The sequence below is a fragment of the Boleophthalmus pectinirostris genome, unplaced genomic scaffold (assembly GCF_026225935.1).
Source record: "Boleophthalmus pectinirostris isolate CB_2022bp ecotype Guang Dong unplaced genomic scaffold, ASM2622593v1 HiC_scaffold_13, whole genome shotgun sequence".
NCBI classification, from domain to species: Eukaryota; Metazoa; Chordata; class Actinopteri; order Gobiiformes; family Gobiidae; genus Boleophthalmus; species Boleophthalmus pectinirostris.
The window spans coordinates 25,259,656-25,322,450 of NW_026571036.1; the positions used below are offsets into that span (position 1 = coordinate 25,259,656).

At 38.5% G+C, this 62,795-nt stretch overlaps 3 protein-coding genes and 1 long non-coding RNA gene across 5 annotated transcripts; 3 read left to right on the forward strand and 1 right to left on the reverse strand.

The window, feature by feature from the left end:
- Nucleotides 1–2,832: 2,832 nt before the first annotated feature.
- LOC129407678 (uncharacterized) lies at nt 2,833–4,801 on the forward strand. Its single transcript, XR_008631663.1, has 3 exons — nt 2,833–3,796; nt 4,460–4,642; nt 4,715–4,801. It is a non-coding gene; the product is annotated as an uncharacterized LOC129407678 (long non-coding RNA).
- Nucleotides 4,802–9,216: 4,415 nt separating this feature from the next.
- agbl5 (AGBL carboxypeptidase 5) lies at nt 9,217–28,445 on the forward strand. The gene is given in 18 exon segments (XM_055149648.1): nt 9,217–9,296; nt 10,780–11,068; nt 12,311–12,482; nt 13,428–13,594; nt 14,398–14,575; nt 15,397–15,479; nt 15,481–15,573; nt 17,021–17,546; nt 18,569–18,738; nt 19,500–19,635; nt 21,758–21,978; nt 23,143–23,339; nt 24,069–24,263; nt 26,326–26,444; nt 26,531–26,580; nt 26,667–26,824; nt 26,975–27,084; nt 27,161–28,445. Coding segments are annotated over 17 exon segments (2,868 nt in total). The 5' UTR covers nt 9,217–9,296; nt 10,780–10,853; the 3' UTR covers nt 27,239–28,445.
- Nucleotides 28,446–28,493: 48 nt separating this feature from the next.
- Nucleotides 28,494–31,207, reverse strand: ost4 (oligosaccharyltransferase complex subunit 4 (non-catalytic)). Its single transcript, XM_020939969.2, has 3 exons — nt 31,060–31,207; nt 29,113–29,246; nt 28,494–28,621 (listed from the first exon to the last, which is right to left on the reverse strand). Exon 2 carries the CDS (start codon nt 29,243–29,245, stop codon nt 29,132–29,134), a length of 114 nt encoding a protein of 37 aa, XP_020795628.1. The 5' UTR covers nt 29,246; nt 31,060–31,207; the 3' UTR covers nt 28,494–28,621; nt 29,113–29,131.
- A 1,909-nt stretch (nt 31,208–33,116) lies between these two features.
- selenoi (selenoprotein I) lies at nt 33,117–55,036 on the forward strand. Of its 2 annotated transcripts, none has more exons than XM_055149677.1 (10): nt 33,117–33,440; nt 41,616–41,684; nt 42,812–42,920; nt 45,121–45,195; nt 47,668–47,930; nt 48,298–48,406; nt 50,181–50,229; nt 50,299–50,479; nt 51,793–51,972; nt 53,016–53,081. In XM_055149677.1, the coding sequence occupies exons 1-10, from the start codon at nt 33,384–33,386 to the stop codon at nt 53,079–53,081; spliced, it is 1,158 nt and encodes a 385-aa protein (XP_055005652.1). In that variant the 5' UTR covers nt 33,117–33,383. The 2 variants fall into 2 exon arrangements, with proteins under 2 accessions (XP_055005652.1, XP_055005651.1); XM_055149676.1 differs by having other exon boundaries at nt 33,124–33,440; nt 53,016–55,036.
- The last annotated feature ends 7,759 nt before the right edge of the window (nt 55,037–62,795 follow it).

The window sequence follows — 62,795 nt, forward strand, 5'->3', positions numbered from 1 at the left end:
CTTTCTCTAGTTCAGAACCAAAGAACTTGTGCTTAGATCTGCATGAAACAAAAAAGTCATTCAGTTCAGAGAAAGACGGGTTTTCTTTGAGCACGATTACACTAGCGATACTCTGGCAAAGAGAAAAGCATATGCCCCCATCAGAAGAGAGCTAAAGGAAAAAAGTTTGTGTTTTCAGACGCTGCACCCGGCACGGCTCCGTGTTCACCTCCAAACCGGTCCAGTGGTCTACAACAGCGCGGGGGATGCTGCAGAAGACCTGAAGAAAAAAGGAATGATAGGAGACATCGCGATCCACGCGACAACGCCAAGGAGACCCACTGGCGCAAAGATGACCAAACCACCGTGGCAAAACGCTGGCGCATCGCGACGTCAACATGAGACGAGGATTAAAAGCATTCAGGAAAGGTTAAAAGAATTTCGACGAGACGGTGGCACTTCCTAAGAGCCTTTCTGCCATCTCCATAAGAATTTCATCACCATGCCGTTTACCTCAACTATAAAGGTAATATTTAATGACCCTCACGCTGGGAAGCGACTATTTGTTTTTCTCCGATGCGAGTTGCGCTGATAGAATTAGTCAGAATTCGCGGCCCGCACTGTGAGGGCCCCCCTTGTTTTTATGGGACTCCCCTCTCAACTCAGAAGTGCATATGGCACTTCACATGTGGAAGTCACTTTTGTTTGGGACTGTTTTCCCTGTTCTCACTGTTCTTCCAGACCGACATGTTCTTGTTTGTTTTCTTATTTCTTTTGGCCATCTCTGCTACTTTGATTGGCTTGATTTAAAAAGATAAATGAATAGGCAAAAATATAATTTCATAACGCTTAATGTGAATGGTTTACATAATCCCATAAAACGTAGAAAAATAATAAGTAAGATGAAACGTGAAAAGCAAGACATAATATTTTGGCAAGAAACTCATTTTCCCCATGTGGAGTATGAAAAGCTAAAAAGATGGTTCAAACATACATATTATTCTTCTTTTACAAAGGAAAATGCCAGAGGAGTAGCGATTCTTATTTCAGACAATGTAAACTTTCTTCCCAAACTACTGATATTGAAGGACGATTTGTATTAGTAAAAGGATTTATTGATCACAAAGAAGTTACTTTATTGAATGTTTATCAACCTCCAGGAAACGACAAACATTTTATTAAGAAAATCTTTGACTTAATCTGCACTGAAGTGTCTGGAGTACTTATATGTGGTGGAGATTGGAACACTCACTTACATCCATCTTTAGATTCCTCTACTTTTAAAAAGAGCAGCCCGTAGCATTACAAATCAACAAATTACTTAGAGAATTAGTTATGAAGGACGTATGGCGAGATTTACATCCAGGAACAAAAAGTTTTACCTTTTTTTCCCATTCCCACTCTATGTTATCTAGATTAGATAATTTTTTCATGCTTAACTCGGATAGACACAGGATTATTAATTGTGAGATAGGAGTCAGAGATGTTTCAGATCATGCTGGGGTTTACTTGACGCTACATTTGGACACTAAGCGAAAAGAAACACTTTGGAGACTTAATACCAGTCTCCTCAATGACGCTAACTTTAAAAAATATACAGAGGAGGAATTTACAGATTATATTTATCACAATGACAATGAAGATATTTCACCCAGTGTATTATGGGATGCGGCTAAAGCAGTTTTGTGAGATAAACTAACAATGTGGTCATCCATTAAAAAGAAAGAAAAAGAGAAACTAATTTCTGAAAACTACTATTATTATTATTACTATTCAATGTGTGTGTTTAGGAAAGTCTACACTCACTAATTTTAACGTATAAAACTTAGTGAGCGTAGACTTTCCTATAGCTTTGAATGACAACACACATTTTTCCTGTTGTTTGGGATTTTAATACAGGAATATATGACAAATATATTGGACAAAATGGTGAGTATTGATTCATTATTACGACATTACTTTACAGACAAATAATACTTACGGTATTTCTTTTTTTTTTGAGCTTCTAACACCAAGCAAATGTGATCCTGCAGAAATAGAGGAGGAGGAGAAACCAAAGACAACAAAGAATATACAATATTGGTAAGTTTCATATAAATTGACAGTATTGAATTGTTGAAGTACAGAACATTTATTTGTTTGTTTTTCTTACAGTGAGATGGAACTTTAAACTGGTGGCTGTGGAGAGGAAAAGTGGAGGACGATTTTTATATCCATGTTCTACAAAATACAGGTACATTGGAGACAATAATGAATTGCATTTGTCCCTCCTCCAAGCGTATTGTATATTTGTGTTTTTGTTTTTTGTTTTCCTAGACTTTGCCCGAAGTCCAGGCTGGGTCAGAAGGACTGCTGAGGTCTTGAAATGGGACTGTCATGTGTCCAACTGAAGAATCAAAGCACCATGGCCTGTGTGCTCCATATTCTCTTTGACGACCTGTGTACTGTCCACCAACCTGCAGGAAACACCTCTGATATCCCCTGTATCCCTGTATACTATTCAATGTGTGTGTTTAGGAAAGTCTACACTCACTAACTTTAACTTATTAAACTTAGTGAGCGTAGACTTTCCTATAGCTTTGAATGACAACACACATTTTTCCTGTTGTTTGGGATTTTAATACAGGAATATATGACAAATATATTGGACAAAATGGTGAGTATTGATTATTACGACATTACTTTACAGACAAATAATACTTACGGTATTTCTTTTTTTTTTTGAGGTTCTAACACCAAGCAAATGTGATCCTGCAGAAATAGAGGAGGAGGAGAAACCAAAGACAGCAAAGAATATACAATATTGGTAAGTTTCATTTAAATTGACAGTATTGAATTGTTGAAGTACTGTCGTGAACCCCCCCTCGGCCACAGGAGAGCTCACTTGGGTGGGGTAAAAAGATGAAGGTTTTGGCGTAAGCCCCACTAAAAGGGCTCCTGAATTCAGATGAAGATGTTCATGATGCTTTATTTTGATAATTGAATAACTGTTAGAGCATTAGAGATTAAGAGTGTTTGATTTAGATATTAGAAGTGCTTTTGTGACCCATATTACCATGAGTTACTTGTTTTGCTTTGATTTAATCTGATTTGTTTCCTTTATATTGATTTGCTTAATTCTTTCAATTTAATTTTTAAGTTTAGGTTATTTTGCAATAATTTCTGTAACCGTTATGTTTGTGTGCAGGAAAGATAAGGACCTTCTGTTCTTTTGACAGTTGACCTTTATTTGACATTGATGTACGAAACCTATATGTTATGCGGCGTGTGGGAGGCCTGTATGCAATGCGGATGCGAAGCTTCCTGCTCCTTCGACGAAGCGAGGTGGCCTTTACTTCACACCTGGCTGGGGCAGAGGCGTAGGGGGCTAGAATGGTGAAGATTGTGGTTTCTAAGAAAGTGTTGCCTGTACTTGAAAAAATGTGTGCTATCTGTGACGTACTGATCACTTTGCATGTACCTGGGTGGAGTTCTGTGACCCTAGATAAATATTGAAAATTCCGCATAATAATTCAGATCCTGATTTTTGGTTGGCATTGGCCCTCCGGCTGTAACTCGGCTAAGGAGGTCAGATCTCAAATTCGGACTAGGCTGTGCTTTATAGCTTTCCTGGTCACAGGGTAATTTCTCCAAAAGGGTACTTGCAAGGTGATTTGTCCTAATTATTTTTGTATGAGCTTTCTGGTAAAAATACAATAAAAAGCAGATAAAATAAGACAAAGACAAATCACTTGTTGGAATCTTTTGTTGAGTCTTTCCCTCAATTATTATATATATATATATATATATTTACTACGAGCAAGTCAAGTCATCCTAGGTGAGTTACTTACAAAAATGCAATGTTTTTGATGCAAAGCTAAATTTGGTTAAAGGTTTTGAGGCACTGCTAAGGATAAATTAATATTTGCAATGTTTTGGTATAAAACTAAATCTGGTTAAATTCTTTGAGGCACTGTCAAAAATGTGTTTTGGGCAAATGTTGTCAGATAGAGTGTAGAGCATTTCATAGAGTGGTTTCTAAAGCTAAGTGAAGTTGTAAGTGTTCCCCAGGTGATACTTTAAGAGTTGTTAAAGTTACCTGTATGGTGTTTCTTAAAGTTAAGTGATCTTTTTGAGTGTAGTCAAATATTTACCTTGTGTTATCGAAGTTAAACGATAATTTTTGAGTGTAGTAAGATATTTACCTTGTGTTATTGAAGAAATGATCTTTTTGAGTGTAGTAAGATATTTACCTTGTGTTATTGAAGAAATGATATTTTTGAGTGTAGTAAATGATATTTTTGAACATGCATTGTGGTTTTAAAGCTATGTGATCTTTTTGAGTGTAGTCAAACTTATTTGCATTGTGTCTTTAAAGCTGAGTGATTTTCTGAGGGTTAATACAGTGATTAGAAAAGGAGTAGTGAGATCCAGGTGGTGTAATTTAGCCACTGGGACTTTTAACAAGTACAGAACATTTATTTGTGTGTTTTTCTTACAGTGATATGGAACTTTAAACTGGGGGCTGTGGAGAGGCTGTCCATGTTATACTCTGATGTCCCCTGTATCTTCGTATACCATTCAATGTGTGTGGTTATACTTTTTTGCCATTTAATCAGTGTTGAATATCAGAAAGTCCATACTCTGAGCTTTGAATGACAACACACAAGAATTTACAATATTGGTAAGTTTTATATAAATTTACAGTGTTGAATTGTTGAAGTACAGAACATTTATTTGTTTGTTTTTCTTACAGTGAGATGAAAATTTAGACTGGGGTTGTAGAGAGGAGGAGTGGAGGAGGAGGCTTCAATCCTTGTTTGTCATACAAAATACAGGTACACTTAAGATTACTTGTATTTGTCCCTCCTCCAAGTGTACTCAATATTTGTGTTTTTTTGCACAAGGTCCAGGCTGGGACAGGAAGAAGACAGAGGTCCTGACATGGGACTGCTGTGTGACTAACTCACAACAGGTAAGTTTTTCATATTTTTTGTATAAAGTATTGAAGTAGAGTATATTTATTTGTGTGTTTTTCTTACACTGAGATAGAACTGTGGAGAGGAGGAGTGGAGGAGCCTTCTATCCATGTTATACAAAATACAGGTACATTGGAGACAACTATGAATTGCATTTGTCCCTCCTCCAAGCATATTTTATGTTTGTGATTTTTTAAAACATTTTTTCATTTTCCCAGAGTCCGCCTGAGGTCCAGGCTGGGTCAGGAGAGCTGCTGAGGTCCTGAAGTGGGACTGTTGTGTGTCCAGCCCAAGAGACAAAGCACCATGGCCTGTGTGCTCTATATTCTCCATGACGACCTGTGTACTGTCCACCAATCTGCAGGAAACACCTCTGATATCCCTTGTATCCCTGTATATTATTTGATGTGTGTGGTTATACTTAGATTTTGCCATTGAATCCTCATTGAATATAAGAAAGTCTGCTCCCTAATTTTAATGTATTAAACTTAGTGAGCATAGACTTTCCTATAGCTTTGAATGACAACACACATTTTTCCTGTTTGGGATTTAAACACAGGAATATATTACAAATATATTGGACAAAATGGTTAGTATTGATTCATTATTACCACATTACTTTCCAGACAAATCATACTTATTTATTTTCTTTTGGGCTTCCAACACCAGGCAGATATGATCCTGCCGAAAGAGAGGAGACGGGGAAAACAGAGAAACAAAGAACAAATAGTACAGGTAAGTTTTTATGTAAATTTACAATATTGTATTGTTGAAGTTATTGTAGGAGGAGCGGAGGATGAGGTTTAAGAATCAAAGCACCATGGCCTGTGTGATCCATATTAACCATGACGACCTGTGTGCTGTCCACCAACCTGCAGGAAACACCTTTGACTTCTCCTGTTTCTCTGAGCGATAGCCTGTGGAGCAACCCTGGCGCTGTAGCCGGATGGCTGTAAGCTCTGCAGACACTTTTTTCCTAATTAATCCTCATATTGCACAGGAAGCCACAAATCAGTGTTTGGTTAGTTTGTATGGGATTGCTTCTGTTTATTGAGAGACTAAAGACACTCGCAATACACAGATTGTGACCAACTACCAAAGGTCCATCTCCAAAGTATGACTAAACTAGTGATCAAACTGCTGTGCAGTACATGTTGGTTTTTAGGACAAGTGTATGGGAAAATGAAATGAAAAACTCTTAGCTCCTGGGCGCCTCCCGAGGGAGGTGTTCCAGGCATGTCCCTCCGGGAGGAGGCCCCGAGGAAGACCCAGGACACGCTGGAGGGACTATGTCTCTCGGCTGGCCTGGGAACGCCTTGGGGTCCCCCCGGAGGACCTGGAGGACGTGTCTGGGGTGAAGGAAGTCTGCTTAGGCTGCTGCCCCCGCGACCCGGCCCCGGATAAGCGGACGAAAATGGATGGATGGATGGAAAACTCTTAGCTGTCACATTCAGATTACTCAGCCATCTAAACATGGCTCACTGGTGCTCCAGAGGCTGTTGCTCGGGGATACAGGGGACATCAGAGGCCTTTGCTACAGGTTGGTGGACAGCACAGAGGTCATCATGGAGAAGTATGGAGCATACAGGCCATGGTTCATTGTCTCTTGAGTTGGACCTCGGGGTGGACTTTGGGAACTCAGTGGTGAACCTGATGTCAGCCTACATATTTCTGTTCTTAAAGCGCCCTGTGCAGCAATGTGCCAAAACCATGTGTGGTTTATTAATCAGTTAGGTCCATCAAAACAGGAAGTAAAACCCACAAAGCACACACATGCGCACAACCAATTTAAAAAATAAAAGCAAATAAAACGTGCAATAATTGTTCAAATAAAATCACTGCTGGTGCATTTTCACCTTGTTACATGTACTGCACAAAATGGTGAGTATTGACTCATTATTACCACATTACTTTGCAGATAAATGTAATACTTTTTCTTTTCTTTTCTTTTGAGCTTCCAGCACCAACCAGATGTGATCCTCCAGAAAGAGAGGAGGAGGGGAAAACATTGAAAGTAACAAAAGCAAAGAATATACAGTACAGGTAAGTTTTCTGTTCTATTGAATTATTGAAGTACTTGTCTTTTTTTCTTACAGTGAGATGAACTTTACAGTGGGTGCTCTGGAGAGGAGTGGAGGAGGAAGCTTACATCCATGTTGTCATACAAATACAGGTACACTTGAGATTATTTTGTATTTGTCCCTCCTCCAAGTGTATTGAATATTTGTGTTTTTTGCACAAGGTCCAGACTGGGTCAGGAGGGAGGCTGAGGTCCTGAGGTGGGACTGCTGTGTGACTAACTCACAACAGGTAAGTTTTTTATATATTTATTGTATAAAGTACTGAAGTATAGTACATTTATTTGTGTGTTTTTCTTCCAATGAGATAGAACTATGGAGAAGAGTGGAGGAGGAGGCTTATATCCATGTGTCTTATATCCAGCGACAGAAATGGAAGGCCGGTGGCCTTAGCCACTGCCAAACGAGTCAGTATCATTCTTGCTTTATTGGTGCGTCCGTCTTGTGTGCGATTCAGCACTGGTAAACTCAGAGTTTCAATCTCCTTCCCACACTTCTGCTGAGCAGCAGCTTTCACACAGGTTGTGCCCTGTCCGAACGGCACATGACATCCTTTACCAACACCGTATTGCCACACAACACAGTGAACCACAGGAAACCCAAACGTGAGTAATGCACTGTTCTACACACAACTAATTTTTAAGTGCATTCGTGGTGGAAAACAAAATTTAATTAAGTAGTTAATTTTCTTCTGTTCTCTCGTTTTCCAAAATTCAGGAGTAGGGCCACGCCTCAGCCTCCCCCTGCTCCTCTCCAGCGGACCACAGATGAGCTCAACCACACCTTCAGTTACCCAAGAGCCCTAATTTATCCAGGCCTATCCCGACAACACCGTCTGTCTCCACTCTCTCAACCCCTTCCCTCTCACTCTGTGTCTCTTGTTCATCCTTCAACCTGAAGATCTTAACGTCTACAAAGGAGGTTGTCCTGAATCATCTGGGCTGACCACCTGACACAGAGCCCCCATCCCAGCCATCACATCTATCCATTGTCAATAAATATCTTGATCATATTCCATTGTTGTGACGTGATCTTTGCTAGTTAAATATTACTGTGTGGCTGAAAATTAAAACTTTCTATCCGATAGTAAGACGTGTCAAGTACTGCAACCTAAACTTGACCTAAACAAGCATTAAGCAAGACATTAAGCAGCTAACAGCATAATCAGTGTTTACTTTTGTATGTTGTTTTTGAATAGCCCCTTATTCTAACTATTTAACTTGACTTTAATTATTCCAGTTCTATTTTTATTTTATTTATTTTTAAATTCGGGTCAAGATAATAAATGTATTTGCATACATGATCTAGTTTTGCATTTCTACCACCAGAGGCCACCAAAAGATATTCAAACTCTAATAAATGTGATAATTGCAAGATTCTTGTTATAAGCCCACTGGTCCTGAATGAGATTACAGAAGAAGGATATATTTAATGTCATACCACTGCATTTGAGTTAAAGATGGCCATCTCCATGGAAGCAAGCAGATGATGGACCCCACTCCAAAAAAGTTACACAGTGCACCTTTAATTTAGTTACCATGTCAAGCTTTATTAGCTAAATTATCAGTTGTCATCTATCCTAAATTGAGGCCTAAAATTGTATCCTACTGTAATGTAATATTTTGCATGTTTATTTTATTTATGCATTTATTTTTGTTCAAGTAAGCAATTTACCTTCTTTTACAATGGAAGTAGGAGTATTATCCATGTGGCATTAGTGCAATCATAACAGAAATAACAACACAAAAATGTACCCAAAAAGGCGTAAGAAGAAGTAAATGTATTTATTCCCACCCCCTCTTATAATTTAACATAATGAGCTTTCTTTTGCATTCTTCAGACATTTACATTAGACCATATAAACTATTTGAAGTGAGGACAAAGAGTCACTGTTACAACTTGGTAACATAACTATCATCATTTGCAATAATACAAAAGGATCTCAACAATGGTAAGAAAATTAAGGACACCAACAATGTGAAGTAATGGTAATTATAATGAATGAGACTGTTATTGGGCTAATAATCAGGGTATACATGATTTTGTAGGTATTATTTTGTTTTTGTATGTGTATGAATTTTGTATTTTGTATTTTATGCTGGATTATGCATTCATTAGAGTGTAATTCGTAAAAGCCCTCCTAAAACGTGCGTAGTGGACGTAACTCTGACCAGAACAATCCATTCTCGTTTTACAGGAGACAGACACTGAATGAACCGAGAGGAGAGACGCTCCGTGCACAGAAATATGGACCTCCTGCAGAAATAACAGCGTAAGAAACGTATGCATACTATTTCAATTCGCGGTTTTAGTCGTGAAATTGTTGCAAAATCACAAATGCTGTTTAAACATCGTAGGGGCGTTGGATTTGCGCGAGGTTTGTGGCGAAAAGATGAGTGCTAGCCTCGGAAGCTAAGGTAGCCTCTGTAGCTTAAAAAGGCACGGGCTAACGGCTGAAACGGAAACACCGCGGTACTATCTGGGTATTACAGTTTGATAATGGGTAAAAGAGACTTTATTTTAATAAATCGTTGCAGATATGATGTGTTTTTGGAGCAGGGCAGACATGGCTGTACGCCGATCAGCTGTTGTTGTTGTTGCCATGTTATACCACGCAGACCTTTGCCCTCGTACAGAGCCTAAAATCTGTGTAAAGCTAATAATGTTATAACAGCCTAATATTACCATTATCCACTAGCTAACTCTGATCAAACACAGAGTTAGTTCGCTAAACGTCTCAAAGTATACATCTTTCTTTTAATGTGTACCGTTTATGTATTCTGTTCAACTGCCACGGCATGGCGCTGTCATACACATACATTTACTGTAGTTTTTTTTTTTTTTTAGCTTTAAATGGATTTGATTCAGCATTGTTACAAATATACATATATCAGAGACTATTACTTTTTACTTAAAGGGCACATATGACGCTATTTTCTGATCTGTGTTCTATGTAGTTTCCTCATCACAAACAGACCTGGAGTTGTGTTTTGTTTCACTCACACGATTAACACACAAACCCTGCAGATTTAGACTGAGTTCTTCTCTCAGACTGAAAACACTCCACCTGTTCCAACTTGTGATGTCATGTGGTAATACAGGCAGTGCTCCATTGTGTTTTTAAACTCCATAGACCTTTATTAGAATTATTTGGGTAATTTCAGCCCTGGAATTTCTAATCTCTACTGAATTAAATTTAAAAGGTAGCTGTTATTTAATTAAAATAACCCTTCATGACATCACAAAGTGGAATTGAGCATTTTGAGCTATGGAGACTAATATAAAAAGATTACGTAAATGTGTATGAGATAAAACACAACTCAGTATGTCTATTTTTGAGGAGGTAACAGCATTCTAACACGGCTTAAAGGAACATATAACAGACTTTGACCATGCAAGAACATATTTATGCTGGAAAAAATGAGTAGTTTATGAACGGAGTGAAAAAATATTGATGAATTCAAATTTCAAACTAACCATAACCTCTGTAATGCGTCCAATAGAAATCACTCTTACTTTATGTATTATATATTATTATTCTGCATTCATGTATTTTATCATAGTTTATATTTGACTGTTATTCTATGTTGCACAATATCAAAGAAGCAAAGTTTGTGAATTGTGTTGACTGACAATCGAAAAAAAAACTTCTAATGTATTTAAAAGCACCTAGAGATTACAGACATTTATGCAAATACTGTAAATACAAAATAAATGGTGTTCTGTTAAGAAGTTTTATTAATATTTTTTCATCTTTTCCACAGTATTAGGATTCCCTGTAAGATCATCCTGTTCCACAAAGGATCTGCTGTAAAAAGACAGAAGAGTGGGCATTGCCATGGAGACTCGTTTTGGGAGTATCGTATTTAGTTCGAAGTTTGACTCGGGGAACCTAGGGCGTGTGGAGAAGGTGGACAAGAGCAGCCCCAGTCCCCCCTCAGACTCCTCGTCCAATGGGAGCGCAGTGTCAGGACCAAGCCCCGCCCCCGATTACGAGTTCAACGTGTGGACACAGCCAGACTGTGCCGGCACGGAGCACGAGAATGGAAACAGGTCAAGAAGCATTACAAGAAGTAATATGTGGTTAAAACAAGGAGCACTAAAGTTTTATCAGTTAATATTGTGGGACATAGAGCTCAGTTGTCCAGTACACTAGGGCTGGGCAGTATCTAAATTTTGATGGCGTTAATCCTTCTCAGGATTTTGCTGGGGTATACGTGTTACCAAAATGTTAAGCTACGAAGCCGCACCGCTGTACAGTCTATGCATATAACCTGCAGACATATAGTCACTGAAAGGTTTCACATGAACCATCTCTTTCTAATGTGATAGAAACACAGAACAGACTCTGTTGCAGAAAGAACACATATCAGCCCTTTATAGTTTATGCAAATGAGCCATGCGGTTTTAAGTTTAATTTCTGTAAAACGTAAACAAATGTACGCTTGATTCCAAAATGCTGCCAAATTGTAGAAGTACTAGTACTTTTTGTGATGTGACAACGGAATGAAACTAATACAATGTCATCTCCCCACGCAGTTAAAAGAAACATTATAGATGCTATTAGTTTTAAATTGTGATTAACATTAAATTGTTAATACAACCACACATTCATTTGTGCTGTGCTAACACATTTAGGTGTCAATGAATTATAATATTATATTAGGTCCTTATGCGCTGCAAATTTTTTAAATGATGGTAATGAAACTAATACTGTTGCTACTTTTTGATACTGCGGGATACTGTAATACCGTATTACTGCCCAAACCTATTGTACACTTCAAAACCAACCAAGGTTTCAGAAAGAAATTTCCCATAAATTTTTCCCATTGACTTTTCATAAAATATTCCCAGCTATGTGGTAAGTGATAATACCCCTGATGCAATTGTTTAGTCAAAAAACACTGAAAACACAAAATCAGAAATACAGTATAAATTAAATCATGGGTAGCTCAGGTGGCAGTGTTTGTCCACTGATCTGAAAGTTGGTGGTTCGAATCCCGCTCATTGGTTTAGTGGTTAGATGGTGCAATTCCAGCTCCCACAGATGAATACTGTTTTTCCCGTGGGCAAGAAATTTTGCCCCCAGTGTCTGTGTACATTGGTGTGTGAGCGTGTAAATTTTGTAAAACACTTAAACCTTAAAACCTTAAAAATACCCCTCCTATTACTATGCTATAATGATACCTATTATTATAACTGTTTCATTGCACATGCTTATATTGCACTGTAATAAACATAAAATCCAGGTTTTATCATCCCAATAATAAAACATCTCTCTCTTGTGTGTTTCAGGTCATGGTTTTATTTCAGTGTGCGTGGAGTATCATCTGGAAAGTTACTGAAGATCAATGTGATGAACATGAACAACCAGAGGAAGCTCTACAGTCAGGGCATGGCTCCGTTTGTACGCACTGTGCCTGGAAAGACGCGCTGGGAGAGGATACGAGACAGGCCCGCTACTGAGGTGTGGGTCTACTTTTAAATCTGTGCATAGGTTTTCATGTTATATTTAAATTATTACTTTCTTAATTATTACATATTGTGACTGTAGTAAATATTTCTCATAGATTTATTGTGTCAAATTTGAGTATGTAAAGATAAGTTGGGGGGAAAAAACAGTTGTGGTCCATGTTTACAGTATGGTTGCTTAGTAACAGGTATGAAATTACCTTTACTTAAGTCACCTCTGCTGCCAACCAGGAAATAAAATCACCAGTCGTCACCAACATGTATCAAAATGGGGAATGAATTTAAGCAAAATTTTAAAGCACCACTTTTATTTTAAATGTTGGGTTAGAGAAAATATAATTTATTTTACAATGTTTAATGGGCCTATATTGCACTATTTTCAGATCTATGTTGTAATGTTTTCTCATCAAAACATACCTGGAGTTTTCATTTTACACATGTCATGTCTAACACACAAACCCTTCATAGTTAGGCTCAGTTGTTCTCTCAAACTGAAAACACTGTTCCACCTTGTGATGTCATCTGGTAATACAGGAAGTGCTTCAGTGTGTTTTTAAACTCCACACAATTTCACTAGAATCATTTGGATAAGCCTTGGAATTGCTAATCTCTGCTGAACTGAATGTAAAGGCAAGCTGTTACCTTGAAAACTACCTCATCATGACATCACAAGGTGGAACACAGCATTTTGAGCTTTGGAGATGTAGGCAGACTTATAATAGGGTTACTCAAACTTGTGTGAATGAAACAAAACACAACTCCAGGTCTGTTTTTGAGGAGGTAGCAGCATTCTAACATGACTTAAAAGAGTCAGTTTAGTGTAAAATATTTGACCTTTCAGCAAAACTTTAAATAACCATTACCAATTACTTTGAAATTTCCACTCTAATCTGTCACTTTATTTACAATATTTAACTCTCTGGTTTGTCTTTTTTAACAGATTGTGGATAACCAGTTCATCCTCTCATTCACTCATCGGATATTAGAGGTGAAGGGAGCCACGACCTTCTTCTCTTTCTGTTATCCGTTCTCTTACTCTGAATGCCAGGACATGCTCCAGCAGCTTGACCACAGTTACCCCAACGCTGCTCAGCTCAGTCCAAGCAGGTACCGCTTCAGTATTCACACTTTTTTATATGGAAAGACACTCGCATAAAGTTCAAAGGGTCCTGGGAGAGTGGGAGGGATGAGATTGGGGATAATTGTTAGGGTACACGAGGAGCACTATTTTGGTTGAGCTCTCTTCAGGGGTGTTATATTTGTATTTGTCTGTTACGATCTACTATGTAATTGTTTTGTTGCTGCTGATTTTCTATTATCTTTTCTGTACTTATTTTTTGTCAAATGTATCCGCTCTCTCCCATGTAGAAAGAAAGGGAAAGAAAAAGACTTTGGTCCTAGTATGTAGGCCTGTCACTATAATTACTCTTCAGTCCTATGGCTAATTATTGCTTCATTCTGCTATGTATTTGTTGCAGCTATTTAAACTATACTGTCTATTTAAAATGTGTTTTATTGGAATTATATTACTTTAATGTAATTGTATCATTATATTTTGAGGTTAAAACATTTTATTTTTCCGTCCTTCTTAACAAAGGCTTCTCTATTTCTATTCTTAACTAATATTTGTAGCTTGGAAATTCTAAATTGGAAATTGGAAAGTCTCTTTTTTGTTATAATATCATAAAATAATTTGCATTCTGATCTGTTAAAATCAGTTATTCATTGAAAATATTATATGTCTGCTTCACTTTGCCTCCATTCCAGAATTCTATATAGAAGTCCATATAAGTGGGTTGCATAATTTACATCAATTTCACAAGTTGTTTGTTCACGGCATGGAAGCACTGTCGAGTTATAAAAGCATATACACCAGTTCTTCCTCTGACCTCTTGTGTTGTTGTGTGCAGTCCCCCAGGCAGTGTGTACTACCACCGTGAGCTGCTGTGCCACTCTCTGGACGGGCACAGAGTGGACCTGCTCACTGTGACAAACTGCACTGGGATGATGGATGAGAGAGAGCCACGCCTGCCCCATCTGTTCCCAGACACAAATACACCCAGAGCACACCGATTTGCAGGCAAAAAGGTACCTGCAGCCTACCTTATACTCTAAACTACATAAGGAGTATCTTTAAATATGTTTAAAGGTGCACTGTGTAACTTTTCTGGTAGAAAGTCACAGATATGTTATTGTTTTGTCTTGAATGTCCTGGTATGGGATTAAACATATCCGTCTTGTATTTTCTCAATAACTTTTTTTATTGACCTAAAACATGCATTCTGACTGTGAGTGGGCTCGCCTCTCCAAAGATCAGACATACTGTGGAACATTCTAGGCAATATCTCCATGGAGAGAAACTGGTGACAAAATCTCCACCAGAAAAGTGACCTTTGAAGGATCACTATGTGCATCAACGTTTCTGGTGGAAGGTTTAATATCTGCATTTTTAATGAAAAAGTTTAAAATATTAGTAAAGTAAAGAAAGTAAAGTAAATTTTATGGAACGTTTCAGGCAAAAGAAAATGGACTTGCATTCAGAACATTAGAATATTAAACTGAAGGATTAATACTAGTTTAGTTTTTTAACTTAATGAACTACAGATATTCAAACTGCCGTGAGCCTTGTCGTTTTGGTTTGTATTAACCCGCTCTACATGATCCTAGTGTTTTTGTTTCACTATTTTGCCTGTAAATCAATTCCTAGTCCTAATATAGAACTGCTCCAAATTCACTCCTACAACTGCTAGCCTTGTGAGCTTCATTTAACTGGAGCTAAACGCTGGTGGTATAGTAAGAATCTGAGGTGTACTAAAACAAAAGCACTTTAGTCTTTACTTTTCTCAATGCATTTTTACTTTTAATTTCACCACATTTTAACAAAACCATCCCACTCTGTGTTTGTGCAGGTGTTTTTCCTCAGCAGCAGAGTGCACCCTGGAGAGACCCCATCCTCTTTTGTGTTTAATGGATTTCTGAATTTCATCCTGAGGAGACGACCCTCGAGCCCACGTCCTCCGAAACATGTTTGTGTTTAAACTCATCCCTCTGCTCAACCCAGACGGGGTCATCCGTGGGCACTACAGGTACCACAATGCATCACTCTTTTGTATGACAAAATTTGATGACACAGTATTGTTACTGTGGGCTGCTGTATCGATATATCGGAAAGAGTATTTTTTTTCTCTTAGCATTTTTTTCTGTGATCACACTACAGTTTTGTTGCTCATTTAGTGCTCATTTAGTGGAAGGAAACTAGTATTCACTGTTTATATATTCACTGTTTTGATTATTAAAATAGATGTACTTCATATCAACTTTGCACAAGTAGTGATTAAACAAAGTAGTGATTAAACAAAGAAATGTTGCTAAAAGTATCATGTGCTATATATCGATTATCGCATCATGTATCCACATATCGGTGACAGACTGTAATTATTTATGTTTAGTTTTAATTGCAGCATATTGTCAAATGAATATTTGTCAGAGCTTGCTATTCTTGTATTTGAAACAGTTCTTATAATTGCATTACTAAGGTGTCTAGTAATGTCACACAAACATCACAAACTAATTCTTGTTATTATTTTTTAGTCCTTCTGATTATAAATGACCTGTATTATTATGTTAACCAAATAATTCCTCAGTGTATCTGACTTTATGAGAGCCTTCAACATCTTTTATCATTTATCTTGTTCTGTAGTTCTGTTCTCCAGCTCGTGTACAGTCCATGTGCTGACCGGTGTGTGTGTGTCATACAGTATCCTGTTCAAAGAGATCGTTTTACACAAAGCCAATTTGTAGATGGACAGTGTATGCTGTAGCTTATTAGTCACTGTTAAGTCTCTTGACATAGCTCACAGCAAACCACCAACACTCTAGCCACATCTCACATGTAAAAATGGACAAAAAAAGTAAATTCAAATTCTCATCAGTTATAATATTGTTTCTTCATCAAAACCAGACCTGGAGTTGTGTTTTGTTTCATTCACACTTGTTTCACACACAAACCTTGCATATTTAGACTGAGTTCTGATGTCGTCGTCAAAGTTGTACTTCACTGTGTTTTTAAACTGCACACACCTTCAACAGAATCATTTGGGTCAGTTCAGCCCTGGAGTTGCCAATTTCTACTGAACAAAAAGTAAAAGAATCTGTTAACTGGGAATAAACTGCTTCATGACATCACAAGGTGAAACAGAATATTTTGAGCTTTGGAGATGTAGACAGACTAATAATAAAAGAAGCATAATAAAGGATCTTGAAGCAAAAATCAAATGTATGGAACAAATGTAATATAGCTCAACTGCAATTTATTTAATCCTGAAATTCTGCTCTCAAAACAACAAGATTGTTCTGTTTTAGTTCACTGGAGGAAAGTAGGTTGAGTGTTCACCCACCAACCACAGGATAGCCTGTTCAGTCCTAATCTGATTTAGTGTGGCTGTAACTAGACTATGCTGATTGAATAAATTCATTATTTTTGTATGTCCTTATAAATGTCTTGTATTAATGTTGTCTTTCATTTGTTTGCAGGACTGATTCCAGGGGTGTAAACCTGAACAGACAGTATCTAAACCCCAGCTGGGAGCTTCATCCTTCCATTTACGCAGCCAAGTCACTGTTACTGTACCATCACACACACAACCGCGTTCAGAAAGCACAGGCGACCAATCGCAACACCCCGACACGTCCACAAACCCCACCCCCCAACAATACGCCAGCCAATCAGAGCCCTCCTCCCCTCACCTACATGGAGATCAGTATGAACCAGCGAAATGCGGAGAAAGATGCAACTCCTCCGCAGACAGATATCAACATGGCGATGGAGGAAAATACTGTGAACACTACGGACTTGGAAAAGATCGACCAAAATGTTTCAAATCCCGGAGAGACTAATGTTACAAATAGTCCAGAGGAAGAACCAAAACAAGATGAGGAAAAGCAGGAGTCGATACCACCTCAAGAAGGGGGCGTGGCTTATTATGTGGATTTGCATGGCCACGCCTCCAAACGTGGCTGTTTCATGTACGGGAATAACCTACCGGATGAAAGCCAGCAGGTACATTAACTCACGCAAAAAAAACAAACAAAAAAAACATTTATTTGGTTTACTGACAAACATTTGCAAAAATATTAAAAGACTGGGGTCTTAAAGGTGCACTGTGAAACTTGCTTGTCTCCATGGAGATGCTTTGCTTTGCCTGTAATCTTTCATGGTATGACATTAAACATATACATCTAGCATTTACTAATTAAGGGTGTTTCTAATGCTCAAAATTACAATCATTCCTTGATAGGTAGGTTAAGTTTATACTGTAGAACATTCTAGACAAAGCAATAATATTTCCATGGAGACAAGCAGGCAGCGGACCCTCCACTGGAAATGTTACACTTCAAAGTGATAGCCTAATAAAATTCAACTGGGTCTAAATCATTAATAAGCTGGAAACTAAACTGGAACTAATTTAGGATTAACGTCCACAAAGACTTGACTAGGATGAACCCAGGTTTGTTCTGATGTAAGTTTGAACTAAGTCTGGGACTTCAATAAGACTTTAATCCAACACCCACTAACCTAAGTTCTTTTCAGATACAATTCAAATACAAATACAAATACAAATACAAATACAATACAGTACAATTTCAGCTGTTATTTGCCTGGTGTCCAACTTTGCTTGGTGTCCAATTAATTCATCTAGTTAATCTTAATGATTGTGGATATAAAATGTGGAGAAATGTGATGTGTTTGGCCTTATACATTGAACATGACATAACCAGGACTATACCAGGTCTAAACCAGATCAAAACTCAGTCTAAACCAGGTCCAAACCAGGTCTAAACCAGGTATATTCTAACACTAAACCAGATCTAAACCAGGTCTAAACCAGGTCTATTCCCGGACTAAACCAGGTCATCTATAGTAGGCAGGGTCATGAGGCCAAGTGCTCTGAATGCCAGCAGAGGCAGCTCAATGTTACTCACACCTCTGCACTGACTTGTGTGTTGTAAGCTCTATAAATAAAAATTGATTGATTGAAATTTCCTTATGTCTCTGTACCGACACTGACCTGTGTGTTGCAGGTGGAGAACATGCTGTACCCCAGACTGATCGCTGTGAACTCCGCCCACTTCGACTTCCTGGGCTGTAATTTCTCAGAGAAGAACATGTACGCTCGAGACAAGAGGGACGGCCAGTCCAAAGAGGGCAGTGGGAGAGTGGCTGTGCACAAGGCCATAGGGCTGCTGCACAGGTGAGCAGGGCTTTACAAAGCTTTTTCAGTGTGCCCTTAATCATATAATGGTGATTCTTAGTGTTATTAATGTTCTTACTTCATTTATTACTATGTATATTTAACTGCTTTAATAATACCCTTGAACAAATTATACTTTCCAATATATAAAAATTAAGAAATATACTCAGTTAGTAGCATGTTTGTCCATTGATCCAAAGGTTGGTGGTTCAAATCCTGCTCTAAACATAAACGTCGTTGGTTGAGCGGTGAGATCCACTGACCCACAGGTTGGCGGTGTGATTCCAGCTCTCACAGATTAATGCTGTTGTTTGTCCTTCAGCAAGACACTTAACCCACCTCGCCCCCAGTGTCTGTGTACACTGGTGTGTGAATGTGTGTGTGAATGGGTGAGTGGTTCCTTGATGTAAAGAGCTTTGAGTGAAGGTGGAAAAACGCTGTATAATAATGATAAATGTGATGATTTACCATTCCAAGTACCCTCTGGAAAGTGCTTTGTACCTTTAAAAAAATGTATAACATGAACTCTAAAGACTCCATATATTAACTACTATCTGGATATTAAGAAACTGCATTATGTCCTGGAGTTTGGATTCTGCCATCATTTTTACCTCTCAAATCAAAAATGAAAACGTGCTGTATTTGAAAATTCTATTATAAATGTAAGAATTACTATTATGATATTGTGTAGTAACAATGCTGATAGATTTTGTGATTAGGTTCTGGTTAAAGTTTAACTGCTAACTATGTGTTCTGCACAGTTACACTCTGGAGTGCAACTACAACACAGGGAAAATGATGAACAGCATCCCCCCGGCGTGTCACGACAGTGGGCGTGCCTCTCCTCCTCCTCCTCCCTCTTTCCCTCCCAAATATACCCCAGAGATATTTGAACAGGTAAGCACAGATAATCACAAGTAATTATCAATAAAAGCAATAACAAGAGTCATGAAACAGTGCTATTACAGTGAACATTAAAGGTCCGATATTACACAACACTGACTCTTGGCCCCACAGGGGTAACGTAAATCAAACTGAGCAAAACAAGACTAACCCAAACAGACAAAGAACAGGGCTAAAACTGAACACAAGAGGGGGAATTACACTAAATAATTAACTACCGTATTTTCCAACCTATAAGTAGCTCCGCACTTTTTGGGGAAATGTATTTTATAAAATCAGAGACCAGGAACCAACATTTCATCTTGAAAGGCAAGTTATAGTAGTAACAATAAAAGAGAGAACAACAGACTGAAAAGGCGTTAATATGTTAATGTAACATTTGAACAGTTATTCAGATAATTATAGCATAAACACCATAACATAAGTTTACCAAACTCATGAGCTCACTCCAAATCACTAAATCCATTCAATTCTTCATCCTCGGTGTCACTTCTGCGCAACCTCCAGAGATAAACCATAGACCCATGATGTAAACAGAGCGCCGCTTCCTCTTCTGTGTAGCTGTCATCAGACTCAGCATCAGTTCCAGTTAGAATTATTCCAGCCTTTCTGAAACCTGGCAGGATGGTTTCGGTGTCATTGAAGTTGAGGATTTTTCGATTCATCCAGTGACTTCCAGGAAAGTTACATGGTATACCCGCCCGGTTGCCGTGAAGCTGTACTCTCCGTCCCTGCTTTCCGTCAGTCCCGCACAAGTTTCTTGCTCGCTCCAAACTTTCTTTCTGCTGCTCGATTACCGTTTTCGGTTGCATATTTTCCTATTTGCAGCAAGACAGCGGCTTTTTCTACAGGTGGCAGGCGCAGTAGAGTGCGAAGTGACAGTAGTGCGGGAGTAATAGTAGTACTAGATACTGGCACACAAGACTAGAGCCCCTCGCGGCTGTCAGTCTGAAAATTTTAATGTGTAAGTCGCACCGGAGTATAAGTCGCAGGAAACACCCAAACCATGTAAAAAAAGTGCAACTTATAGTCCGGAAAATACAGTAAAACTACTAACTTAATCAAAGTAACAAGAAGGCAAATAATTATAATACAGAAAATAATAAGTGATAATAAAGTAACCTTAAACAAACTTGGTAAAACACACTAAATAGTGCTCTCCCTTTGTTGGGTGTGGATGGTCTCTGCCAAGGGTCCTCTGTCTGGCCACTCAAACAAAAAAGAACAAGTAAGTAAGTAATAATTTAGACTTACATTAAATAAAACATGTGCACCCAAATTAGAATATAAGTCTAAAGAAAGGAATTAAATTAAATTATCTGTGCTGTAATGAACTTTATGTAAATAGAACTGAAATGAAATAATACTAACACTGTGGAGTGGTGGCAGAGGGATCCACCACATTACCTCCTCAAAAACATGACTAGAGTTGTGTTTTGTTTCATTCACACATGTTTGAGTAACCATTTATTGTCTGTCATCTCCAAAGCTCAAAATGCTCTGTTCCACCTTATGATGTCATGAAGTGGTAGTTTTCAAGCTAAAAGATACTTTTAGCTTTAGTTCAGTAGAGATTGGCAATTCCAGTGCTAAAATTATCCAAATGATTCTAGTGAAGGTGTATAGAGGTTAAAAACATATTACCACATGACATCACAAGGTGGAACAGAGTGTTCTCTGTTTGAGAGAATTCAGCCTAAATATGCAGGATTTGTGTTAAAGGTATGTTGTGTAATTCTGGTGGATGTTATTGTTTTGTCTGACTGTCCTGGTGTGGCATTAAACAAATCTATCTTGCATTTACTCAATAACATGAATTTTTAATTACCTAAAATCTTGCTTTCCTACTGTGAGTGGGCCTGCCTCTCCACAGATCTGACATGTAACTTGGCGCTTTTGTGTCATCTGCTCTCTCTGTAGAGATTAATAAGTGTGGAACATTTCTGCCACTATCTCCATTGAGAGAAGCAGGTGACGGACATGGATGAGTTTCATGCTGTGCTGATGAAAATTCCAGACAAACCAAAGATATCTCTGTGGAAACAAGCAGTTGACAGATCTTCCTTCAGGAAAGTTACGCAGTGCACCTTTAATACAGTGTTTGTCTGTGCTTCAGGTGGGTCGAGCGGTGGCCATCTCCGCTCTGGACATGGCGGAGTGTAACCCGTGGCCCCGGCTGGTTCTGTCTGAACACAGCTCTCTGTCAAACCTGCGCGCCTGGATCCTCAAATACGTCCGCAACACAAAGGGGCTCAATGCAAATGCCAACACCAACGCTCACCTCGCCTCCAAACCCTACCACGCAAACAAAGTGACGCCACCAAAGAGCTTCATCAAGTACGTACTGCTGGTGTCGTATGTGGAGTTCAGTGGTCCACATTAAGACAGGTTTAAATCATCTCTACATGGATGTTTGCGGTGATAGACTTCTTAGAATCACTGTCAAGCCTCAAGTCAATATTATTTGTATGTTTATATGTGGATGCTTTGCAGTGATATTACGCAGGAGGTGTTCTACGTGTGTTTCTAATGTTGGAATGTTTAGGAGTTACCATGGTGACACAATGCACACATTAGCAAACAATACAAGTGCTCATGGTACTGTTTAGGTGTTTCATTTCAATAAACAAATGAGAGTGACTAACTGAAAAACTGTTGGCTAACCTGTTGTAAGCTGCAGCTAAATCAGTTCTTTCTGGTCATGTTAAAATAAAGATCAGTATAAAGTCTAATAAAGCCTCAGACAAAGCAGGGCCTACAGCATCACACCCCCAGGGAATGTTATTGATATTAGCTGCAAAGTATCAATAGGAAAAACATATTTTATATGTATTTTTTGGAATAGAGATAATGTTTCCAAACTTTTTAGGCTTGTACCCTCAGGATAACCACGTAACTGACTGTGGACCCGTACAGTGAAATTGACAGATGTAAAGTAATACCAGTGGAAAAACGTGTTAAATCTGTTTTAATGTTATTACTTGTTAGATCCAATTTCACTATTAAATTAACTCTTTAAGAATACATTTGTAGAATTGTATCTTCCTCAATTTGATTTCAACAGCCTGTACAAAAACATGATTTTCAACCAAACTAGCTGGTGTGTCCATAGACTGTAGACTGTTAACGCACTAGCCACCGCATTCCAAATAGGAAGTTCGCATGTGGCTCTTCGGGCTCCTACTGACCCATGACTTACATTGGAATATGATGTGTTTGTATTAACCCGCTCTACACGATCCTGTTTTTTCTCCCACTATTTTGTCTGTCAAAAAAATTCTATTCATAATATAGTGCCTGGCTCCAAATTCGTCCCTGTAACTGTTAACATCACAAGCTTCATTTGAGCGGCGCTGAACGCTGTGGGTGACATCACACTCACTTAGTCCACTTCTTTATACAGTCAATGGGTGTATCATTTGCTGAATGAACTGCTGATGTTAAAACCGCATAGAAACAATAAGACCGTAGAATGATTGTCTGTTTTACTTCTCCCTCCAGCTCCCTGTCAGGCTCGTCATCAGAGAACACCCTGACTCGTGTTCGGTGTAACAGCCACAGCAGCAGCAGTCAGACCCCCTCCCCAAAGATCCACACCTCCCCCAGCTTCACCTTTGGGTGCCCCCCTCCCCGCCCCACCCACCCACAGCACAACAGCACCCGAGGAGGAGGCAACAAGACACTGGGCCCTGTGCGCGGTAAGACTATCCTCTGCTTTATGACAGGGTTTAGATGACATTATCTAGGGGCTGCTTTGTTCTCACCTGTCTCCTTGTTCCAGTTCAGCGCTTCATGACAGCTCAGCATGTACAGTCAACCACAATAATGACTTGATCAATTTAGTGTTGAATATATGAAACCTGGAACATTATATTTCTGAGCTCTCTAATTATCGTTTGTACATTTTTGTAAAAGTGGGAGATTTTGGGTATTTTTGTTAATAATACAATAAAATCTGAGCCCTAAAGAGTTGGTAGTAAGTATCTCTGTAGTGATATAGCATATATTCAAAATGTGACAGGCCTAGTGTACAGTATTTGAGGGGTGTGGATTTTGCTGTGAATATAGTCACAATTGATCTTAATAATAATAATAATGTTGCAAAGGTGCACTCTGTAACTTTCCTGGTGGAGGGACCACTTGCTTGTCACCATGGTGATGTTATTGCTTTACCCGAAATGTTCCACAGGAGGGCTTACAGTATATCTAGTTTGGATCTGTTCAATTACAGGTGTTTTATAGCTAAACAAATATCTTGAAAATCATACATCCTCACTGTAAGCGGGGTTTCCACTCCACAGATCTGACCTGTAACTTGGCCTGGTGGCACCATCTGTTTGAGGATGCCAACATTTCAGGCAAACCAGTAACATTTCCATAGACAGAATGTGGTGATGGACACTTTCTCTCTCTCTCTCTCTCTGCAGACTCAAAGGCTCAAGAGAAGAGACGCCCCCCTCACCACCACCACCACCGCCCAGTTCTTCGCTCGCCCAGTAACAGCCACGCCCCCTCCTCTCGCCCGACCGCTCCTCACTCTCCCCCCTCCTCTTCCTCTTCTTCGTCTTCCTCTGTGTGCGCCCCGGGGTCCTGTCCTCTCCCCGGCTCCGTCAGTATGTCAGGTCTGTACACCCTCCAGCCCCCCAGCCTGTCCACTCTGCTCCCCTCCCTACAGGCGCTGCCTCGGCCTGGGCTTCTATCCAAACTGAGCCCCCTGCTCCTCCAGGGCCTCCCACCTCCTCCTGCAAACTCTGCAGCAGCACCCAGCCAGGACTGAGGGTCACATACTGTGGGTCACATACTGTGGGTCACATACTCTGGTGCTAGCGCGTCTCTGGTGCTAGTCTCCTCTTTACTTTTCATTTCTGTGTAAAACATGTTTTTGGACTCTTTGAGTTGGTCAACACAAAGTAACTTGAAATCCACTGATTGAAATTTAGGTGAAAAAGATTAAATTGATGTGGTAATTCTACTGAGAGTGGAAACATTACTTAAAATATATTGGCAGTCTAGAATAAAATGGCTGCATGCTGCAATAAGCTAAACTAAAATGAAAGTTCCACACTGCACTTTATTTTTCTGTAGAATGTGATTCTGATATGAGAGTTTTCAGATAAAGGCCAGTTAAAGCTTTGTTGGTCAGTGCACCTTGTGTTTATTTACATGAGTGGAAACAGGCTTATGACAAGTTGAAGATGTCATTTAACCATTAGTGGATATTTAAATCATATTTAAAAAGATAATTATTTATAAAGTACAAATGAAAGGCCTTTACTCTTCTAAATATTTTAGTTTATTTATAGTTTAGCTTCATGAGCCTCTATCTGAGTCATTCCAGTGTCAGTGTGGTGCTGACCACAGTAGCTACTGCCCTGAGCTCATGTCCAAACATGAGAGTCTGTTTCTTTAAGAGACACACCTATTAACACACCTATAAGCTATTTACCAACAAGCAATAAATCAGAATCAGTGACTGGTTCTCCTGCCACTGCACTGTAAATAATGTGTAAATGACCCCAGAGCTTTCTGTTCTCATTTTAAGACCATCTCTGTGAATGTGGCCAGTGTATGCAGTAAGCTGTTTGTGGTTATATCATTTATCTCTATATTTGAATTAAGCAAAGTCCAACTTTCTATGTACATTTCATGCCTAATTATAAACTATGTACATCAACTATGTAACAGAGGGTGCGTTCACACATGTCCTGATTTGGGCCCAGTTTGAGTTCTAATTTAGATTTGGTTCCTGGTCTAGCCCAGGTTTAGTTCTGAGTTCAGTCCAGTCCAGTTAAATCCCAGCTCTGATGCGTTGATTGTCAGTGTGAACACACCCTGAGGCCTTTTAGAGGCTCTAAATGTGTTTAAGTTTAGTGTTGAAGAACATCTCAGTGTGTTCAGATCTTCAGATGTGACTGTAGCTTTTGGTGTGCCTTCCTTCTGTGTACGCAGGGTTCTGCTCATAGTGTTACAATAGTTCAGCTTTGCCAGCTCAGGAGACTGGTCCTCAGCACATGACATTGTTAATCATCGATGTTTCAAATAGTGAACATATACTGTAGTAATAATTATAATTACCCATTTCATGTACAAGTTGTTATGGATAAACATTCACATTTTGCCTCGTAGCATAACTGCCCAAGTCTCATTCTTCTCTCCAGACCCTGCTGTATCTGTAGGTGTCACTGGCTCCATCTTCACCCAATCCAAAACATTTTTACAGCTAAAAAACAGAACCTGCCTGTCATGCTACTGACTTATGCAGTTTATTTCTCTATTTTCCCAAAACTTTGATTAATACTTGGTCAGTCATGCTAAACAAGGCTAAAGATTTAATTATGTATGAAGTGTAACATATGGACAGTACGGTTATGATCTTTTTCACTGTGATGGACCTGGTGACGAACAGTGGAGATGTACTGTACACATCACACTCACTTGTACATTTCTCCAATAAGAGCTGTGCTGTTACTTCAATGTGGTGCTAACCCTCTGCATCTGAACTCACGTTTGTCTCGTTATCTTTACAAATCTTGTCTTCTTGAATGTCTTTATTCCACTGGAATAAAATCTCTTTGTAACACTTGTGTCCTGGGACTCCTCTGCTCTTTACTTCCAGTTTCTCTTTGTGGTCCTTGTGTTTTTCTTATTAAAGTTTAAATGAATGTGCTTGAATGTGCTTCACAGGGGTAAGTTGTCCAGACATCCAGGTGGGGGGCCCCAGTTCAGTGTGTTTGACACGGATGCCCTTCCCCATGCGCTCGGGGCGTGTGGGGAGGAGCGGCCGGCCTCTGTCCTTCTCTCAGGTTAGTTTATATCACTGTCTATCAAACCAGTATGAGTATACCAGACCCATCTTTGTACCTTTTATTAACTTTTATGTCTCACACAGACTAAAGACTTGGGGCCTGAGCACATACTTTCCTCTATCAAATTTAGCAAGTGCGTACGACTAAAGCCATGTATCAAAAAATCTCCTACACTTTAATACATAACAACCTGACATTTTACCTTCTGTTCCTGCTCAGGTGTGAACTGCTGCAGCCTCACCTGAGCCGGATCCCCATCAGAACTTCGAGTGAAGTTCCGTCCACAAACTGTCAATCAAATGGGAAAGAGGAGCTGTGCAGTCTGAGGGTGTGGAAGCTGCTCCGGCCAGGACTGCAGCGCCACCTGTCACTCACAGGTAAGAAAAAAACAGAAATCATATTTTTATTGATTCATTTAATTTGCAAAACAAAAATGGGTGATTACTTTGGAAAGGTACATTGAATAGTAGTGTACACATGTTCATTTGAATCATTCTAAATCATTTTAATTCTGTAATTTTCTACAGGTGTTTCTGGAAAACAGGCTGCGTTACAGTTGGCCTCCAAAGCAATTATTAAGGAAAATACTGACAATAGTCTCCATCTCAACAAAGGAATAGATGAAATCACACCAGAGGTCAGTGATAAACAGAACACAACAGTGACTTTATCATTGTTTTTGTCCTTGATCTATGATCCATGTTGTGTTACAGGGAGAAGAGACTTCTCTGCTGCGTCTGCCAGAAACCCTCAACTTGACTGAAACAGCGACACTCTGTGGTGAAGCCTAGCACTTGTGTTCTCTGGCATTTGTAGCATCGACTGTATAGACTGTTACAGTCTTTTATTTATAGACTTGAACTGAACAAACCTGTGATCAAAATGAAGATACCATAAACTCTAATGACCACGTGTTACTGTACAATACATGGCTTTGTTTACTCTTTGTGAATGCAGTGATGGAGGTGGTCACGGTGGTTGCACCTTTTTGCAATTCAATACTGTAGCCTATGTTCAGTGCCTTTTTCAGTGGCTCTACAGCAGTGAAATAAGATAGAAACATTACTTTATTTTTGTAGAAACCTGCAGTTTTCAATGGCACCAAATTAAACTTAATGCAGCTGACGTCTTACAAAGTACTGTAAATAATGACAGTAGTTTTAGTAATATATAAATACTGTGGTATTAGGACCATTCACTTTACTTATTCACTGTAACTTTCAATTGTCCAGTCCAAAAGCAAAGCCTGTTACCTTATTTACCTTGAAAGTTTATAAAAGTAGATGTTTATTTTTTATTTTCAGTAAAAGTTATATATTTTAGTGGAATTCCATGAAACACGTACACGTACAGTGTACATATTCACACAGTGCAGTATAAAATGATTTAGTTATTTAGTGCACATCCATCGAATCATCTCAAATGGCAGCACATTTCACACAGACCATAGACTGTTTACAGTCTGTGATAGACACCGTCAGAGGAAATCTTTCAAATGTAAAGAGCATGAACAAGAAAAGACCAGGACCTGGGTCATTTATCATGGTATTATTTTATATCTATGTATTTTTGTACAGTAATATATTTGAATTTGCACCTTTTGTCTGAATAATTATTAGTAACACAGGTTAAAATACATTTAAGTTTATTTAAGGAAGTGAATTTCTTTTGTTTTTCCTACATCACAGGAGTTTAATAGCTTGGACTTTGCATGCTTTAAAGTTGATATTAAAACCCATTTCCAAAGTAGAACTACATTAAATAGAACTGTTATTGTGTAGCTTTGAAGAAATGAGATTTTCAGTAGTGTTAGTTACTACAGTTTGATTGTATTAAAAATGTACTTTCATATGTACTTTTTATAATTGCAGCACAGCCTTTGATGAGCTACTGAGTGTACAAGTGTGTGTGTGTGTGTGTGTGTAAAGGAAAGCATCATCACTGTACTGTTGTGAGAGATTATACTGTTTGTACAAAACCACAAATGAATAAAAATCATTCAATACAATCCATGTTTTTGTTGCAAACAAAGACAAACAGAAATAATGGTGTTTACATGTTTATTATAAAAATGCTAATTAATGTGCAACATTAACAGAAATTTTTGTCTTAATTGGACAAAGGGCTGAAGAGGGGAATGTTTCCAGGGTGGTGCATCTTTCTTCATTCTTCAACTACAAAAGAAGAAGTATAAAACAATGAAGTATATCAGATAATGAACAATGGCAAAGAAACCAGAGATATCTGAAATTTAAAAGGACCTGTATTACGCAAAATGGCCTCTTGGGAGCTTTAAGCCATGTTAAGAGTACTGTTATCTCCTCAAAAACAGGCCTGGAGTTGTGTTTTGTCTACATCTCCAAAGCTCAAAATGCTCTGTTCCACCTTGTGATGTCACAAAGCAGTGCAAGGCTGAAATTATCCAAATGATTCTAGTGAAGGTGTATGGAGTGTTTCTATATGGAGTTGTCTGTGTTTGAGAGAAGAACTTAGCCTAAATGTGCAGGATTTGTGTGTTAAACATTGTGTGAATGAAACAAGACAAAACTCGAGGTCTGTTTGCGATGAGGAAACTACATTATAATATAGCGTAATATGGGCCTCTCAATGCAACAATGTCCATTTGAAAGCCACAAGAGGAGTTTTACCGCTGGCACTTATTTACCTTTTAAATCATGGCAAATTTACTCCTGCTTCTTGGGGTTATTGACAGCCACGTAGTGATATAACACCACCAGCAGGAACAAAGACACTCCGAGCATGTTGGCGAAGATGGCCAGCTGCACGTCTGTAACCATTCTGCAAATATGAAACACAGACTTTTATTTGTCACTTCATTTTAAAAGGGTCACGCTGAAACTAAGCTTGCCCATATTTTTGTAGAGCTATTCATCATCAGAAAGATCTGTCCACATGTGGGACTTTTCTGGTGGAGGGTCCGTCAAATGCTTTTCTCCATGGAGATGTTTTTGCTTTTTCTGGAATTTTTCACAGTATTGTATTAAACCTTTCTACCTTCATGGAGACCAAACCAGACCAAGTTACAGATCAGATCTGTGGAGAGGTGGTCCCGAGGTATTTCTGGGCTATAAAACCACCTGTAATTTAATAAATGTAAGACAGAGCTGTTTAATGTCACAGTGTGGAACATTCCAGGGAGAGCAATGACATCTCCATAGAATAACAATATTATTCCTGTCAATCATCATATCATTTTTGTTCACCGTTTTCCTATGACCTCTTGTATAAAGCTGCAATTTTATACATTACTGATATATACTGAGTGGCTATTTTGCATTTGCATTTATATAATTATTTCTTATTTGATACCCGTCTCTTGCTCTTTTTTGCTACTTATTGAGAATGTATTATTACCATTTATATTTTAGTTCTTTGTTATTATATTGTGATGTGAGAGCTAGTGTGTTTAAATAATTCCCCTTGTGGATCTAGAAACAAGAAGGTGACGGACCCACCACCAGAAAAGTTACGCATTGCCAGTGTTGGGGAGTAACAGATTACATGTACTGGAGTTACGTAATCAGAGTACAAATTATGAGTAACTGTATTTGGTTACAGTTACTGTTTCAATGAGTGGTAATTGGATTACAGTTACTTAGTTAAAATTAATGGATTACATGGAGGTATTTTCCCGTTTTCACATTTTGGGTTATTCCGTTTTTTTTTTGTTTTGTTTTGTTTGGTAATTTCACTCATTGCCGGACACTAAACCAGGTCTAAACCAGGACTAAACCCAGGACTAAACCCAGGTCCAAACCCAGGTCCAAACCAGGTCCAAACCAGGTCCAAACCAGGACTAAAGCAGGACTAAAGCAGGACTAAAGCAGGACTAAAGCAGGACTAAAAGCAGGTCTAAAACCAGGTCTAAAGTAGGTCTAAATCAGGACTAAACAAGGTCTAAAACCAGGTCTAAAGTAGGTCTAAACCGGGACTAAACCAGGTCTAAACTAGGTCTAAACCGGGACTAAACCAGGACTAAACCAGGACTAAACCAGGAATAAACCAGGAATAAACCAGGACTAAACCAGGACTAAATCATGCAGCGTGGACAGTGTTTCCTCCTCTTCTATCAATAATATTTTTAATACGGTTCAGTAAAGTCTGGGCTTTTCATGGTCTTTTAGCAAATAAAACATCTTATGTGAAGATATCCTCGTCTTTGCTTCTCTACAGCAAATCAAGTAATCCAAAGTATTCAGATTACATTACTCACTTTAAGTAATTTAATGGATTACGTTACAAACTACATTTTGGGATATGTAATCTGTAATCTGTAAGGGAATACATTTTAAAAGTCACCTTTCCAACACTGCGCACTGTACCTTTAAAATACATTATCCGTCAAGTTAGAACAATTTCATAACTTCAAATAAACATTTCTTGTAGCATTAAAGCACAGACTGAGTAAAGATGATATAAACGATATAAACATTCACAATCACCAAAGATGACAGGGCTGTTAGCATGCTAGCTCGTATTTTGTTGCATCCTGAAACCACAGCATAAATATTGACATGCAAGTCGCTCAGTCGTCACTGGAAAAACCATCCATTAAACGCACAAAGATTTCAGTAAACTATAAACTACTTACATGGTTGTTTTATTGTATCTGATTCCTGATCCAGACGAGGTTTTGCAGTGGTGGATGTAAACGTCGCTGCTGTCGCTGCTTCCGGTTTGACAGGAAAGACACGTCACGTTTAAAAGCACGCAACACCTGAAATAAAATATAATAAATGATCAAAATAAAAACATAAGAAATCATTTCAGCAACATTTTTAAGGGTGAAAGCTCCAATTGAACGAAACAGATGTATTATATTATTTATTATTTATTTATTATTCATTAATGTATTTATGTATTCTTCTTCTTCTTCATTATTACTATTATTATTATTATTATTATTATTATTGTAATTATTAAAGCAACGTAGAAAGCACGCTACAAGTCGATCAGAAAATATTGAAATTAAATTGAATAAAAACGATAAAAGCAAAAATTTTAAGGATGAAAGCTCTAGTTAAACGAAACAGATTAATTAATTTTGTTTGTATTATTATTATTATTATTATTATTATTATTATTATTATTATTATTATTATTATTATTATTATTATTAATTCCGTGTCAGCTCGGGGGCTCGAGACGCCTCTCTCGGATGATCTCTCGTAGGAGTGGGAGGAGTGGCCGCAGTGTTTCGACCACATTGCTCAGCCCAAATGTTTATTATAAAACTAGAGCGTTCATCGCCATGGTGCAACTCCCCAGCAGCCATGTTATGACTGGTAAAATTCTCCTCAAAAACTTGTGCAGGGAGTTGGACTTTTTATTTATATATACATTTCTCTTAAAATCATCTCGTAAATACGTTTTCATATTTTTCCTTCATCAAATGTTCTACCATACTAATGCAGAAAAACAACTGTTTGGGTGATATAAATTCCTCTTTTATAGCACAAAGAATGTTTATTAAAGCAGTGTCCATGCTGTTCATTCATCGACATCAAATGCATAAACTAGTGAAATGTAATATTATTTAGGATGAATATTCCTCTTCATAACTGAGAGATGTCCAGAGAGTTCCTTGCATTATTAGGATCTCAAATTAACCCTTTAATCAATGCAAATTTGTTTATGTTATTTTTTTAATTAAAAAAGAGAACTAGTAGCTGCTCCTACATTCACAAGACAGCCACCGCATTATCCACAGAAACAGACACAGATATCCCATTATATGTCAATTTGGTCACAAGGTCACACATTTTTATACAGCACTTTTCCACTTTCAAGACACTCAAAGCACCTTACGTCAAGAATCACTCACCCATTTACACAAACACTCATCCATGCAGACACTAGGGAGAGGTGGGTTAAGTGTCTTGCCCAAGGACACAAGTGTCCTAAGTGGACAAACACTCTGCCTGTAGCACAATGCATTTTAATCAATGCATTTTTGTTCACATTATTGTCTAGAAGTAGCTGCTCCTAGAATCACAAGATGGCTGCACAAATATATAACAAATAATAACAACACTTTTCCACCGTCAAGGCACTGAAAACACTTTACATCAAGGAATCACTCACACATTCATACACCATTGCATGCAGACACCGGGGTGAGGTGGGTTAAGTGTCTCGCTTAAGGACACAATGACAGCATTCATCTGTGGGAGCTGGAATTGCACTGCCAACCTGTAGGTCAGTGCATCTCCCAGTGTTGAGTCCTGTGTCCCCTGTCCCAGCAGATTTATCCAAAACCAGTGATTTGTCTCAGTTTTATACAAGAAATATCCCAGGTGTCCTTATTTTGGACCAATCTGATCCTGCCAACAGTAAAGAGAGACAGTGTCATTTGTTTGTTTAAGTAAAATCCAGAAAAGCTGCTTGAACACCCAGAGGGAAAAAAATGCTGCTCAAATATATATAATTTTTATAAGCCCAGAAGACAAAATTGAGACTCTCATTTTAATCTTACTATAGTTCCAGATTTGTCTGGTGTGAGTCACCGGGGGTGTCCCGGTTTTTGATTTATTAATCTGACCGCTCAACCAATGATGAGAGTGTGATTCAGACCTCCAACCTTCGGATCAGTGGCCAAACACTCCACCAACTGAGCTACTGTCGCCCCAAATATTCCGTAATATGCCAATTTAAACCCTTTAATAAATTCATTTTCATTTACATTATAGTAGCTGCTTCTACAATCTCAAGATGGCCGCCGCAGTAGCTAAGGAAACGGAATGCAGCGCTCTCTAGCTTGCCTTGAGCCTCATCGTTTCCTCAGCCGGCGTGAACCTTCTACAGCGGCTAAGCTACATAGATGGTGCTCGCACTTGGCAGCTAGCAGTGGGCGATCGAGTGTCTAAAGCGAGATAAAACACACGTTTATAGTCTGAAGAGCCATCGGGCATCAACATGGTTCTGTACAATTATGTCACTCAGGAGCAACTTGCGGGTTTCGATAAATACAAGGTAAGACTGCAGCGTTAGCATGTTAGCCGCTAGTGTGTGTGTGTGTGGTGTGTGTGTGTATGTGAGAAGAGCTAGCTGTCAAGACCCTGCTACAAACCAGTGTGTATGAACAGACCCACGCGTATCACGAGTAATCTGACACTATGAAGCCTTTTACTATACCTATAATGTCTCTTTTGTGTATTTCAAACGTTAAATTCATTTTCTAATTGTATCGTTTCACAACAATTCTGCCATGAAGTCTGTAGTCTCCTTAGAATAAATGTAAATTAGATTGGGGAATAACGTATATGCGAATCATTTCTTGCTCTTTTGTATTATTTTGCTGTGTTGAACAAGGTGATCAGTCGTCAGTATTCACCCGGGACAGTCCCAGTTTTGAGCCTTGTGTCCTCTGTCCCAGCAGATTTGTACAAAACCAGTGATTTGTCCCAGTTTTATACAAGAAATGTCCCAGGTGTCCCTATTTTTGACCAATCTGATCCCTGCCAACAGTAAAGAGCGGCATAAACTGTCATTTGTTTAGGTAAAATACAGAAAAGCTGCTTAAAGATGACAAAAACACAAAGAAAATGTGACTGTATTGACTTGCATTAGTGCTGAGTGCAGAACAATTTTCAATTAACACTCACTTTCACGATTTTATTATTACCAACCAACACAAACCAGGGAAAAACTGCCTAATGTGTGATTAAATCTTGCTACACTTCTACTTTCATAATGATTAAGTGAGTAATATTTGACTTAGTGTCAATTTCACGCTATGACATGTCACAGTGAACAGATGAACCCATTCAACCCAAATCCAATCTGTAGTAAACAAAAATGTAGTAAAAAAGTCATTAAGCATGTCATCCTCGTGCCTGAGGAGACAAAGAGCCTTTTCAGTTGGACCCATCATGTTTAAGGAAGATGGCAACTGATTCATACCCAGAATAAACACACTAAGATTGATTGTGGACAGACTAACTATAGACATATATAAGATTATGCATAGGGTGACCACCGGAATTTCAAAATCAAAAACTGGGACACTCGGTTTGGTGTGGTTGGTAATAATAACATTGTGAAATGAGTGGGTAATTAAGGAAAATTGGTATTCTCTCTGTGACTCAGTATAGTCATATTTTCTTTGTGTTTTTGTAATTTTTTATTTTTATTTTTTTTACTTTTTATTTATTCAGTTTTTCAAGCTTTGAGAAACAAACAAATACAAAAACAAAAACCTGGGGCACTGTTCCGTTGTTATAAGGATATAGAAGTCAAGTCTCTTTTTGTTTATATTTCAACCATTTTGTCCAGTGTTTAATGAAGAAATGTCCTCTGAGAAAAGTCAGTCGTTCCATGGAGTAGATTTCTTCTATAATGTCAAGTCACTGGTTCACTGACGGTGGGTCCTTTTTAAACCAGCTTCTTGTTATTGCTTTTTTTGATGCTAAAGTCAGAGTCTTAAAAAGGTATCTGTCTGCTTTTTCGATCACCTCTCCAGGCAGAAGGTCTAACAAAAAATATCTTTGGGTCCTTGGGGTGTTTTTGTCATTTTTAAGCAGCTTTTCTGTATTTTACCTAAACAAATGACAATTTATGCCTCTTTTTACTGTTGGCAGGGATCAAACTGGTCCAAAATAAGGACACCTGCAACATTTCTTTTATAAAACAAATCACTGGTTTTGTATAAATCTGCTGGGACAGGGGACACAGGGCTCAGAAATGGGACTGTCCCGGGTAAACAGGAACGTCTGATCACCTTAATTCTCCACTACATCTCGTCCACAGAGAGTGATCACTTTAAACATGCGCTTTAAAACTGCAGCGGGCACTTTATATGTATTTATTTATGTACTTTTTTAAAATCTTTGACTAAAAGGTGTTTTAATTGCGTCTTTTCCATGGGTTCATATTCTGTGATTTGTGTTGTTAATATGTTTTCATTTGTCTGTGCATGTGTGTGAATGCTCCTCGCACCACTTTTCCAAAGTGCTTTTCATACTGCAAATGACAAATAAACTAAACTGAAACTGAGATAGCTGTAATGTAATAGAGGGCTAGAGTTGAAGGTTCTCAATCCATTATGATCTTGTGTCATTGGGCTAATAACAGCCATTAACAAAAGACATTATTGGATGGATGAGCGAGTTATTTTTCGTTTATTTGTTAGAATTACTGTTCATTTACTATTGCCGCTAAAACACTAACCCTGATTAACCCTTTTTTAATTGACTCTTGTGAGCTTTTAGTCATGTTGGAACATTGTTACCTCCTCAGAAACATACCTGGTGTTGTGTTTTGTTTCATTCACCGTTTACATCTGAACAAGAAGCAGTACTTTCCAAGTGAACAGCTCCTTTAACTTTTAGTTTAGTAGATTGGCAATTCCAGGACTGACAGGGCAGCTGTGGGGTCTTCAAAGTCTTAAAAAGGTTTTAAATTTCATGTTCCTAAATTAAGGCCTTAAAAAGTCTTAAATGATGTTGTCCAAGTCTTGTTTTTTTTTTCACAAAGGTCTTAAATTTCATTAGCCTATTTTTTTGTTTACTCACCCGGGCTGCAGTGCAAAGTTAAACGAAGGGAGGAAAAAAAAACAGCAACATGAATGAATATTTAATTTGGAGTATGTGCAAACAATACTTAGTTTGTCTTGTCAGAATGTTATAAATGATTTTTTGGCCATTTACAAGCGATGCATACGGCTATAAATGAGTTCTAAATAGGGGTGTGCAAAAATATAGAAAAATCTATATATCGTACTGTTTAATGTGATGATACAGTATCGATATCAGAGACTGCTGTATCAATATATTGCCAAGAGTATATTTTTGGTATATTTTACAAAATTATTTTGTTGCAGCTACAGTTTTGTTGTTTGTTCAGAGGAAGGAAACTGGTTTATGTGACACATTTGACATTTTCACTGTTTTGATGATTGAAATGTTTTTGTTTCATATGAACTTTGCACAAGAAGTGATTTAACAAAGACTTTCAGCATGATTTAACTTTTTTTTTTTTTATTGAACTGTATCAAATCGATTTGAACTATATCATATCGAATCGAAAGTGCACTGTATCGAGATATGTGTCGTAGGGCTGGGTATCATTAAGTAGGTGCCGATACGATACATACCTTGATACATAGGCCACAATACGATACATATCCTGATACAGTGCACTTTTGATTCGATACGATATATTTCAAATCGATTCCATACGGTTTAGTAAAAAATAAAGGCTAAATCTTGACTGTGATACTAACGTCTTTGTTAAACCGCTTCTTGTTCAAGTTCATATGAAACACAAATATTTTATTCATCAAAACAGTGCAAATGTCAAATGTGTCACATAAATGAGTTTCCTTCCTCTAAACAAGCAACAAAACTGTAGCTGCAACAAAATACTTTAGTAAAATAAACCAAAAAATACTCTTGGTGGTGTATCGATACAGCAGCCCACAATATCGATACTGTATCATCACTTTAAACGATACGATATATCCATATTTTGATATTTTTGCACACCCCTAATGTATCGTATCGTGGCCTGTGTATCGAGGTATTTATCGTATCGGCAACTTCTTAATGATACCAGCCCTAGTTCTAAATGAGATTTTATAATAAAAGTATTTTTTGTTATTTGAAGCATTGAGTAATGGTCATTATTAGAATTGGATCGGGTGTTTTTCGCCTGCATACGGGTGCGATGTTGGTCTTCATTTTCATTTAAGTGGTCTTAAAAATGTCTTAAAAAAGTTGTAAATTTGCAGTAGTCAAACCCGGGGTACCCTCAGTCATCCAAATGAGTCTACTGAAGGTGTATGGAGTTTGTAAACACAGTGGAGCACTTCCTGTATTACCACATGACATCACAAGGTGGATCAGAGTGGTTTTTTTCATGTTTGAAAGAAGAACTCGGCCTAAATGTGCAGGGTTTGTGTGTTAAACATCTATGAATAGCGTCACATGGGCCTTTTAATACATAATCTAATAATTTCCTTCTGTTCTGTCTTGGTCCTTGTAGCTCTATCACTGTACTTGTCCTTAAAAGGCACGGCACACTCCACACTGTTGATTACTGTGTGAAATTGGCCCCCAGAGCTGTTTGTCATGAGGGGCCTGTTTCCAGTAATTGCTTTCAGAATGACTCAGGCTCCTCAAGAACTGAATCTGAGAGGATGACTGATTGAATTGTATAAAGGACATTGTTTTTATATTGATTCTCTGGACGTGGGCCTGACAAATATGAAACGACCTGTTAAGACTTCAGCGCACATGGGAGATTTCAAACACATCCTATTTGAGCTGATGCGTTAAAGGGACAATATGACACTATTTGTTGTTTTTTGTTTGTGTTTTGTTTCATTCACACTTGTTTAAAGGTGAACTGTGGCTGTGTAACTTAATGGCTGGGGTCCATCACCTTCTCGTTTCTATGGAGATGTCATTGCTCTGCCTAGAATGTTCGTGTGACATTAAACAGCTCTACTTTACATTTAGGCAATTACAGGTGGTTTTATTGCTCAGAAATACTTAATCATTTCAGCCCTGGAACTGCCAATCTCTTCTGAACTAAAAGCAAAAGGTAGATTTTAACTTCAAAACTACCACTTCATGACATCACAAGATGGAACAGAGCATTTTGAGCTTTGGAGATGTAAACAGACTCATAATAAAGTGTTACTCAGACATGTGAATGAAACAAAACACAACTCCAGGTCTGTTTTTGGTCTGTTTTTGAGGAGGAAACAACATTAGAACATGACTTAAAGCTCACAAGAGTCACTTTTGTGTAATATAGAACTTTTAATATAGAAGCAAAAACAGAAGTGAGGATTGCTAAACGAACACAAAAACAGCTTTAAGTACTTGGTATAATTTTTTTTTAAGAGTCACTTCCTTACAGCCCTTATTTCTCAAAGGTCTGTTTCATGATATGGATGTTATGATAAGTGGATGTTAAAGAAAACTCAGGGACCGTCTGTATTTTCATAACAAACGTGTTCTTCTTGCTCTCAAATTGCCTGTGGGTTGTGACAAAGCTTAAGTTTAGGAATGGCATTATAATGGAAGCTGTAAAACTGAAGTTATAAAGTGTTTTTATAGATTCCATGTGACACTGTTCTCTGATCTGTGTTCTAATGTTGTGTCCTCATCACAAACAGAGCTGGAGCTGTGTTTTGTTTCATTCACATGTTTAACACACAAACTCTGCACATAGAGTTGTTCTCACAGAAAACACTCTGCTCCACCTTGTGATGTCATATTGAAATACAGGTTACAACAGCATACTAGAGGTGAGATCGGGCCTAAAAAATCCAGCCCGACCCGACCCGGCCCGCGGGTATTAAAACCCGACCCGGCCCGAGCCCGACCAATTAACTTGATTTGCAGGCCCGAGCCCGAAGCAAACCCGAAATGTCATATTTTATTTGTGAGGACTCGGGAGGAGGAGCAGTGCTCAGCGTCTTTTTGCTCTCGTATGAAAGCAAAGCGCCACATTGACGACATTCAGCGAAGCCAACGCAAGTTTCTGTAGCATTTTCAACAATCAATTTGAAGCTTTTCCACACCTCACTCTTACCGGTGCGTGTTTGTCTTTTCAGTTCTCCTGCCTTTAGTTTAACTTCTTGCTCCTCCATATTGGGGATACCAGGTCAAAATAGATGCAGACTTGCGGAGGGGAAGATTATTAAATTAAGAGGGGGCGTTCACGTGCGCAGAGCTCTGGCTCTGCGGATCCTGTTTAGTAGTTAAATAGCAATTACATTACATTACTTCTCTGTTTTATCCATATTATTTATTTTATAACAAGTATTCCTTAGTTTAGTATCCACACATCGTTTTAGCATACATTTTATAAACATATATTTATTTGAAGCCCGAGCCCGACCCGACCCGAAGTAATGATTGACATTTTAGGCCCGACCTGACCCGAATTTCGGGTCGGGTCGGGTCGGGCTTGGGCTCGGTCTTAAGATCTTACCTCTACAGCATACACCTTCACTAGATACATTTGGTTGAATTGACAATCTTTACTGAACAAAAAGTAAAGTTGAAAATGAAAACACTTCATGACATCATAAGGTGATGTGTTCGGGCCTGTGTTCAGTCCCTAACACAGTCCCGGGTGCAGGACTGAACACACCCGGACTGAACACACCCGGTGTTCAGTCCAAGTGCAGGAGGAGACGCAGCAGCAGATCAGGAGCAGTGTTCAGTCTGTTTCTCTGTTTTGTCTTCATTTTTGTGAGCACAGAAAATCCAAATTCACACAGATATATAGTAGTAAAAGGAATAAACAGAGAAACACTGGCCCTACTGAGGACAGGAAATTCTCACCAAATGTTGATCCAGATAATATATTTGCTGACTCACTCGCTCTCTCATGTGTCAGAAGTGTATATCACAGACCTACATGCAGATCGTGACAAGACAACCCAAAAACTCTCTCTTGCAACCCACCTGAACATCACGGCTGAGTCTTTGGGAAACAAAGCTTTAAGTTAGATCATTAGTACATTATGGTGTTTTCATAATTTCATGTAATGTCGCCGCTGTGGCACTAGTTTGGTTGTTAGATGAGTTTCCCCATTGACCAAACCCATTTTCTGCTACCAGCATACTTCTGTTGTTTCTTTGAGCAAAACACTTCACTCACTTTGCTTGTATGTAAACCTTGGTGTGTGTTTGTTGATGGTGGTCAGAAGAGCTGCAGGTAAAAGCAGGCAGCCATACATCTCATTTCCTCAGAACAGCTGTATTTATATTGATAAGTGTTCTCTGTTTCAGAAGTTGTGACAATAAAATCACCGTAAGTTTCCAGGGACTTTGTTTGTCTAATAGGGTTGTGCAAAAATATTGAAATATCGATGCATCGTGATCGGGAATGGGACAAGATCTCGTGACATAAAACTGTCACAAGATCGTGCACAAAAGAGGAAATCGATCTCTTGAGATTGTTTTCCATTTAGTTTACATCTAATTTAGACAAAAAGAGTTCAGGGATTGTAAGGGACATCTCTTCTGGTTCCAAAAAGAAGATCTACTATTACAGCAAAAATATGAAATTAGAAATCATTAGGCTAAAACTGCAAATGGGATTACTCATTATTTTACTATAAATTATTTCAAAATTGTCTTGTTTTGTCTTGTTTTTGTGGATTTAATCTCGTCTCTCATCTTGTCTTGTGGAAATTGTGTATCGTTTCACCCCAATCGTGATTCTAAATTTGGTGATACAACATCATTATCATGGGCTGTCGTATCGATATATCGCCAATAATATTTTTTTGGTATTTAAAAAAAAAAATTGTGATAGCACTATGATTGTATTTTGATCATTTAAAGTAGATGTATTAACTTTGCACTAATAGTGGTTTAACAGAGAAATGTTCTAAAAAAATACCAAAACAGAGAGTATCATGTACAATATATTGATTATCATTTATTATTATGTGTTGCCCCATATGTATCTAGTATTTTATCGAATTGTGAGCGAGCCTGCGATTCCCAGCCCTAATGTCTATGATTGAAATATTTGTGAAATCAAAAATATGTAAAAGCCTTTCGCTGAGCTCTGAAATGACAGTAGCTCACAGTGACATCAGAGAGTGGCTGGACTGGTTGAGATGCCTGGATAAAGTTACTTCATGGAATCAGTTTCGTTTTGAAGTGCGTGTTGACAAATGTGCCAAGAATATCCAGTAAACCATTTCCCTGTGTACTTTAAAAGGACTCTCGTGAGCTTTAAAACACATTAGAATCCTCTTACCTCATCAAAAACACACTGTAGTTGTGTTTTTTTTTTTTCACACATGTTTTTTAGTAACAATTTATTATAAGTCTGTCTACAAGTTAACACTTTCTTTTACCTTTAGGTCAGTAGAGATTGGGAATTCTAGAGCTGAAATTATCCAAAAGATTCTAGTGAAGCTGTATGAAGTTTAAGAACACAGTAAAGCACTTCCTGTATTACCACATGACATCACAAAGTGGAACAGTGTTTTTTAATTTGAGACATGAACTCAGCCTAAATGTGCAGGGTTTGTGTGTTGAACATGTGTGAATGAAACAAACACAGCTCCAGGTCTGTTTGTGATGATTAAACAACACACAGTGTAATCTGGGTCTTTTAAATGATCGTGAATGAAACATTTGTTGTTTGTGTGTTTTGTTTTCGTTGCAGTACAGCGCCGTGGACACAAACCCTCTGTCTGTTTATGTCATGCACCCGTTCTGGAACTGTGTAGTGAAGGTGAGTACTCTGCTCCGAGTCTAGACTTGACTTAAGTCTCTGTGTTGCAAAATTAATGAGGGATTTGGATCTGATGAAATGTAATAAGTACTAGTATGCCAAGATGATATTAGATAACAGTGTTGGATCCTGCGCTTACAGCATTTGTCATGTATTATAATTTACAGTACCACTGGGATTTGAAGTCTATTGCTCTTTGAATTTTCATTTCAAACTATGGCTGGGCAATTAGACAAATGAATTCAATTAATTCACATTTTTAATACTCGAGATTCTGAAAAATTGAGAAATTGTAAAATCAAGGATTATTGTGAAACAGTTTACTTCTGACAAAGCGGGGATATTGTGCAAATGTGACTGAAGGCAGTTTACAGTTTCTTCAGAATAATAACATGATCAGAATAAAAATGTGAAGAGCTTCTCCTGTTTGAAAGACCAGCAGTCCTTCCTCCAACTTTGATTAAAATCGATAATCATCCAGTGTGTGCAAAAAAAGAGATACAGCCCAGCAGGGCTGTGCAAAAATATCGATATATCATATTATTTAATGTGACAATACAGTATCGATATCATGGGCTGCTGTATCGATATATCCCCAAGAGTATTTTTTGGTATGTTTTACTAAGTGATTTCATTACAGCTACAGTTTTGTTGCTTGTTTAGAGGAAGGAAACTCAATTATGCGACACATTTGACATTTTCACTGTTTGAATGAACAAATGTTTGTGTTTCATATGAACTTTGCACAGGAAGTGGTTTATCAGTTCTTGACAAGACTTTTAGTATCACTGCCATGATTTAGCCTTTATTTTTTATTGAACTGTATCGAATCAATTTGAAATATATCATATTGAATAGAAAGCTCACTGTATCGAGATACGTATTGTATCGTTGCCTGTGTATTATACTTCTAAATGATACCAGATCTATGGCCCAGCCCGATTTCAAACACATCATAATAATATTATACATCATAATAAGTATAATATTATACATTTTGGAATGCAATTCTTAACTTAAATATTTTCTCAGTCCACACTGTTTACTATTATAGGTGTTAAAACTCAATATTATATGATATTTCTAACTTGTGTACTGTGTATTGTGTATTGTGTATTTTGTGACAGTTTTTACCCACATGGCTGGCTCCAAACCTCATCACGTTCACCGGGTTCATGCTCCTCGTCCTGAACTTCGTCATGTTGTCCTACTTTGACTTTGATTTCACAGCGTCTTGTAAGTTCACTCATTCTTCTGACATAATATTGAATAAATACTCAATTTGATGTTACTAGTCCTAAATGGGGATGCCCCGAATCAATACTGGTATTGAGTATCTGCTTCTAAATATCGATTCAGCCGATATCCTGGTTAGACATGAATATATAAGTTATATGTTAGATATGTTAGTTCTTTAATTTACACAAAGCTGTTCGGGGAAATTTCTTGTCTTCTGTTGACCTGAATGTCGAGTTGTAAAGCCAAAGTCCGTTACCATGGCGCTATCGTGTCCTGATTATTGCACCATGGTAACCCTAACCTATGACGTCACACTTGGACTTGGACTCGGACAAACTTTATTGATCCACAAGGGAAATGATTTGGACGCAGGAGCTCACACATCACAATATAATATAATAACAAAGATGAAAAAAAATATATATATAAATTGTAGTAATAAATTCTAAATAAATAGAGACTGGTGTGAAATAAGACATAATTATATCAATGTACCAGTAAAACATGTGTTGTACATTAGTGGAGCTGTAGTTAATCATTTAAGGGACAAAACATTGCTGTGTTTGTAGGTGTGGGTTTCACATGACATCACAACATTCCAATGACAATGATAATAATATTTAATGGTACATTGCGTAACTTTTCTGGTGGAGGATCCGTCAGGTGCTTTTCTCCATGGAGATGTTATTGGAATGTTTCACAGTATGGCATTTAAACCTTTCTATCTTCATGGAGATTAAACCAGACTAAGTTACAGGTCAGATCTGTGGAGAAGCGACCCTGCTCACAGCCAGAATGTCTGTTTTTATAGGGATTTTTGAGCTATAAAACCACCTGTAATTTAATAAAAGTAAGGTAAAGCTGTTTAATGTCACACTGTGGAACATTCCTGGAGCAATGACATCTCCATAGAAACAGGCAGGTGACGGACCCCCAACTAAAAAGCTACTTTGTGCAACTTTTAATACAGAATAATATTGTTCAAATTACATACTGTATTTTCCGGGTTATAGGATGCGCTCTTAAGCCTCCAACCCCATCAAAAAACGACTGCTCCCCACAATCCAGAGCACCCCATACACGAATCCACTCCCAGCACGACTTCAGTAAACTACAATGCCGCACCACCCGCAGAACATGCAAACACACACGGAACAAACAGCGACCACACAGCGACAAACACCCACAGACACACTCATCACTCCACGTCGATGAGGAACGGAACGGAGGAACGAACCGAAAAAGCGAGTGCAATGTGCCGCTTCTAGACACAACTGAACAACTGAGTCACTGCGAAACACGCTGACAATCCAGCGGTCCCAGACAGCACCCTCCCTACACGCCACAACTGAACAAAGCCCAGAGTCACCGTGAACACGCCAAACAAAGTCCCACTCACCCATGCAACTGTTGTGTTTCCTTTATAGTCCGGTGCAGTTTATTTGTGAAAAAAGTTTGAAAATAGACCATTTGGATGCGCCTTATCAACCAGAGCGCCGTATAGTGCGGAAAATACGGTAAATGCCTTGTCACTAATAGAAATCATCAGGTTAAAACTTAATTTGTTCATTTTCTTTTTTAGATATTTAAAATATCATGTTATCAATTCATGGGTTTCAACATCTTGAGGACTTTTTCTTATTCAAAAGATATAATATTTAGTTTTAATCTGTCCTATATTACACTAAATGGATTCTTGTGAGCTTTAAGCCATGTTTAAATTGCTCCCTCCTCAAAAACAGAGCTAGACTTGTGTTTTGTTTCATTTACAGTGTTTGAGTAACACTTTATTATTAGTCTGTCTACATCTCCAAAGCTCATAACGTTCTATTCTATCCTGTAATGTCATGTTAGGTTTCACATTAACAGTTACCTTTTACCTAGATCAGTGGAGATAGGCAATTTCAGGGCAGTGACAGTGTATCACCACAGATAGTGTATTACCACATGACATCACAGGGTGCAACAGAGCAGAGCGTTTTTAATTTGAGAGAAGAACTCGGCCTAAACATGCAGGGTTTGTGCGTTAAACATGTGTGAATGAACCAAAACACAACTCCAGGTCTGTTTGTGATGAGGAAACAACATTAGAACAAAGAACAGAAAATGGTGTGATTTGGGTGTTTTGAATGAAGCTCTGATCTATGTGAATATACTGTTACTTTCGTCTGACCGTGCTTCTCCCTGTGTGTTTCAGCTGCCGGACATGTGCACGTTCCCAGCTGGGTCTGGGTGGCTGCAGGCATTTTTAACTTCTTGGCCTACACTCTGGGTGAGCTCTGACCTCCACATCTGTGTCCTCTCTGGGAACTCTGCAACACTGCACAATGCAAATGAATCACACTTAAAGAGAACAGATACCAACACAGAACCCTCCCTTTACAAATATGACAGAGGAATGTACAAAACACTATTCCACCGTACACTGTGCACCGTGTAACTTTCCTGGTAGAGGGCTTGTCTCTATGGAGATGTTAAGACTGTCTAGAACAGGAGTGCCCAAAGTGGGGCTTACGGGTCAAACACACCTGCAAGGGGGCTCTGACATGATCTATTTTGATTCAGGTTTGTATTGAAAAGACAGAAGATCAATGGGAAGGAGGCCTGTTATATTTCAAGTCAAATTAATCCTACATTTCTTTGCAGAACATTTTTCTGTGTAAGTTGTCATTTGGTTTGGCCCTCGACTCTAATGCACATTGATCTTGGCTCTCCGAGAGAAAAACTTTGGCCACCCCGGCCTAGAATACATTTGTACTTTGTAGCTGATGTCATCAGTATTCACTGGACATTTGCTGTCTGTAGGCTGTAGGCTCTGCTCTGTCTGAGGGTTTATTTTAACACAATTTGACCATAAAGAACTGACTGAACTAGAACTACAGCAGATGAGCTGATCTGTGCTGTTAAACAAGTCCCACATAAATAACATTAGTCATAAGTCTTTTTTGAGTCTTTAGACTCAACTAAACATTTCACAGTTGAAACTGTCAGGTATGAAAACAAACTCTTGGTTTGACTAAAGAATCTCTTAACATAAATTATGGGAAGACCAAATGAACATCATTGGACTAAACATTCCACAATTTTTAGGTATTTTTGCACTTTGGAAACACCTGCAATTTAGTAAATGCTACATATAGGTTTAATGACATACTGTGGAACATTGTGGGCAAAGCAGTTAGTCATTTGTCATTTGTCATTCATTAGTCATTTGGTATTTAAATCACTGGATTAAGCCTCTGGCAACAGCTTAGTTTAACTTTTAAACTAAGCTGTATAGGCTCGTCACAGTAACACATTCTGAAGTACAAGATACTCCTAAATAAAATATAAAATATATTATTGAGACTAATAGATTATCCCCCAAAAAACAATTCTAAAGGTGCAATATTTTTAAAAGAACATGAAATGCAATGGATAAATTGCAGAATAACACTAAAAGATGCACTGTGTAAATTTTCTGGTACAGGATTTACAATCTGCTTTTCTCCATGGAGATGTTATTAATTTGTCTGGAATATTTCACAGTATGGTATTCAACCTTTCTATCTTCATGGAGACCGGACCTGGCCAAGGTACAGGTCAGATCTGTGGAGTGGTGATGTAGGATAGAGCTGTTTAATATCGTACTGTGGAACATTTCAGGCAGAGCAATGGCTGATCCATAGAAGCAGAAAAGATGAAAGACACAGCACACCTTTAAGTATTAGTTTGTAAGTTTGTAGTTTGTCTATAATCAATTATTTAATCAACTCTTGAAAAAATAAGAAAATATCCCCCCAAATGCAAAGAAAATCTAGTAAATATCATGAGAGGCCTGAAGCGGTGCATACAGCTGTCTGTGTACACTCCATGAGGGTTCATCAGGATGTGTTGAAGGAATTCACGTGAATAAAGGACATTTCTTTGTGGCTGTAGTAAATTCAATAGTGGGAGGAAGGAATGCGGATCTGTCTGCTCCAACTATCCTCAGAATGTGAGAGCGAGAGGGCACAACTGCTCAGGATGAAATGAAGATAATGGCTAGTGTTAGTCCTGTTTTACTGTGGCTGAGTCCTGGTTGAGTCCTGGTTGAGTCCTGGTTGAGTCCTGGTTGAGTCCTGGTTGAGTCCTGGTTGAGTCCTGGTTGAGTCCTGGTTGAGTCCTGGTTTACTTTGACTGAGTCCTTTTTTAGTCCTTTTTTAGTCCTGGTTTTAGTCCTGGTTTAGTCCTGGTTTAGTCCTGGTTTAGTTCTGGTTTACTTTGACTAAGTCCTGGTTCAGTCCTGGTTTAGTCTAGGCTTAGTCCTGGTTCAGCCTCTGTTTAGCCCATAGACTGTATAAAGCAGTGGACTAAGGGAGTGTGATGTCACCCACAGCGTTTGGCTCCAGTCAAATGAAGCTCAAGAGGCTAGCAGTTACAAGGGCGAATTCGGGGCCGAGTTCCATATCAGGAATCGGAATTTATGTAAAGACAAAATAGTGAAATCAAAACACTGGGACTATGTAGGGGGGGTGAATACGAACATTTTAAAACCAAAATGACGAGTCTCACAGAGCGAGGGATGAGAATGTAAAATCAATTGAATGTCCATTTATACATACAGTCTATGTTTATGACAGAAATATTAACCGTAAACCAGGTCAACAACAGCTATTTTTTCCACTGAATTCTGACCTGTCCTTAAGCTCAGTTTTAAAATACAGAGATGATAAAATGTTGTGATGTCTTGTGAACTTATCCTGTTTCTTTCTGTTTAATTCAGACGGTGTGGATGGAAAACAAGCTCGACGAACCAACTCCTCCACGCCACTGGGGGAGCTGTTCGACCACGGCCTGGACAGCTGGACCTGCGTGTTCTTCGTAGCGACGGTCTACTCCATATTTGGGCGTGGCGAGAGCGGAGTGGGCGTGGTCACTCTGTACTACATCCTCTGGGTGGTGCTGTTCTCCTTCATTCTGTCCCATTGGGAGAAGTACAACACCGGGATCCTGTTTCTGCCCTGGGGCTACGACATGAGCCTAGTGGTGAGTACAGATGGTAAAATAACTTCAACATTGTGATGTCGTATTGTCAAAAGTTTAACAATGATACTGAGGTCTGTCACAACTCATAAAATAACAAGTTCATTTGCTGAAACATTGTCCCAGATTATCCATTGTCCCCCTCAATCAAATATTATTTATAAAGCGCTTTTCATATAAAAAATCTAACAGAAAGTGCTTTACAGTGATTACAAACAATCCCATATTTCCTTTCTTCAGCTGCCCGATCCCAAAACAGCCCAGACCGTCATATTCACTCTGCTTGGTTTCAGTATATTTAGATTTTCTTAAAGCCAGTCATGAAATCCCAAAGTTCTGATGACAGCCTTGTGTGTGTTGTGTCCTGTAGACGATCTCGCTGGTGTACCTGGTGACTGCGGTGGTCGGCGTGGAAACGTGGTACCAGCCCATGCTGTTTCACTTCCTGTACAGAGACCTGTTCACCTTCATGATCATCGGTACATGAACTTCTGTCTCTCACACTGTGTCTGTATCTGTCCAACGAAGGCTGGGTTCACACATGAGCCTTTTTGTGTGATGTATAATGTGTTTTAAATAATGTGTTTACTCCAGTGCTAAATTTGGTACAGCGTTATTAATCTATATTGTTCACAAACTAAATAAAGCATTAGTTACATATTGAAAACTACAAAATGTTAAAGGTACTGTATTTTCCGCAAATAAACACGAAATAAGCCGCACTGGACTTTAAAGGAAACACAACAGTGTGATGGGTGAGTGGTTTTGTTTGTTTGTGGTGTTCACGGTGACTCTGGGCTTTGTTCAGTTGTGGCGTGTAGGGAGGGTGCTGTCTGGGACCGCTGGATTGTCGGCGTGTTCGCAGTGACTCAGTTGTTCACTTGTGTCTAGAAGTGGCACATTGCACTCGCTTTTTCAGTTTGTTCCTCCGTTCCGTTCCTCGTCGGCGTGGAGTGATGAGTGTGTCTGGGTGTTTTTCGCTGTGCGGTCGCTGTCTACTCCGTGTGTGGGCGGCTTTGTAGTTTACTGAAGTCGTGCTGGGACACCCGAGTGGATTCGTGTATCGGGCGCTCTGGATTGTGGGGTGCGCGGTCGTTTTTGATGGGGTTGGAGGCTTAAGAGCACGTCTAATAGTGCGGAAAATATGGTAATGCAGTCTCCAAAATGGACTCTTGTGCACTTTAAGTCATGTTTATAATGTTGTTACCTCCTCAAAAACAGACCTGGACTTGTGTTTTGTTTCATTCACATGTTTGAGTAACACTTTATTATCAATGTGTCTGCACCTCCAAAGCTCAAAATGCTCTGTTCCACCTTGTGATGTCATGAAGTGGTTGAAATTAACAACTGCCTTTTAACTTCATCATCTACCATTTCAGTAGCAATTCAAGGGCTGAAATGATCCAAATGATTCTAGTGAAGGTGTATGAAGTTTAAAAACACAGTGGAGCACTTACTGTATTACCACAAGACTTCACAAGGTGGAACAGAGAACATAGCCTAAATATGCAGGAATGTGTGAATGAAACAAAACACAAGTCCAGGTCTGTTTGTGATGAGGAAACAACATTATAACAGATCAGAAAATAAAATGATACAGGGATTTGGTACCAACTGAGGCAGTACATTTGGTTTGAAGGTGCATTATGTAACTTTACTAGTGAAGGGCACATCGCCTGATTGTATCCATGGAGATGTTAATGCTTTGATTAGAATGATTTCTCAGAAGGGAGATAGAGTTGAGCCAAAAACTTTGTCACCAAATAAAACAGGTCTTATGAAGGTGTTTTTGGTCTTAACTCAGTTTTCACAAAATACACAGTTCCTGCACTTTTCTTTTGTAAGGCGGCATAGTCTGCTGTATTAATGGTGCATTGTGTAACTTTTCTGGTACAGGGTCCATCATATGTTTTTTTTGTCTCTATGGAGATACCATCGTTTGTCTGGAATATTTCACAGTATGACTTTAAACCTTTCTATCTTCATGGAGACCAAACCAGACCAAGTTACAGGTCAGCTCTGTGGAGAGGCGACCCCGCTCACAGTCAGAATGGCCATTTTTCTAGGTGAAAAAAAACAAACAAAAAAGTTAGGTAGAACTGTTTAATGTCATACTGTGGAACATTCCAGGCAGAGGAAAGACATCTCCACAGAAACAAGCAGGTGATGGACCCTCCACTAGGAAAGTTAGACCGTGCATCTTTAATCATTTCAGAAAATTCAAGTTCTGACCTGCTCTCTTGTCGTTTGCAGCTTGCTCTTTCACTGTGACATTGCCCATGAGCCTCTATAATATCCTCAAGTAAGTCTATAAGAGCTGCTTCATACCATGGCTAAGTTCATGCAGTGATTATTTGTGTTTTTTTCTCAGAGCTTACAGAAACAACACGCTTAAACACAGCAGTCTGTATGAGGCCCTGCTGCCCTTCCTCTCCCCTGTCCTCCTCTTCTTCCTCTCCACCATCTGGGTGCTGTTCTCTCCATCCGACATCCTGAACCTCCAGCCCAGGATCTTCTACCTCATGGTGGGCACAGCCTTCGCCAACCTCACAGTGAGTATGCCAATGTTTTTACTATGAGCTGATTTAAAGTGTCACCAAGTGTGGTCATACGGTTTGTCAAAGTCTGATCCTGTCAGATCTCAGAAGCTCAGCAGGGTCGGGCCTGGTCAGAACTTAGATGAGAGACCTCTTCACTAATACTTCACCCACATTGTCTAGTATGAAAGTGGTGTGTGTGGGAGTATGTGAGTGGCGGTGGTGGTCAGAGGGGCCGATGGCATAGACTGGCAGCCTTGCTTCCGTCAGTCTGCTCCAGGGCAGCTGTGGCTACAATAGTAGTTTACCACCACTGGGTATGGAGTGAAAGAAGAATTATCTGTAAAGCACTTTGGGTATCTTGAAAGGCGCAATATAAATGCAATGATTATGAATAATAAAGTAATAAATGACCAACCTAGAATAAGGTTTTGTATAACGAAGATTTGGCTCTTGTGAGCTTTAAAACATGTTAGAATGCTGTTACTACAACAAAAACAGACCTGGACATATGTTTTATTTCATTCATGCATGTTTGAGTAACTCTTTATCATTAGTCTGTCAACATCTCCAAAGCTCAAAATGCTCTGTTCCACTTTGTGATGTCATGCAGTGGTAGTTTTCAGTATAACAGCTCCTTTTATCTTTAGTTCTTCAGAGAGAGGCAATTCATGAGCTAAAACCATCCAAACGATTCTAGTGAAGGTGATTTGATTTTAAAAGTGGAGCACTTCCTGTACTACTGTATGACAAGTGTTTTCTGTTTGCAAGAAAAACTTATTTTAAATATGCAGGGTTTGTGTGTTAAACATGTGTGAATGAAGTACATTATAACTCATATCAGAAAATAGTGTGATATTGGCCCTTTAAATGATTTCATTGCTTGCTTACTTCCAGTGGCACTCAAGGAATTTAATTTAATTAATCCCAACATAATTTTTGAATCTAGCTATCTAGCTCTATGCTTAAAGGTACACTGTGTAACTTTTCTGGTGGAAGGTCTGCCACCTGCTTGTTTTTATGAATCTGTCGTTGCTTGGGCATTCTGACTGTGAGCAGGGTTGCCTCTCCACAGATTGGACCTGTAACTTAGTCTGGTTTGGTCTCCATGAAGATAGAAAGGTTTAAAGTCATACTGTGAAACATTGCAGACAAAGCAATAACCATCAATAACTAATCTCCATGAAGAAAAGCAAGTTACACAATGCATCTTTAAATGAGATGTCCCTTTAGATGTTATTAAAATGGTGTAGTTTAGGTGATTCTCTGTTGTTGTCCATGCCCTCTTCAGCCTGTCTCTCTGTGCTTGTGTGTGTGTGTGTTTGTAGTGTAAGCTGATTGTGTGTCAGATGAGTAACACGCGGTGCCAGCCTCTGAACTGGCTGCTGTTGCCCATGGTGACCGTGGTGGTGGTGGCTGTGACCGGAGTCTTCCCCAACGAGACCCTGCTCCTGTTTCTATGGACCACCGCCGTCATCCTGGCGCACATACACTACGGAGTCTCTGTGGTAAGAACACAAGAATGTGTTATATGTGTTTGTTAATAGGGATGTAACCAATTTTATTGAATGCAAAAAGGAAACCGATTTTTGTCAGCTGCATAAAATGGTTTAAAAGTGAAAAATGTGTTTTGCCACTCATCCATGTACAGTAGCTTCTTCAGTTCTGACAGGAGTTTGTTAAATTACTGCACAAATATGTGGACAGAACTTTGTGATTATACTCTGTGGCATGACTGCATTCAGACTAAGGCTCGGTTTCATTAAGAAATTGCTGATATGACATAAAATATAGGCCAAGATACAATACGTGTCTCGGTACATTGAGCTTTTGATTTGATACAATTCAATATCATATATTTCAAAACAATTTGATACGGTTCAGTAAAAAATAAAAGCTAAAAAATCACGGCTGTAAAAGTCTTTGTTAAGTCACTACCTCGATGTGAAACACATCCATTTCAGTCATTAGAACAGAGGCTATGACAAATGTATTACATAAACAAGTTAAACTAAATAGTAGCACTGTCACAGCACAATATGGTAAAACCAACTAAAAAATACATTTACTGATATCGATACAGCAGCCTACGATATTGATTCTGTACCAACAAATTAAACAATATGATATATTGATATTTCAATATTTTTGCACACCCCTGTTTGACAGTTGACAGAATTACATTTCTTTTGCTGTGGACTCTTCCTGGACGACTGAGGGACTGCACTGACAAACATTAATGAAATTATTTGAGGACATAAATCAATAACACAAAATGCCAAAGACTCAATTCAATAATGCTCAGGGGGCAGTTAGAGACGGGTACAATAAAGCAAAATGGCATTACATCACAGACCTGGATAAACTGTCCAGGACACTAATGTCAGTTCAGTCAGCATGAGGGAAATGCCTTTATTCACAAAAATGTCTTTATTTGTGAAGTGAAAATGTAAAATAATGTAAAAGTAATAATGTATTAACATTATTACTAATGTCATTTGGATCTTGTTTAGTCTTTCATTTACCAAGCCTTGTTTTGTTTGTTCTCCAGGTTCAGCAGTTGAGCGGTCATTTCAACATCTTTGCTTTCTCGCTCAAAAAGCCGAGCAGTGACTGACAGGAGGAGGAGCGAATCGGCTTGAAAGGAGCAGAGGTCTAAGCCCCTCCCTCCTGGGTTTACCGACACTTCACTCTCATCACCACGGAAACCGCATCCCCTCCCTCCATCCATGAGGAAACTACGAGTGGACTGGACCATGGCCCTTATCCACTGTCCCCACGCACACACACACACACACACGCAAACACACACACATATATGACATCACATATACACACTTTATATAAAGTACATGGACCTGGCGGTGGGCGGGACTAGGGGCTCCGGCTTCCGTCTCTGGTGATTGGCAGCTCGGTTCAGCCAAAGAGGTGCATTCTGTTTCCTAAGGAAATGTGCTTCAGTCGAGAGGACAAGGAGCCCGGACAAGCCATGACACGCACGCACACACACACACACGCACACACACGCACACACACACACACACACGCACACAAACGCTACATACGCACACACACACTACTCAAACAGAGCTGTGGGAACGCTATTGCAGCTGAGAACTGGGGTTTTTGAGTCATTTCTACTGCAGCTCCGTTAAATAGAAGTTCATTGTGTTCAAATGACCTCAGTACAAGTTAGGGTGACCACCTCAGAGCGTAGAACAGAGGGACAGACTTGGGAAATTTAAGATCATCATAGAGTTTGTTTTAATCATAACACACAGAGAGATTGAAAGACCTGTAGCCAACCTAACCGAGAGAGCCACAGTGGGGCCTGACCAAACCTATAAAGATCTGGAGATAAGTAACTTAGCGTGACCACTGTTCTTGACAAGATGGAGCAAATGCACAAATGTTCCTACAATAAATGAAGTGTACCTTAACCCTAGTAGATGTTGTAACTATAGACTGTATATATAAATGGACCTAGCTAACTCACTAGCTCCCATGTTTCAAGTAAGAAGTGAACATGGGGGCGCTTCCGGCTCCATCGGCTCCAATTGACTTTACATTGAAAAACTCTCACCTTTCTTTGTAACTGCTGCTGTGAGCCTTGTCATTTTGGTCTTAAAATAATCATATTAACCCGCTCTACATGATCCTGATGTTTTCATTTTTCACAGTTTTGTCTGTAAATAAATTCCTATTCCTAATATAAACCGTTCTACAAATTTGCTCCTATAACTGCAGGCCTGGTGAGTTTCATTTGACTGGAACCGAATGATATAGTTGATGTCACACTCCATTTGTCCATTTCTTTATACAGTCATTGGTTGCATTTTACATATTAAATACTCCCAAAAAGTTTTGCATACTTTGGGAGGACAAAAATATGATCATATATTTAAATCTCACTTTTTAGATTTCATGTAGCATCTGTGAATAAGTGAGACAAGAGGGTTAGGTGGTCACCCATGTACAAAAAGGCTATAGACTTCCATGTTTTCTTGAGTAAAAAATAATCTAAATAACACCTTAACTTTACATGTGTTAAAACTTAAAATAAAACTACCACAGATGCACTGCCTTGAGTAGAACATGTTTAAGAGCTGAAATAATCTGTCTGGATAACGACTTCCAATGTGCAGGTTTAGTTTCATAATAATCTACCTCAGTTGCCGTGAACGAGCCCTGAAAACCCTGCAGAAGTTAAAGCTACATCTTTTAAACCACAGTGCCCTGAGTCTTACATTGTACTGTAGTCCAGAATGGCTGCTGCTGCCTTTTTGTAAATATATACTAACAGATAAAGAATATTAGATGAGTGAAGTTACAGTATATTAGGTAACACATATTAATAATTATACTGACATGATCCTTAATAAAGCATGAACAAAGACTTAATTCATAATAAACAAATATCGGTTTATGAAGATCACTTACCTTATGCATTCAGAGAGTCTTAAAGGGATAGTTCAGAATTTTGGACATAGGCCTCATTTCCTAGTGAGCCAGAGTACTGTAGACGTGTGGAGATACTTTTTGAAATATTCCATCCAGTCCTTTTCTTTGCAAAGGTTATTGATGCTAGGCTAGCGCAAGTCAATGGCCATAGTTAGCCTGCCACTAAAAACAGTCTTACCCACTCCACAAAACACCCAAAACAAATCTATTATTACACCAGACTGTACACGTGAATGTCTGTGTTGATAGAATCATTTTAGAAGTAAAACTAACCTTGTATCGCCTGAATCTTCGCACGTTGAGGGACTATTTTCTCAGCAGCGGCGGAGTTTACTCTGCTCTAGTTCATTGTGATGATGTGAACGTGGCCATATCTGGAACAGGCTTCTTCCTGTGCTCTATGTGTCGCTATGGCAACTGCAGGTAAACAAACTATTACAGAGCCAGCTGGTGCGAGATGATATCAGTCCGCCACTGCCGAGCTTTCTATCAGGAAGTACAACTCACTGCTGCTGCTCAGACATAAACCCTTCAAATGCAACGTTGGTTTTACTTCTAAAATTATTCTATCGACACAGACATTCACATGGACAGTCTGGTGTAATAATAGATTTGTTTCGGGTGTTTTGTGAAGTGGATAAGACTGTTTTTAGTGACAGGCCAACAGTGGCCATTGACTTGCACTAGCCTAACACCAGTGACCTCTGCAAATACAAGGACTGGATGGATTATTTCAAAAAGTGTCTTCACACGTCTCCAACACTCTGGCTCACTAGGAAATGAGGCCCTATGTCCAAAATTCCAAACTGTCCCTTTAATTATTCACAACAATGAATTTATAAGAGCCTGGAGCACTTCCTGTTACCACGCGACATCATAAAGTGGAACAGAGTGTTTTCTGATTGAGAAACAAACTCAGCCTAAATGTGCAGGGTTTGTGTGTTAAACATGTGTGAATGAAACAAAACACAACTCCAGGTCAGTTTGTGATGAGGAAACGACATTAGAACAGAGATCATAGTGTCATATACTGTTGGTGCTTTATGGAGGATAATTAAAGTAGTAATTCTAAAGTGCTGCCGTGTGTCGTCTCTGCCCTCAGCGTTCACACAGTTCTGTTCACTCTTACACACACTCGCACATACTCATCCACACATTCAGAGTCTGCTTCGTGCAGAGACACCGTGCACTCACATAGTGTTATGAATGTATTATAAGCCTTGGGGGAAATGCCATTTCATTTGAATTAATATTATTAACAGGAATGCCTCAACATAGTCTTTTTATAATATGAGTGAAATCAAAGTGAATATGTTAATAGTTCTGTGTGTTTAATGTATTTGATAATGGGGTTTGGGGCATTTTAATTTAAAACTTAAACGCTGCAATGTGTCACTTTTCTGCTGCAGAGTTTGCCACCTGCTTGTTTCCAGGGAGATGCTGCTACTTTGCCTTAAATGTTCCACAGTACAGCAGCTAGGAGATGAGCAGATTATGCCACCAGGCCAAGGTACAAATCAGGTCTGTGGAGGAACAAGCAGCTCACAGGTTTCACAATAGAAACACTTGCAGTAGAATAAATGCAAGATACTTTTGTTTAATGCCATTCTTTAGAACATTTAAAGAAAAAGCAATAGCAAGAACAAACAGGTGGTGAACACAACTCCAGAAAAGTTCCACTGCAAGCCTTTCTAAATAATCAAGCAAACAATGGGGAACGATGGTAAACTTTTTGACCCCGCATTTTACACCGCCTGAGCTCTGACCTGCGGCTCTCCTGACTTCTTGAGGTGTTGTGTCTTCACGCTGATTCGGTTTGGGTTTTATTTCTCTTTTTTTTTTTTTTTTTTTTTTTCGTGGCGTTTTGCGTCGCGGGGGGCTCGTGTGGTGCTGCGTTTGAATGAAGAGTGGGTCCAAAAACCTGCCAACGGAGTGGACCTACTCTGAAGGAAAAAAAACGCAAATGTGAAAACCACTGAAGCCTCACCAGCTCGCGGCGCTGAACTCAACATTTTAACTTGTGTTTCTGGAGCTCAACAGTGACCACACATCCTCCAATTCTAGAGCAAAAGGTTTCATTCATTTTTCTCATAGACTTCCTGAAAAAAATGTTTATTAAAAGTTTTAAAACTATGTGTTAACCAATGACCACAAGACCTATAATTTTGTTTAAAGAATTGACTCTTGTGAGATTTACGTCATGTTATAATGTTGTTACCTCCTCAAACGCAGACCTGGACTTGTGTTTAGTTTCATTCACGTATTAATAAGTCTACATCTCCAAAGATCGAAATACTCTCTTCCACCTTGTGATGTCATAAAGCGGTAGTTTTCAAATTAACAGCTACATTTTACCTTTTGATTCGTAGAGATTGGCAATTCCAGGGCTGCAATCATCCAACATTTTCTAGATGTATGGAGTTTAAAAACACAGTGGAGCACTTCTTGTATTTATGTGTTTTCTATGAGGAGAACCCAGCCTAAATCTGCAAGGTTTGTGTGTTAAATGTGAAACAAAACACGAATCCAGGTCTGTTTGTGATGAGGAAACAACATTATAACAGATCAGAAGCTTTATAAACTGCGAAAATATAAATATTTTGCTGAATCTTTTGTTTTAAATGTGCTTTTTGGAGTTAAAAGAACCACATTATGAATATTAGTCAGCACATACCTGGTTAGCCTCTGTCGCAGAACTCTTAATGTTACAATTTTTCGAAATGTCAACGGAAAAAAAAATGAATGAATGAAAAATGTATTTAAGAACCGGAGTGAGCAGTCACTGTTGAGCTCCTTTTACGTTGTTACTGTCTCATATTTCTTTGTTCGCTTGGGAGGTGAGGAAAGTGTCTGAAAATCTTAGTAATAATTGGACAAAAGCTTAAAACGTTATAATTTTGACATATTGATTGTGTTCTTCTCAGTGTAGATACAGATCTTTGCGTTAGTTTTAATCTGAAAAAGGCAGGAGTTGTAGGAAGGAAAAAAGTGCATCTAATCTTTTTTCCCATTAAAAACAACGCAGCATTTTTAGACAAATTATAATAGTTTTTTTTTTTTTATCCTACCTGGATCGCAACTGTACCTGAAATGCATATCTTTGGCTTGTTTATTTTTTTTAAAATTCCTTCTCAGTTGAATTGAATAGTCAAACTTTGGGTTTTGTGAATGGCAGTTTCAATACCAAGAAATAGACTGTCCGGTTTTGGTGATGTGTTTTATTTTAAGACAGTTGGCTCTATTCACGCTTATAGGAGAACGTTTGGAAACATGCGGATGACGACTTCCGGTGGAGTTCCCGACGCTGGGCATGTGATAAAACCGTGCATTCAGCAGCAGCGTCTTCACAACCTGCCAAAGCTTTCCACGGGAGACGGGACTCTTCCAGGCAGCTGGTTGTAACTGTTGATGTGACGAACATAACGGAATGCTACAATGACATCTTTTTCTTTTTATTAAGTTAGACCAAATATCTAGATGAAGTAAACCAGGCCATTTTCTCAGTTTTCAGATTTTTACTATCGCCAACAGAGCCCAAAGGAAGTCGTCATGTTCCCAAACGTTATCTTCCAGTTTTGTGACGTAAGCGTGAATAGAGCCCGTTTGTACATAAACTCTGGACAAATACGTAATATGGGCACTGATAAAAGGTGCTACAACACTGCAAAAAAGAATGTCATCAAATTAGAATATTGATCTTAATTACAGAAGTTTTGACAAATTTAAGTTTTGTCTTTCGCTGTTTTTAATGTTTTTGTTTTTTTTCCTTCTCCGTTTAACTAGCTCAGTGGTGTTGGAAATGCCACTGACTGTACCTCATTGGAACATTTAGTTTCTTACGAGCTAGAATTTTTTTTTTTTTTTACGCACAACAGTGATAGAAATGTAAAGTACATAATTACTTAAAAGTTCTGTATTATACAAAATTTTGTTTTAATCCATGTTTTCATTTTGTTCCCTCCTCAAAAACAGACCTGGAGTTGTGTTTTGTTTCATTCACATGTTTGAGTAACTCTATTATTAGTCTGTCTATGTCTCCAAAGCTCAAAATGCTTTCTTCCACCTTGTGTCATGAAGTGGTAGTTTTCATGTTAACAGCTCCTCTTTAAACTTTTGCTCAGTAGGGATCGACAATTCCAGAGCTGAAATGATCCAAATGATTCTCGTGAAGGTGTTTGGAGTTTAAAAACGCTTCTTTTATTACCACATGACTTCACTAGGTGGAACAGAGTGTTTTCTGTTTGAGAGAAGAACAGAGCCTAAATAAAATCTGCAGAGTTTGTGTGTTAAACATGAAAAACAAAACAACTCCAGTTCTGTTTGTGATGAGGAAACTACATTAGAATATAAGTCAGAAAATAGTGTAATATGGGACTTTTATATCTGAACTTGTCAATACTGTTCAAATTAAGATGATTATACTAATGAAAGTTGCTATATTTTTACATTGTATATTGCCCATTCCAACTGTACTACTATTATCGAGATTGCAGTTCAAAGTACGTTTAAAAATGTCATTCTTGAAGCCCCTTTACATGTGACTCTAGGGTGATTATAATGACACTTGGTTTTATTTTTTGGTGGCGACATGATGCACTGTCCAGGTATTTACGTTTAGTGTGTGATTGTATAGGACTGTAACATGTATGTGTGTAAATACATGTATTATTTGTGTATTTTATTTTGAAATCTCTACTGTAAAATGCTATGCTATGCCTGGTGGACTGTTTGGACCAGAAAAGCTGCACAGAGTCAATGGTTTCCAAGTGTTTCACATCGGAACTTAGTCTGTTTTGTTTTTTATGTTTCATTGAGACGGGGGGGCTGTTAAAATGTCTATTGTTAATGTTTTTTAGCATTATTTAATGGTGCATTGTGTAACTTTTCCGCTGGAGGGTCTGTCAAATGCTGTACTTTGTAGAGATGTTATTGCTTTTTCTAGAATGTTTCACAGTTAATTAACATTTCTATCCGCATGAAGACCAAACCAAACTAAAAGCCTATTCGCACGGGATATGTACACCCTGGGGATGTCTGGTAATTTGCAAATTCCCACTCCACCTCTGTCGGGATAAACAAAGTCCTTAAATGACTTTATTTTACTGACATTGATACAGAGACTGAAAAAGAAAAGAACAAAAAAAAGAGATAGAAAAGGCGAAATTACAACAACAAACACTGAGATGCAGATTTGCAGCGGAATTTTTACTTTACAAATTACAGACATGGAGCATTCGCATGGGATTAAGATCTCAGGTGTCCTCCGCAATTATTACAAATCACCCAAGATCCACAGATAACACTAATCCCGTGCGAATAGGGCTTAAGTTACAGGTCAGATCTGTGGAGAGGCATCCCCGCTCACGTCAGAATGTCAAAAAGTATTTCTAGGTATTTTTGAGCTCTAAAACGACCTGTAATTGAATAAATGTAAAGTAGAGCTGTTTAATGTCACACTGTGGAACATTCTAGGACATATCCACGCAAACAAGCAGGTGACGGACCCTCTACCAGAAAAGTTACACAATGCACCTTTAAATTCTACAATATGAATAGAAATGTTATTTATCAAACCAATCAATTAACTGATTCAGAAATACTGCCACCTGTTGGATAGAATAGACTAGTGATATCACATACAATCTGAAAATAACAAATACTTTTTAGAGTAGTTTTTAAATACTAATACGGTTTACTCTCACTTAAGTAATACATTAAACATTTTAAACAGCATCCTCAAATTTCATGACAACATTAAATGCATCACTTTTTTTTTCTACTTACTTGTACATAATTCTTCTGTGTTAAAGGTGTACCAACTTTTTGCCTGGATGTTCCACAGTATGGCATTATGCTCTATCTCCATGGAGACAAGCCGCTCACACCAGCTCATTTACAAATCACAGCTTGCTCAAACTAAAAATGTCCCGGTGTTCTTTAGGAATAAAACACCGGTGACTGAATGAACACTCCAGGCAAAGAGGTCACATCTCTAAAGAAAATGTTACACGGTGCATCTTTAATCCTGACTTTTGTACTGCCCTGTTGCTTTGTGTGGTTTTTCTGGGACAGTCTTTAGGAAGGGGACCAAAACGCCCTCTGGTGGTGGACATAAACACTACAAATGAACAAGGGATATGAGAGACAAAAGTGCCAACACAACAAGAAGGATCAGATCAAATGACTTTACAGCTGACATACTTCTTCATTTACACTTTCTTTTTCTTTTTTACTTTTGTAGTTTCCAGGTATTTTATAACGCAGGTTCCAGCTACACTTACCACGGTTAGGGAGAACTGAGTCTTCATGGCCCCTGATTGGCTCACTGTTTTGGAGGTGTTTTGAGTTTTTGTTGTAAAAAGTGGCTCTGACTTGTGCTCAGGGCTTCTGTGGCTTCTTGTGATTCATGTATTTAACCAGTGAGAGATAGGACTGTACAGAAACGGATTAAACAAACTTTTCCTAAACTGATTTGTTGTGTTGTTTTTAAATGTTATATTACACACAAATGCTTTAAGCCATGTTAGAATGTTGTTATGTCCTCAAAAAGAAACCTGGCAAACCTGTTTTATTAGTCTGTCTACATGTTCAAAGCTCAAAATGATCTGTTCCACTTTGTGATGTCATGTAGTGGTAGTTTTCAAGTTAACAGCTTCTTTTAGTGGCCGTACCGGTTTGTCAAAGCCTGATCCGGCAGATCTCAGAAGCTAAGCCAGGCCTGGTTAGTACTTGGATGGGAGACCACTCGGAAAATCAGGTGCCACAGTGGAGTGCCCGTCACAATAACTGTCATTGTGTCCTTAGGCAAGACACTTCACCCACATTGCCTACTATCAAAGTGGTGTGTGTGTGAGTGGTGGTGGTTGGAGGGACTGACTGACACTTCTGTCAGTGTGCCCCAGGGCAGCTGTGGCTTCAATAGGAGCTTACCATCTCTGAGTATGTGAAAAGCCCTATATAAATAAAGACTTACTTACATACTTACTTACTTTTAGTTCAGTAGAGATTGGCTATTCTAGGGCTGAAATTATCTAAATGATTCTAAGGTGTATGGAGTTTAAAAACACAGTGGTGCACATGACATGACATCACAAGGTGGAACAGAGTATTTTTTGTAAAAAGATGCAAAAAACCCAAGGTACTCACTGGTTAAAATAAAATGCCTTTATTCATTTACAGCATGTCTTAATGGACAACTTACAAAGTCCAGATTATTAAAAAAAAAAATAATAATAATAATAAAAATAGAAATTAATAAAGGCATTTTATTTTCACCAGTGAGTGCCTTGCCAAAGAGCACCACTGAGTTGGATCTACTGTGTATTATCCTCTGGAGGTCCAGGAAGCACTTCTTCTGAAACCTTTTTTATAGAGTATTTTCTGTGTTTGAGAGAAGAACTCAGTAAATAAGTCTTTATTTATATAGTGCTTTTCACAGACATATGTCACAAAGATGCTTTACTGAGCTTTACTCAGCATTATTCATTCACTTCAGCCTAAATCTGCAGGGTTTGTGTGTTAAACATGTGTGAATGACACAAAACACATCTCCAGGTCTGTGTATGATGAGGAAACATTATAACATTAATCAGAATATAGTGTAATATGAGCCCTTTAAAGATCTGAACCAAAATATTAGAAATTTTTTTCAGTTCAAAAAAAGTCTTGAAACATTAATCCCAGTGCAATATTTATGTAAATGTATTGTCACATAGGATTATCTTTCATTTTGAACACCTAGAAATTCATATTGTATTTCCTTTTTTTCCTTGGGCATTTTTCATGTGATAATTTCTTGCAAAATCTTCCTTTAACTATAAAAGTCATATGCCCATCATGTTTTATTCACTAAACTGGACCCCAATAATGG

What these genes read in the sequence shown, in the direction of transcription:
- ost4 (XM_020939969.2), bottom strand. Translation starts at nt 29,245, where the DNA reads ATGGTTACAGACGTGCAGCTGGCCATCTTCGCCAACATGCTCGGAGTG.
- selenoi (XM_055149677.1), top strand. Translation starts at nt 33,384, where the DNA reads ATGGTTCTGTACAATTATGTCACTCAGGAGCAACTTGCGGGTTTCGAT. An exon ending in TCTGGAACTGTGTAGTGAAG is followed by an intron (nt 41,685 to 42,811) that starts GTGAGTACTCTG and finishes ATTTTGTGACAG; the next exon opens with TTTTTACCCACATGGCTGGC. An exon ending in GTTCACCTTCATGATCATCG is followed by an intron (nt 48,407 to 50,180) that starts GTACATGAACTT and finishes TGTCGTTTGCAG; the next exon opens with CTTGCTCTTTCACTGTGACA.